This window comes from Prosopis cineraria, unplaced genomic scaffold (assembly GCF_029017545.1).
Source record: "Prosopis cineraria cultivar Desert tree isolate PC_DT_omini unplaced genomic scaffold, ASM2901754v1 PC13, whole genome shotgun sequence".
Classification (NCBI taxonomy): Eukaryota; Viridiplantae; Streptophyta; class Magnoliopsida; order Fabales; family Fabaceae; genus Prosopis; species Prosopis cineraria.
Window position 1 is genome coordinate 33,305,525 of NW_026555344.1, and position 72,089 is coordinate 33,377,613.

Consider the following 72,089-nt stretch of genomic DNA (forward strand, 5'->3'; position numbering starts at 1 on the left):
GTGACTGGACTCTGGCCAGGATAACACGTGGCAGATTTTGGGTGGCTAAAATGCTGCTGACTGGACACCTTAGGGGTGGCGTGGCAGATGACGTAGCTCAGGAGCCCACACAAATGATGTGACACGTGACAGCTTCTCATTGGCGATCAAAAAACCTCCGACTTTAGGTTCAGCCGTCATCAAAAAAAAAACCTACCTACACGCGCTGCCACGCGTTGGGGCTAAAGACGCACAAAGTCTTGAATGAAAAAAAAAAAAAAAAAGAAGGAAGTTAAACAAAGTTGATATAATTTTGACCAAATAAAAAACAAAGTTAATGTAACAAAGGGGAATTATGGGGAAAATGAATGCAACGCCTGGCAACTTAATTACTGAAAGGTCTTGTTCTCCGTCTCACTTAGGTTCGTTTGTTTTCTTTTTTTGAAAAAAAAAAATATTTTTAAATCCTTGCACTTTGTTTATATTTTGTTATAAATCTCTATATTTTTTTAATTCTAAATTTTATCCTTTTATTTTTGATGTTCTAGATTCTTTCAAGATCTTTATATTTTATTCATTTAGAAATTTAAAATATTAAAAAATAAAAGTGTAAGAATTTAAAATATTAAAAGAATTATATGGATCTATAATAAAATGTAAGCAAAGTGTAAAGATTTAAAGTTGTATATAGTTTTTTTTTTAAATAAAAGGCTAAGAAAACACTAGATGACATATTGTGTTAAATCAACAAACTGAACAAGGCAAACTCACTGAGGTTTGTTTGGTTCCAACTTCTTCTTCTGGCAAACTCAACAAGGCAAAACCAAAAACTGCTGTGGTTACCAACCATTTGTTATGCTGTGGTTACCAACCATTTGTTAAGAGTCCAAAATCGTAAATGGTAAAATTCATTTAAAAAAAAACCTTTAAAAGAGGAGAATTATTCCCAAAGTTTGAATTATTAAAAAGGGACTTATTATTTTATTTTAAGGGAGTTATTTTCACTATTTGCTTTAAAGAAATTTATATTTCCAAATAATTTCAACTATTTATTTTTAAAGTGATGTTTTAAAGAAAATTATTATGATTATAACTTCAATTGTTGGGTTAAAGGGCAAAAATACTTTGAAAATTTTTTCTAGGGGCGTTTGGCATTCTAATTTTTTTTTTTGGAGTATTTTTGTTTTGAAAGTTTCAAAAGCAGAGTATTTTCGCTCCACTATTAAAAATTCCTAACGTTAACTATTAAATTTAAGTTTGACTAAGGATATTTTGGTATTTTTTCCCTCCTTTCTTATGTGTTTAGTCTCCAATTTCATTTTCCAATGAATTCTTTAACTTTCCTTCTTTCAACTAATGAAAATGAAAATTGAAAAATGTAGAAATGAAGGAGGGTAAAATTATAAAATATTTTGACTAAACTTCAGTTAATGGTCAACGTTAAGGATTTCTAATGGCGGGGCAAAAATATTTCAAAAAAAGTTTAAAATGTCATGCACTCTCAGAAAAAAAGTTTCAAGATATTTTTGCCTTTTAACCTTTAATTTTTTAGTATGCTCATGAATTTAAAATTTTATTCATACTTTTATTTTTCTATTCATTTACTCTCTTTTTTTTTTGGGCTAGTGGGAGTCAGAATATCATAGATATTTCTAATTCATTATGGGCGGCACAAATCATGCTTTATGAGATTTTCTTACTTCATTGGCAGCTTAAAATATATATTAATTAACGAATAAATAAATTTTCTTAGCCCTTTTTTGGGTAATTTTTGATGTCTTTTTTTAGTGTTTTTTGGTCAACCAATAGTTAAATTTAACTCTTGCTAACAGCAAGGGTTAAATTATATTATTTTTAAAAGTTAAAAAAAAATATTGTATAAAAATAAATTTAAGATCCCAAATCCTTCTAGATTTATGGTTTAGGGTTAATTTCCTTATTTACTCTAAAAGAAACAAAACAATACTAGGTTTGATAGTTGCGAACTTAGGCAACTAAACAAAATTCTCTTTATTTTTTCTTACGTGTTATTAAAAAAAAAAACAAATAAGCAAAAACAACTAACTTTCAAAACATAATAAACTAATATTTGAATTCATGTTAACATATTTGCTTACATTTAATGTCTGATTATGTCTTGAACATAATTACTTTCAATAAAAGAGCGTGTACATATAAAAAAAATGACACCACTATTCTTTTGCCTTTAGGATTTTGATATGGAGATTAGTCTATGCTAGCAAGGAATGATAACTCGCTTTGCATTACAAAATAAATGACAGTATGACACTAACCATTCGACCAAGGATGCAAATTGGGAATTTTAGGATAAAATTTTTGTTATTATTACTCGTGCATATTAAAATTATATTAACATTAATATCATCAATATATCAATACAATACACACACACATATAATTTAAAATTTATAGTAAGCTATATTATTTCATGAACAATCTAACTTATTCCTTAGATTGTTTTTGAAACGCAATATATTATTAAGTTTTGAAAGACTCATTATAAAGTTTGAAGCTAATTATTCTTAAATCCCTTTGATAGCCATTTTTTAAATACCGGTAATTTTCCATTAAAAACATGGCACTGATTTTAATCCTTAAAAATGATTATAATTTATTTTAATATTCTTAACACAAATCTTGTCCGCGCCTACTTGAGGGACATTTTTATTTTCATACGGAAAGAATCATTTATAACAGAGAATTGAATAAAAATAATTTTCCAGAGGAAAATGTTTTTATAAATAAATAAAAATAGAATTACTATTAAATAGTAATAAAAACATAAAAAATAATATATATATATATATATCGATTATTGTCTCATGAATACTTTTTTTTTTGGATAAAAGGGTAGTTACATTGGCAAAAAAAAAAAATGTTGCACATCATTCATTGATTTAGACGATTTTTTATTATTAAGCCTTCGCCAAGTACAAAACAGAGCTAGTAATTCAAGTGGATTAGATTTATTTAGTTCAAAATTATTTCAAATTTTAAATTTAAATTATTGAGAAATATATATATATATATATTTAATGTGTCTCAGTTTAGAATTCCGACATATAAATTTTAGTTATTTTTAAAACAAAGATTATTTTCATTTTTATAAATATTTTATCATAAATATATAAAAAAATTTAATTTTTTTGATTTCAGGCATAATAAATATGCCTAAAATTAGAAACCTATGGCGACAGGCATGATAAATGCCTGTCGTCGTATGTCTGATTCAGGCATTAAATATGCCTCAATTCTGTAAAAAATAATAATTAATTAATAATTAAAAATTTTACATAAATTTTTTTAATTATTTAGATTTTTAATATGTCTGAATCTAGACATATTAGATGTGTCTGAATTCAGACATATTAAATTTAAACTATTAATAAAATTAAGATTATTTTGATTTTTATAAATATTTTATTCATTATATATATATATATATGTAAATTAAATATGCCTGATTTTAGGCATAATTAATATGCTTGAAATCAGAAACCTACGGCGATAGGCGTGATAAATGCCCGTCGTCGTATGTGTTTAATAAATTTCTCAACTCGTTTTTGCCACCCAACCCTCAGCTCATCATTTGTCCTGAGCTCCCTCACTCGCCCTCAACTCTCAAAACGTCCACCGCAGCTTCCATTCCCATAGCTCCCTCAGCTGCTACAGCTCCAGCCCCCATTCCCCTAGCTCCTTTGTTTGTCGCAGCTCCACCCCCTTTTTTCCTAGCTCCCTCATCCACTATCAGCTCGTCTGCCTATAGCTCAAGCTCCAGCTCGTCTTGGCGCCCATAGCTCTGCCACCGCCTGCTGTCTCCTCCACCTCCTTATTCCCCTAGCTCATTCGGCGCCAGCTAAAAGTTTTCCCCCCTTTTTTTGCAGTTCTTTATTTTTTTTGCAATTTATTATTTTTTTTGCAATTTATGTCATTTTTTAGGTTAATTTTCATCCTTTTTTCAATTTATTATTTTTTTTGTAATTTATGTCATTTTTAAGCTTAATTTTCATCCTTTTGCCTGGAATTTTTTATTTTTGATTTTGAAACTTAATTTTTATTTTTCTAATTATAATTATGCATATTTTTTAATTGTAATTTTGTTAAATTTAATTATAATCTATCATGCCTTGAGTTTAATTGGTTTAAATTTTGTTTTAAATCTTGGAGAATCTCTATTTATTGAGTTGTTGTGCAAGCAATTTTTTTTAAATTACAAAATGTAAATGATTTGGGTGATGCATTATTATTATTTTTTAATTGTGTGGTTAATTATACTTGATTAATAGATAATATCGTGCATTGCATTTAATTAGTTGAAATTGGTGATTTATTGAAAATTAATAAGCTTAATTGGAGGGTTTAGTGCCTTAATTTATAAGTCATTATGCTGCCAAATTTTTTAAAATTTCAAATCATAAATTATTTGTTGATATTTTAATTAGGTAATAATGAATTGTAGTTGGATAGATTCTTTGCGTATAAGTGATGAATATGAGAGAGGGGTATATCAATTTTTGGAATTTACAAAGAATAATGCTCCTAATGATAAAGGATTGTTCTATTGTCCTTGTGTTAAATGTTTAAATGTATTGCAATGAAATCTTGTTGAGATTAAAGATCACCTAATTTATTTTGGGTTCTATAAAGCAAACACATAGTGGGTGTTGCATGGTAAATTTAAAAAACGTAGTATGCCACAAGAGGTGGATGATGATATGGATTACTTTGGTGATCAAATAGAGAATATGTTATATGATATTGGCGTTGAAGCTGTTGAGAAGGTGCACAAATATGATAGCTAGTGCAATAAAGCATGTTCTATCTGTGAAGAGAATACATCCCATTAACAATTGAAACACGAGAAAAAGACAGTTTATTTTGGTCATCAAAAATTTTTGAGATGAGACCACCCTTATCGCAAGCAGAAAAAAAGATTCAATGGTTATCAAAAGTATGATGAAGCTCCAGAGCCATTAACTGCAAACTTGGCATATGAACGGGTGAGAAACATCAATGTGGTATTTGGTAAGAGTCAGAAAAAAAAAGCTTGAAAGAATCAGTGGAAGAAGAGGTCTATCTTTTTCAATCTCCCGTATTGGAGCACCCTTGAGGTGAGACATAATCTTGATGTGATGCATGTGAAAAAAAATGTGTGTGACAGTCTAATTAGAACACTGTTAGACATGGGCAAAGCTTTTTGGGAGAGATTAACTTGATGTTAGAGGAAGTAAGAAAGTTATAGAGCATCCAAGCTAAGGCTGCATGTGTAAAGAAGAAAATGAAGACATTTAAAGTAGCTTTGATTGTTTCTTGGTTGTTGTTTTTTGTTATTTTTTTTTATTTTGGGAAGAACTTGGCTCATCAAGGACAATTGCAACCTTTTAAACTACCCTATAAACCTCAAGGACTCATGTGGATGGGGGAGCTAAGCTGCACAACCTTGACTATTGTTGCTGAAAGGGAGAGGAGGATAGGGCAACTGAGGAGGAGGACGAGGAATTCTGAGATATAGGAATAGTTATACTTTTGTTATGTACTAGTTTGGATGCTATTTTTTTGGATATAGGAACTTTGGTTGTTATTTTGGATGCTAGAATTCTGATATATATGCCATTATTCAAATTTAAGACTAAATTTTGGTTATTTTGAACTACTGTATTTAAGGCTAAATATGTAATGCAACATGGATTTATGCAAGTATAAGACAATTTGTGCAAGTATGGCATTTAAGTCAAATTGTGCTTAATAAGGATAATTGGTTTATGTGCTTAATCTCTGACACTTTATTCCTTTTTGTCATCTTACCTAAAGCTTAAATTTGTTATTAGAATAAGTATTTGATTTATTTCAAATGCTTTCGTGACTCTATCTTAGGTTTTGAAAAAGTTTTAGCTTGAATCTAATTATGCTATTACCGTTTATATTTTGATTCAAGAGTTGTGGGGATATTTGGTTTTGACCTTTATTCAGTATTTTCTATATATCTCTTAATATAGAAATTCATTTGATGTGGAACTTCTTTTATTTGAACATAGACTTGTATATATTTCCAAAGAACTTAATTTCGTTCAAAATATATTTTATATGAAAGGGATATGATTTTTCAAAATTGGCTGTTGAAGGTTCTAGTTTGTCAGAAAAACGCTACTGACCTTTGCTCCCCATTTTGATCATTTCTCTTTATATACTTTGAATTTTCAAGTTGGTCTTATTTCTTTGGAAAATATACATACATAGCTTTCCAACCATAGGTCATTTTCCTGATTTTGAGTTCAAATGAAAGAGTTATGACCTTTAGAAATTGACACAAACTCTATTCCAAAATTGTGTGTCTATTATTCCGAAATAGCTCACTTATTCTAATATTAGCTCACTTATTCCATTATAAACTCACTTATACCAGTGTAAGCATCAATTTTTCATGCTCTGCTCATCATGGTTGATTTTATACTCTTTGAAACTCATTCACTATCAATTTCTTTCATTCCCTATGAGTTGTGTTAACCTTATAACCTTTCTAAAATCATTTTAAACACAACTTTGGCTAGGATGAACTCTTAATGCTTTTTTATCATCTCTTATTTCTAAATTGTCAAGAAACTAAAAAACTTAATTTATGTTTGATCTAATTGAGTTTCTTTTTTAAAGATTAAGCATTTGACTTGATCTTAATCTCTCAAGAATCATTTCTAATGTTTAAGAAGTATTTCAGCTACTCTCAAAATCAAACAATCCTTTGTCTGAAAGCTTCTGTGTATTTTTCATTCCACATCTTATATGAGTTGTGTTAACCTTATAACCTTTCTAAAATCATTTTAAACACATCTTTGGCTAGGATTGAACTTGTAATGCTTTTTTATCATCTCTTATTTCCAAATTGTCAAGAACTCAAAAGCTTAATCTATGTTTGATCTACTTGAATTTCTTTCTAAAAATTAAGCATTTGACTTGATCTTAATCTCTCAAGGACCATTTCTAATGTCCAAGAAGTATTTCAACTATTCTCAGAATCAAACAATCTTTAATCTGAAAGTTTCTGTGTGTTTTTCATTTCACATCTTATAAGTTTTGATTCTCTCTTATTACTAAATCTTTTCATAATCTAAGTGTTGTCTTAATGTTCTTACTATTTTAGAATTCTTTTTAACACAACTTTGGATTGGATTAAGTACTTATCAATTCTTACAAATTCTTTTTACCTGTATATTAACTTAACACTTCTTCACATATGAGTTATTGCTTATACCTTTACAAATAGCTTATATGAAGATTTATGCTTTGTTTTTTAATTTCTTTTTTTTTTTTTGCAAATTGAAACTCACTCATTTTTCATTTCTTTCATAATCTAAGTGATGGACTCTCATATTCATTTGCCTAGAAGCCTTCCAAACACATTCTCATGTCAAAATAAATTTTTGTTAAATCCTTGATTTTTCTTTATAACTAAATATTATGCAATCAACAAGATCGGGGGTTCAATAACTATATTATGCATTGCTATTAAATAATCACAATTTGTTACATAAGCTCCATCAACAAGAATGATTGTGCCATTGCCATGATCCTAGTCCTTCCTCGACATTACATCATCTTAATGACAATTAGAATTGTCCTCGATGAGCCAAGTTCTTCACAAAATCAAGAAAAAAATTGCAAAAAATAACAACCAAGACACAATTAGAGCTACTTTAAACATCTTCATCTTCTTCTTTGCACATGTAGCCTCAACTTGGATGCTCTATAACTTTCTTACTTCCTCTAACATCAAGTCAATCTCTCCCAACAAGCTTTGCCCACCATTTACTTGTCTTCTCAAGGCCACAATTTCATTAGTAAATTTATCTATATGTTCAATCAACTCATTTATGACATCCTTTGACCTTTGCTCAATTTTACTATTATGCCAGGTGAAATACCCACACCCTTCCTAGAACACAAAAAAGCTCAAAAATAATGATAGACTCATCGAAGAGGAGAAGAAAATTAGTCAAATCTTTACCAACTTGGTCATAATTTAGACACTTAGGGTTGTTTTGGCTCCATGAAGTCCATTGAGAAGCAAGAAGCGACAATGACAGTACCATACTAGAGCTTTGTATTGTGTTTCTCAACCTTACCTTAACACTAAAGCTCTCCTTCTAAAGCCCGCCATTGACACCATTGATGATTCTTCATTCCTCCTGGTACCATCGCTCCCTCCATTGTCATCAATTGACATCTTCCTCTCATCACTACCATTGATATGTTGTGTGTCTTGGTCTTATTTTCTAACATTTTAGGTTAAACAATTTAATGTTCCAAACCTCAGGTAAATGAAGAATTGAATGCCTTATGTAGACAATGACTTGGCAGCACACATGGATGAACACAGTCAAAATCTGAAGGATAATGGTCAAAGCAATCAACTATTTTTTTTATAAATTTATTATTAATCAAGTGCAACTAAAGTAATTATTTTTATAAGGAAATTGATTAATTATTTTTGAAAAAGAAGTAGTCATTTTCTAATTTGTTTATACGCAAAAAAAATTTGTTAAAAGGAAGTAGTTATTTTCTCTTCTGTTTTAGTCAGTAACTCAACCAAAGTAGTAATTAAATTTCCTATAATAGTCATTGAAAGCAAATATATTATTTCATCAAACTCAAAACGTCAAACAAGTTTCTAGGGATTAAATCATAAGTATCACATTTTGTGATACTTAATTGTTATTTGCATATTTTGGGAGTATTTTTTTTCATTCTCCCTTATAATTTTCAGGAGCTTAGCTGTTTTTAATATGTATGAAGTTGGTTGTATAAATATTGACCTTGAATAGGAAAAAAAAATAGAGAATCACATGTAATTGCCTCCCAAAGGAATTATTTAGTCAAATAAGGACTAATATGGAATTGTTTGTTGTTAAAATGATAATAGAAACTTGTTTTTTTCCTAAATAGTGACACTACTATAAAATATACATTTTACATCTCTCAATTTACACTACTTTTGTAAAAGTGATATAAAAAATATAGGCGATGGTAATTTTATAAATAAGTATTAAATATGTAAGACTTTTCACGTCTCTTTTTTTAAAAAAGCGACATGGTAAGTTATCACCTCACTTAAAAAAAAAAGGGATGTGGATTGTGGAAAATAAAATATTTTAAATTATTAATTTTTGAACATTTTTCACATCCTTTTTTTAAAAAAAGCAACATGAATTGAGAGAAATAAAATATTTTAAATTATTAATTTTTTTGACATTTTTATATCCCTTTTTTTTTAACAAAGCAATGTGGTAACTTACCATGTCTCTTTTTAAAAAAGGGATGTGGATTGTAAAAAATAAAATATTTTAAATTATTAATTTTTAAACATTTTTCACATCACTTTTTTTAAAAAAGGGATGTGGTAACTTACCACGTCTCTTTTTTAAAAAAAGGAATGTGGATTGTAAAAAATAGAATATTTTAAATTATTAATTTTTGAACATTTTTCACATCACTTTTTTTTAAAAAAGATATGTGATAACTTACTACATCCCTTTTTTAAAAAAAGGGATGTAGATTGTAGAAAATAAAATATTTTAAATTATTAATTTCTGAACATTTTTCACGTTCCTTTTTTTAGAAAAGCAAAGTGGATTTCAGTTAGCTTTTTTAAATAAGTTCAAGCTTCTTCCTCGCTCCATCATTTTATATTTTAAAACCTAACTCCTCTCCCTCTGTTCCTTCGATGACAACACGTCTCTCCTCTCCTCCCCATTGTAGATCTCTCCTCTCCTCCACACAACAACTCTCTCTTCTCCTTCGCACTGCATCAAGACCCACAATATAGAGATCTATGGTTGACAAATTGAACAGAGACCTAAGGCTAGCATTCAATGGTGAGTATTCGATAGACAACTTACTCTTCTCCTTGTCTCCTCTTTCCCCCATTCGACGAATAGCTTTGAGACCCACAGGACCCATGGTCGAGATCAACAGCTTATCCTCCTCTTTTCCTTGGGCGAGCAATATTTGGTTAGTGTTACTTTCACCCACACGCTCTTTTTCTTTGTAGATATTTTTGACCTCTACTTGAGCCCTTTTCCATTATCTTTGGTTACTTCATCAATTTTGATATTATTTTATTTTTAGGTCTATAAAATCTATAATTAGCTAGAATAATGAAATGGAAATGGCAGATATTTAAATTTAAATTATTTTAATATTTATTTCAGGAGAATCCACGTCTTTTTTTACAAAAAAGGGATGTGGATTCTAGAGACAAGAGGGACGTGGTTTCTCCAAAATCCACATCCCTCTTTTTACAAAGAGGGACTTGGTTGCTCCAGAATCCACGTCCCTCATAAAAGTGATGTGAATAAGTCAATTTTTTATGTCGCCTGGATCTATGTCCCCCATGAAACGAACGTGAAATGCTCTGAAAAAGAGACGTGAAAAGCTTTTTTTGTTGTAGTGTGACTTTATTAATTTTTAGCTTTGGTTCTCAAGCTGAGACTAAGAATACATGTAAGAAAATTGAATATATTAATGTATTGTGGGTCTCATAAGTCTGAAGATAAACAATGTTTAGTCAAAATTGATGGGAAGCTATTGGATAATCTATTTTTTTTATAGTAGAGACTACTCAGTGTTCCTCGAAAAATAGTTTATGATTAAATTTGCACCTTTGCATATGTTGACATGGAGTACCTGTGAAGCGCCGCGTGTAATTATGGCCCCCATATAACGTCTGTCAATTGAAGTTAATAGTGGGATATTGAATGCTCTGTTTTTTATAGTTGAGGATTTATTTTGTACTACCTGATAGTTTTGGCTACTAGATGGTCCTGGAAAAATAATAGGTGGCTAAATTTTCACATTTACTCATTTCAATTTGTATCTTAAAAATTAAGATTTTCAATTTTTATCTTATTTTAATTTAATTTTATTACTTACAAAAAACAATTTGAATATGCTGGTAAAACCTATTTGTTTCAGACTTATACGAGTGGCGCCCAAATAAGCCTAAAGTAAGAAATATATATATTACCGGGTCTAGCGCATAATAGCCTGGATTTTCAATGAATGCACTACCGCCACAAGCAAAGATCAGAAGAATGCTAAAGGTTGCCACTGGCGGGAATCAGAAATAATCTTCAAAGAAGCATCAGCATTCAGCAAGAAGAGAGGATAGCTTTTATTAATCATTGAAAGAGAAAAATGTAATAGCATCAGCAAAGATATTGCTTGTCCTTGATCCATCATCATCAGTTTGATGAGGTTTAATTTTCAGAACTTTAAAGGCAAAATTAAACCTCTCATACATTCATCATCTTCTAATTTGGAAGCTTTAATTTGCGTCACACATACTCTTCACAAGATCACAAACTCTGATAATTTCGGGCCACGTACATGTGGTTTTACAGACATTGCAGTTTGTTTCGTCCATCCAAAGCAAGAGCACGACTCTTCATTAATTGAAGGACGGAACAACAAATGGAGCTACGTGGCTTTCTACAACATGTGGTAAAGATGCTGCATCTCTCGATGCAAAGAGCGAGGTTTTCATCCCAATTCTTTCAAGACAGCATCCTCCTGAATGGTGTGTGGAAAAATGACGAGACATGTGGATTTTAGTCCTAATATGACATTTTGATTTTTGACAAAATGTTTGATTAGGTTATTATCTACAAGGGAATATAAAATAACTACTGATCAAATGTAACTAAAGTAGTCATTTTTATAAAGAAATTAAGTAGTCATTTTCAAGAAAGTAGTAGTCATTTTCTAATCAGTTTATAAATTGAAAAAAATTGTAGAAAGAAAGTAGTCATTTTTTATTTTGCTTTAGTCAACAATTCAACCAAAGTAGTAATTTCCTAAAACAATCATTGAAGGCAAATATGTCATTTTATCATACTCAAAATGTCAAACAAGTCCCAAGGGACTAAATAATAATTATGACATTTTGTAATACTTAATTGTTATTTACATATTTTGGGAGTATTTTTTTTTGGAAAAATTACATTTAGGTCCAACATAAAGAAAATTTATTATTAAGAGATCTCATAAAATTCACAAAATACTCTCAAGTTTCAAATCCTATATTGCATTTACAATTTGATTACGGGTATTGATATCTAAGCAACGGCTATTTACAAGTTGTAAAGGAAAATGATAACTTATAATAACAAGTTATAAATGACCATTGTCTAATTATTAATGCCTTTAGTCAAGTTGTAAATGCATAGGGCTTGGGACATGGGAGTATTTTGTAAATTTTATGAGGCCTTTTGATAATAAATTTTCTTTTGTGGGACCTAGATATAATTTTTCCTATTTTTTCTTTCACCCTTATAATTTTCTGGACCTTAGCTGGTTTTAATATGTATGAAGCTTGTTGTATAAATATTGACCATGAATAGGGGAAAAAATAGAGAATTACATCCAAGTCCAGAGAATTATTTACAGATAAGAATCAATATAAAATTGCTTGTTGTTAAAATGGTAATAGAAACTTATTTTTTCTGAAATGGTAACTTGTTAATATTTATCTGTGAATAATTCTCTTGAAAGATCCATAGATGTGATTCTCCTAGAAAAAATGAAAAGACTATTTTTATGGAATAAATTATATAAATGACATAACACCTGGATTAGGGAGTATCTAATATATTCTTTTGGGGGAATTATCTATGTTCTACAAATATGTATCTTACTTCATTTTCTCTTGGTCTCACACGTGGCATCGTTCTCGGGCACTTTAATTCTCTAAGAGACCCAAATTTTATCTGATTTGATGGCATAAATCATGCTTTATAAACGAGGTTATGTCAATCCTTGTTGGTAGCTTGATCCCTAATTAAATTAGTAAACATACATGCAGGTTGCCATTTGAGTTGGTGTGAATGAAGTTGATATTTTGGCTTCTCTATAAATTTTCTCCACATATTTTTCATATTAAACTAGAAACCTTTGTTTTATGCTTTTTTCTTTGGGTAGACCTTCATTATTTATGTTTATTCTAGCATGCATGAAAGATGAAACATGTGACATATGTATAAACGATCATCTATATTTTATATAATTAAATGTGTTTATGTTTTTCATAATTATACGAAGTTCATAAATTATTCAAATTAAAAAACTTGACATGTATCCTTTATTAATTACAAAATTAATCCAAGAACCCATTGATGAAAATGATTTAATGTTAATTAGAATAATTTATTTCAGTTTCTTAACCAGAGAACAATATGTTGATAATTGATCTGATTAAAGTGTTATTGATAATATATTAAAAAATCATATTAATATGCCTATGTAAAATTTTATTGTTGAATGCTACATGCACTCTTATTATATAACATAAGAATTATAAAAATAATGAGATTTATTTTTCTAATCTTGTCAATTGTCATCGTCAATATATAGAAATTACGAGTTACTTATCCTTTTATGTGCTTGAAAATAGGAAGATAATTTTGAAAAATTAAAGTGTAATGAATTTGCATCTGAATAAGAAAATGTCAAAATGTTTAATTTATAATTTTTTATAAAAAAACTAATTTTTTTATATTAATAATTATAAAATTATCCATATTTCAAAATTCCGTATCTATTAAAATAATAATTCATTATCGTCAAAGGTTGTTCTATCAATAAGAATTTTGCTCACAGCCGTTGTACAATCAAATCTCACAATGATGTGAGGACCTTAATGAGCTCCTATAGAAATAGTTGGCTATCTCTGTAAGAGCTTTTTAAGGTTAAAGGCATGCCTTGATCTTGATGAGTTTTGTTAGAATTTCACTCACTTAAATTTTCTTTTATAAAAAATCATAATTTATGAAAAATATAAAATAAAATTATACCAAATATGGATACGGCCGGTTTTGATTTGGACCGTCCATATTGATGCCGGAAACTGATCCCGCCAAGAGTCGAGCTTTAAAATATCTAATGCGTGATCTGTAGTTTATGTCATGAAATGTGGTAATTAGCATAGAAAAGGAGCTGTATACACGCAAGACAAAACAGAAACTCCAGATTTCAGTCTATGAAAAGTAAATGCGTACCTCTCAATAGCCAAAGCATCTTACACTTCAATATCGTCTTCTCTTTCTACTTCTTTACATAAAGCAAAAGCCCAAACCCTTCCCTTTCAAGCAACAATGGCAGCTACCCAATTCAAAGCAACAGACAAACCATCTGGTCTCACCGAATTTGTACTTTTTCTAGGCCATGGAGTGAAGGGACTGTCCAATATGGGACTCAAGACCCTCCCAGAACAGTACGTGCAGCCATTAGAAGAAAGACCAAGCAGCTTCAAGATCGTGCCCGATCATCAACAATCCATCCCCATAATCGAAGTTGCTACTTGGGAAGACCCAGAAGTTGCAGATTCGATCTGTGATGCTGCTGAGAAGTATGGTTTCTTCCAAGTTGAGAACCATGGCGTGCCTCTGCAAGTTCTGGAGAATGTTAAGGCTGCGACTTACAGGTTCTTTGAACTGCCTGCAAAAGAGAAGATGAAGTACTTGAAAGGGAAATCACCCTCTAATGATGTTAATGGTTCAAGCTATAGCCCTGAAGCCGACAAAGCTCTTGAGTGGAAAGATTATCTTAGCCTCTTCTTTGTTTCTGAGGGGGAAGCTGCATCAACTTGGCCTCCTGCATGCAGGTACATGTATAATATTTTTATACAAGTTAGTGATAGCATATATATCATTTTAACAAAACTTAATATCAACTTTATTGAAATTGTTTGACCATTCAAGTATAAGTGGACTTAAACCAGATAAAATTAAAAGTAATAACTAATATGCAATAAAGTGAAAGGTCCCATATATAAATTCAAGCCTTACGGGTCTTGAGCAATGGGAGAGCCACATTCATGTGATGGGGATGCATCCCCTCATATGGAGAAAACTGCATGTATAATATGTAAATTCTCCAACTTTGTATCGATATTTTCGGAATTTTGAGCTTATAGACTCAATAAAAATTATTTGGATTTGAATTTTTGTAGGCATATGATATTTAAAAAATAATTACTCATTTTTAGTCTTGGCTCCACTACTGGTTTTGAGTTAAGATACAATACTTTTTCACTGCTCTTCACTCATTTGTTCTTCTTTCTTTGTTTCTGTGCCATCACTTCCATTTTCATGGCAATAACTTTGTGAGGGAGTTGGCTGATAAGAGAATTAGGAGTGGTGGAGAAAATTTACCCCTTATGTTGGCTATATGGAGTGAAGTGAAAGAGCTTTTCAATTTTTGTCTTTATTCAAAACAAACATGTTTAAATTTAGAACCGAAATCCACAATTACAAATTAATTTTGTAAACTTATATATGACACGGATCTATATATATAAAATAGCGGGACATTGATGATTCAATTATTATACAATTATACTTTTTATTTTATTTTCTTTACAGGGATCTATGACCTTGGAATACATGAAAAAGACTGAGATAGTGATCAGAAGGTTCATGCAAGTGTTAATGAAGAGGCTAAACGTGAAACAAATTGATGAAACAAAGGAATCGTTCCTCATGGGTTCAAAGAGGACCAACCTCAACTACTATCCCATTTGTCCAAATCCACTTATGGCAGTAGCAATAGGTCGTCACTCTGATATCTCAACCCTAACTATACTGCTACAAGATGAAACCGGTGGCCTCTACAGCCGAGCCAATGACGGCGAGCAGTGGATTCGCGTGCCACCGGTGTCCAGCACCCTAGTGATCAACATTGGAGATGAGATGCAGATAATGAGCAATGGAAGGTACAAGCGTGTGGAGCATAGAGTGAATGCAAATGGAAGCAAGGTTAGGGTTTCAATGCCCCTTTTTGTGAACCCTAGACCCTCAGATGTGATAGGACCTTGGCCTGAAGTGGTGGCAAGTGGGGAGAAAGCGTTGTATAAGAATGTGTTGTATTCAGATCATGTGAATTTCTTCAGGAAAGCTCATGATGGGAAGCAGACTGTTAAATTTGCCAAGGTTAAATTTGATGGTTAATTTAATGACTGGGGCAAAAAGTTTGAGAGGTTCCACAAGATTTATGGTGATGAAATATAAGAGAATTAGTCAAGAAAATAGGCCTTGAGTTTGTATTTTGTAACAGAATTAAATAAATGAATGGATAAAAGTTTATTGCCTAAAAATATATTTGAATATATGTATATATATTCAATTATATATATATATATATATTTGAACATATATATATATATATAAGTTAGTATAAAAAAGGTAGAAGTTTTGGGGAATAATTAAGCATATGTAAGAGCCAATATTTATCATAAAAATTATATCCCGTTCTAATTTAAAAGGAACTTTTAGATAAAACGAAATATTAAAAAATTATCATTTGTAAAATGTTATTTTTGTCAAATTATGTTATATTTTGGGATGATGAATTTCTCCAAAAGTGCCTTGTAAATTGAAACACAGGGACCAGGGAGTAATTAGACTGAAGACTAATGACAACTAAGTGACTACTACTTACTGGCATGTCTTGAGAAAAAAACAATCTAAATGGAAATCATGCTCTCCCCCCCACCCCTTTCTTTTCCCAGTTTCTCAGTTTCTCACCCTTTCATGATATATTTTATCGTGCATTCTAAAATTCTTATCCACATCATTAGCAAGTCATTAATTAATTCCCCTAATTATGATTTGAGGCCTTAATCCATAGAGTATTTTGGACTTTTAATTAGGACAAAACAAGGGCAAATGAGAATTCTGGCAAAACCTCGTGAACAGCTCGTGTAGTCAGCACTTATAAAACAACGTTTCAATTTGAAAAAAATTATGACGCGGTAGTCCGAGGAGAGGTCTATTATATTTGCGATGGTCTTGGAAGCTTTGTAAAATAACATTTCGAGGAATTTGGATTATTTAGATTTGGGTTTGATCTAAATTTGAATTTATAATTCCTTTATAATTTTAAATTCCCTTCATATCCTGGTTATTTGAAATGCTAGACAATCTAACCCTTTTATTTACCTTTTATTTCAATTCACATCTCCTTTACTTTTTTTCATTATCTTTGAACTTAACAATTTTTATATTATCCAAACAAAAAATTTTAAATATATGAATTTTAAATGTAAAATTTTAAATTTTAAGATTTTAAAGTTAAAACTAAATCTAAATCTATCAATCCAAACATCACCTAAGTTATTCTTGAATTAATACTACCTCCGTCCTAAATTATAGGACACTTTTGAAGAAGTTTCTCTGTCCCAAAATATAAGACACTTTGAAGATTCAGGTTTTATTAAATGTATCAATTTCAATATTACCCTATTTCTCTCTATAATAAATTTATGTCCTTTCTCTTTTTTAATATATTAAATGATGGGTATTTTTAAAAGTTTATATTTTTGTTTTAGAAAGATAAGGTTGTTAAGTGTTTTTAATGAGGTTTATTGATATGTGAGATTTTATCTAAATGTGTCTTGTAATTTGAGACGGAGGGAGTATCAAATTACCATTTAATGTCAAGCAATTAACCAATTTCCTAAGATATTCTATTGACCACTAGATTCATTAGGAACTAACATACACTTGTTAAAGACCGAGAAGACACTTGAAAGTTAAAGCTCTTTAATTTTCATTGTAGCAAAGTAAATATACAATTCATCCCGATATAACTAAGATGTACCATGATTTAAAGCGAGGTTGGTGGTGGCCAGGAATGAAGAGAGATGTAACGGAATTTGTTTCTAGATGTTTGACGTGTCAAAAGATAAAGATAGAACATCAAAAGCCAGTTGGAACGCTACAACCGTTAGATATTCCAGAGTGAAAATGGGATGATATTTCTATAGATTTCATCACTGGACTGTCAAGAACACCCTCGGGTAAGGATGCTATTTGGGTAATCGTGGATCGACTTACCAAATCGGCTCACTTTTTGGTGATCAGGTTTACCTCTACATTAGAGAAATTTGCTGAGATATATATTAAGGAGATAGTTAGGCTTCATGGTATACCCTCTAGAATCGTGTCAGATCGTCACCTGAGGTTCACTTCAAACTTTTAGGGTGCGCTACAGAAAGCTATGGGTACCAGACTGAGTTTTAGCACTGCATATCACCCCTAGACAGATGGACAAACAGAGAGGACGATCCAGACTTTCGAGGACATGTTGAGAGCTTGTGTGATTGAACTACTAGGAAGTTGGGATAATCATCTACCATTAGCTAAATTTGCTTATAATAACAGCTATTATTCTAGCATTGGGATGGCGCCTTATGAGGCTTTGTGTGAAAGGAAGTGTAGATCACCTTTGTGTTGGACAGAATTAAGTGAGAGGAGTATCATTGGCCCAGAAATTGTAGAGCAGACCACTTAAAAAATTGCTATGATTAAGCAAAAATTGCTAACAGCTTAGAGCCGACAAAAGAGCTATACCGATAAGAGGAGACGGCTGTTAGAGTTTGAAGTAAGGGATCATGTATTTTTGAGGGTTTCTCCGGTGACAGGCATTGGTAGATCCATTAAGGCAAAGAAGTTGACGCCTAGATTTATGGACTCGTATGAGATCTTGGAGCGAATTGGACCTGCTGTATATAAAGCTGCATTGCCTCCATAGATTGCAGGTATCCATAATGTGTTCCACGTATCACAGTTGAAGAAGTACAACCCAGATCCCTTCCATGTTATTGAACTTAAAGAAGTGGAATTGGGGGAGAATTTGACCTTTAGATCTGAACCAGATCGAATTGAGGACTTTAAGGAAAAGCAACTGCGCAATAAGACCATCCGACTCGTGAAGGTGATTTGGAAGGGTGCAGCCTTAGGTGATGCCACTTGGGAGACTGAGGAGAATATGAGGCGAGATTATTCACAATTATTTGCTTAGGTATGTAGTTACTAAGCTTACCAGCCTTAAATTTTAAGGACAAAATTTTTAAAAGGAGGAAAGAGTTATAACATCCTGATTTTTAGATAATAAAGAAATTGTGGAATTAGGTTTTATTAAGGATAAAAAAATGATAATAATAAGAATTTATATTATTTGAGGTTATTTGGAAATAATATTATGGTTAGGCATTTAATTATGAATTAAAAAATTTAAATTTAAAACCACATAAGAAATATTTAGCTAAAATATAATTTTAAAATTTAGAATATATAAATAATTTTTTTATGTGTGTGTTATAGTTAAAAAAAAAAGAAGGTGAAAGGTTGTTTTCTAAGTCCCACATTCGTTAGATATGGGAAGAGAAGAGGTGTCTCCATGTATAAAAGGAGGGGGGTACGTGTCTTAGGAAACATGAAGGGCTAAGATGCAATTTGGAGGAAATTGTAAGTTATGGCCTAAGAGTTTGAATAATTAAATTCAAACCTATAGTTTTTTTAATATAATTGTGGGACCCACAATACCATTTTTATATTATTTTTTTCCATCTCTCCCTCCCTCTCACGTTGCTCTACCTTGCCAAGGGGTTTATTTTCTTTTGTCTTCAGGTATGCTCTAACTTTCCTGTTTAGATTAGCATTTAAAAAATTACTTAGTTACAAAATTAATTTTATTGTTATTTCCTAAATAATATTAGCTTTCTAATGATACGATTATTTTATAGAGTAGAGCAAATATTTTGATTAAGATTTTTCTATAAGATAGTTAATCTAATGATATGATGGATTAAAAATACAGGTTGAAGTTTAGGAATATAATAAATATTATAGAATATTTTCTTAAGGTTGAAACTCATGTAAAAAAATTTTTGAGTTAGACTCTAGATCTATACGGTTGAATTTATGTTGAATTTGAGATGTAGGGCTGGACCTTTGATTATTAAATATTTATTTAAGTATGAATATATATTTCTAAGGCTATAGAATGGTGATTTGAGGCTTCAGGGTAATTCTAAAATTTTTAATTTATTTTTGGACAAAATTTTTAGAATATAGAAGGATGAAATTGTAATATTAGAAGTGATTTGAGGCTTAAATATAGTTTATTAGGGTATGATCATTTTAGAAAAAAAATTTAGAAAGTTAAATGAGGCATACACCTTAAATTAGTGTTAATATGGATCTTAGGCCTAAGATTTTCTAACTCTTTAAATTAGAGTCATTTATTAATTTTAATGTAAAATTAATCTATAGTATTATGAAATAATTATGTAGATTGTATTGATAAAGAGAGTGGTGAAAGAAGAATTGTGAAGGGGAACTTATTGTTCAAGACACAAAGTAACCATTATTAATGTGTTGTGATGAGCATGTATGTGATTGGTTATGTGTTGTTTTGTTGTTTGAAAAAATTATGAATTATGAATATTGAAAATAAATACTGTTACATACTTGTTTCGAATTATTACCAAGTGGGTCAAAATTTGTTTTTGTTTATCATGATGAGATATTATTATTCGATTATATTCTTGTTTGGATATTTAAATGATGCATGACTTGTCAGGGTATTTTAATATATGATATTATTGGGAATTTCTGTTTGGTTAATTATTACTACGTGGTAAGCCCTCATTAGACCCAATGAGTGGCGTGTGGCTTGGTCTAACTCACCTTTGGTCGGGTGATTTGGCGTCCAGGCATGGCAAAAGGAGGATATAAGGTGTAGTCATGCAATTAAATACTTGTTTCATTTAATTGAAAATATTGTTTGATTAAATGTTTTTGTGTGCCCACTTAGCAATCGCATGATTAGTTACATTTATATGCATAATTACATATTAAATTTTTGGTTACTGGGACTTTTATGTCTCATTCTCCGTGGTTAATAATTTACAGGAGCGAGTTCGGTTGAGAAAGCACTAGAGGCGTAACTTTGGTGTATGAGACACCATCTTTTACGTTGCCTCTTATTTTGGATCATACAATATATCTAGTGCCAACTTAGGACATATTTTATTTTGTGGAGCATATAGAGTCTAATCCTTTTTATTAACTGCATTTATTATGATCAAGGGATCATGTCTGTCCCTCTTGATGAATTAATTTGAATATCATCTCATGAGGATCCTGTCTGTCCCCCATGGTTCTAATTTTTTTTTGTTCACATAACAATATAAAAAAAATTATATTTAGGAATTGTTTGGGATTCTGCCACCTTAAAATAGGCTTTTACACTAAATGCTGATTTAAAAATTATCATTTTCTTTGATATGAATTGTTTTTACATTGTTTTCCATTAGGTAAAATTTTATTATAAATGTATTTTCAATTATCATGGTAGAGCTTATTCATTATGTTAAATTCTTTCTACTATGATAGGCTATTTGTAAAATATTTTATTTACATGATAAAATCTTTTTTACCATAGTAGGGTTTTGAAAAGAAGTTTAGTTATTTATTATCATGGTATAAATTCTTCTACCATGATAAGGGTTCGATGATATAAAAAAAAATAATTTTATTGAACTAATAATTTGTGAAAAATCGGTTTGAAAATTTTAGAGTGTTACATATTGGTGGCAAAGGTAGCTCCCGAAACTTGAGTTATTGCAAACTTTGGAAGAAAAAAATCATGCACTTTATAATACAAATAACAAGTCAAAATTCAAAATATTTTCATTAGGTTGCTCAAATATATATATATATATATATATGCTAATTTATAATGTCACTCAATAATTATTGGTAAAGTGCCAAACCATGACATTAATTGTTATTAAATCATTGCAAAATACAACCGAATATTTTGCACTAAATTTGGATATATGAAAAGTTATTAAAATTGACCCAACCTGATATCCTAAACCTTTGTCAAAATCAAATTTTGGCTTCGTCAGTTATGAATTTTCTATTTTTCCCCGCTATTACCTAAATTTTTCAATACCATCGAAATTGAATTGATTCTAACGAATTTAATTAACAAGGTCAAAGCACTTGCTAAAATATATTCAAGAGGTTCAAAGTTACCGGTAGATTCCAAATTATTACTCATCAAATGTCAATATCAATTCATTACTTACACGGAATATTAGAAGGCACACTTAAAGATATTATCGTGGCACCTCTTCTAGTCCTTCAATTTATTCATCAACTAATCTTAGCTCTGATTATGCTTATTTATCGTCGATTTTTTAACTAAAATTGCTTTCATGTTAACATAATCAAATAGATTTTCTTTTTATTTTGTTTTCAAAAACCATTTTTAAAATTGGTTTATAAAATACTTTTTAAAAACAAAAAATCAGAACAAATCCAAACTAGCCATTAATTCCTTACATCTTGGGAGAGATATATACATTTACTTAAGTCATACTTTAATTAGAGTACTTAGTAAATACTAAAGCAAGGGCTGGGAAAAAATTTATTAATGCTTTCGGGAACTTGCAGTGGATCTTATAATAAGAAAAATGAAAATGAAAAATAGTCATATAATACATAATCTCTATGTTAAAAAATGTAAGAGATTTTTAACTAAATCTCACCCCTAATAAATTAATTATTTATCTTTAAATTTATACTATCTTTTCAATTTACCCTTATCTAATAGAGTATTTCACTTGAAAATAAATATATAATTATTTATTTATTAAAGGCACTTTTGAAAAAAATGCATTAATTATACCATAAAGTATTATAAATGTTTTACATTTTTGAACATCGAACCTATAAAAAATGCCTTTCATTTTTAAATGCAAAGAGTATTGGGGAGTATATAACATGTATCTACACTACTACAAAAAAAAAACTTTTTACAGTGGTTAAAAAAATACTTTACATTGTTTCACATAGCATTGTTGTTTCTGGGGATGTAGAAAATACGAGATTTTTTATGTCAGTTGTAGCCAGAACCACTGTAGAAAGTGAACTTTCTACATCAGTTCTATGTACAATCGCTGTAGATAGAAATATTATTTTGAAAAAAATAGGATTATTTTTCTGGATTGTAAACCCTACAATCTAGAAAAACACCTCTAAAATAAATAGAAATAAAATTCAATAATGATAAAATAAGAAAGAGTTATTTAATTTATTCAAATATATAACAATTTATATTCAACTTTTATTTATTTAAATCATAACAAAAGAATTGGAATTATAATAAACAATATAAATAGAATTTTTGTATGCTAAATTTAAAAAAAACCTAAAATTCCTTAGAAAATACAAGTGCACAAAACCAAGGGGAACAAGCTCTTGACAGCAACTCCTTCTTTGCCTATATGAGCAAGTTGAACACACATACACACACCAAGTGTTGATACTCTTCATTCCCAAAATCTGGTAAGGCCTTAGCTTTTTTGTCCTATAGATTTCATACCCTAGTAGAAGAAAATGAAACTACTATTAACTACTAAAAACATTATAGGTACATATACTACTACAATAAAAAATCATATTGTAGATTTTATTTTAGCTTACATTGGACAGTTATCTTATACTAGAAGGCCAAAGCATATATAAAAGGTGCTCAACACAACTAAAAAGACATTAAAAAGAAAAAAGTAGTTAACTATATATAGAAAATTTGAAGCAAACTACCAAGAACAGTCAAGAATAGCTATTACTTAAGCAATCTGAATATGTAAACATAAAAGCTTATATTTATAAGTATTGAATATTTGACTATTTCTAATATTCCAACCATACGATACCTTTCAGACAAGGCTAGACTAGCTCAAAAGTACTGAAGAATGCCTTGTTTTCTTGCATTTGCAACCACTTGAACATGAAGAAGAAGAAAAATAATTAATATTAATAAATAGATAGATAAATGAAAATGAACCAAGTAAGTAGCACTTTGTTGAAGTTAACTTAACATTTTATGAGATAGAAAAATATATGTAAAGCTAACTTAAGGTGCAGAACATGAATCCTTTTGCTCACCTCATTAAGACATGAAATCATTTAATTGAAAAAACAAGCAAAAGAAAATTTCTTAAACATGTAGTATTTATGCCATAAAACCAAAATAACATCATATATAAAAGGGGTATTAAACAACAACAATAGAAAGTATGAAAATCATTAATAAGAAAATCACCATAGAAGCCAAAAATATGGTTGTAGAAACAATACTATCACCATTTCCACCACAAGCAACCTAAAAACTGCACAAAATTAATATGCAAATCTATCATGACATATTGAATAACCAAAAAAAGGGTAAGGGAAAGAACTAAGACCTTAGCATTGTCTATATAGTTGTTTGATTATATTTTTATTCTCATTTTATTTTGCTAAGGCTACTGCAAACATATATAAAATATAAATGAAAATAATTTAGTCATGAACTTGGATGCATAAATCGAACAGGGTATTAACGTTTGCATATCCTTTAATTAGCAAATCAAACCAAAAACAAATAAGCAAATATCAAACAGGATCAAATTCATATTCAATGGTAACATATAAATAATTGAGAATGAGTAATATTCAAGGTAAGGGAACCCAACTTTGACAAGAATGACACCAATGAGATGTTACACAAGAGAGAGAAGGTGAGAGAAGGAGGAGAAGAATGGTGGAAGCACCCAAAATAGAGGTTGTAATGCGAACAAAATAAATCTCACATCTAGAAACTAATCCAACCATTGAAAATGACACATTAGATGTTCCAAACTATCTGACAAACTTTTAGCTTGATCCAACGGTTAACGAATTTTTAAGAGCAAATTTACTAAAACTGTCCTGTGAATATGCGAAAATAACTTTGGAGGAAGGAGGAGAAGGATTTGGAGAAAATGGATCTTGGGTTTTGGGTATCTTATTTAGGGAGAAGGGATGAGGAGGAAGAGGAGGACGGCAACACAATATGGAGGCAAGGAGAGTAGAAGACAAGGAGGAAGATGATGCAAACACATTTTGTGTGAGGAAGATGATGAGAACTAAAACTTTAAATGACTTTTTACATCGATTGCTAGGGTAACCAATGTAGATAATATTTTTTACATCAATTAACACTAAAATCGATGTAAAAAGTATTTATTTTTTTATATTTTTAAAAATTCAAAGTACTTTTTACATCGAGTGATAAAGTGCCCAATGTAAAAAGTCTACTTTTTACATCAGGTGTTTCCACCTGATGTAGAAAGTACTTTCTACATTAGGTAAAAAAGCACCTAATGTAAACTGTGTATTTTTTTAATTTTTTAAAAAATTAAAAGTACTTTTTACATCAGGTGCTTTATCACCCGATGTAGAAAGTATATTTTCTACATCAGGTGATAGAGCACCTGATGTGGAAAGTACTTTTTACATCGGTTGGAAAAGCACCTGATGTAAAAAGTCTAATAGTCATGGCTAATATTATAAAATTGCCACTGCCTGGATTGTTTATATCGTTTGCTTTCCAATCGATGTAAAAAGTTCTTTGTAAAAGCTAAATTTTGCACTAGTGCTACCAAAGTCATCTTCCATGATGTTGTTTATTAATGTATATTTAATAAAACATTTAACTTATGAAACCTACTCTCTCCATTTAAAAATGTAAGGCATTTTTAATTGAATCTCACCCCCAATAAAGTAGTTACCTAATTTCAAACTAATCCTATCTTTTCATATTTTCCCCTATTAAACAACTCAAAAGGCAAGACTTTTTAATATAAAGTCATTATCAATAGAGGCACTTTAAAAAAAAGCAAAGATTACACTTCGAAAGAATAAAAATGCCTTATATTTTTGAACATTCAACTTCTCAAAAAATGTCTTATATTTTTAAATGAAAGGAGTATTTTATTAATATGCATGTCCATTAAATCAATATTATTAAAAAGTCTTGCCTTTTGAGTTGTTTGGGTACGTATAGGAATTAAAGATGGTGTGATTCTATTATTTAGGTTTCTATAGGTAGGGTAGGTAGGGATGGAAAAATTTCTAATCTTGAAACATGAAATTTTGCCTTCATTTATTAATAATTTTATGATCTTAACAAAAGGCATTATATATCTAGACATATATAAGAAATGAAAAGTGATGTGCATTCTCAACATGTGACTTCATTTAATTTTATTGGAATTCACTACTATTGAAATAACTATTGGTGGCGTTTAAAATTTTAGTTTTGTGACATTTATAAAACACTATAAAATCTAATGCTATAATAGGTATTAGGTGACATTTCATTAATTATTAAAATTTCAGAAGACTTATGATAGAGCAAGGGTGTTTCCTTTTGCAAACGTCACCTTTTTTAGCTTACTTTTTAAAAAACCTCAAGAGAGGTGGCAGTTAATCTCTAGAATTTCATGTTATTTTATCATTTTTTTTAGATTCTAATCTATTTTGGCTCAATTGTATATGTTTTTATTGCCCAAATTAAAAAAAATGTGTATTTTCCTTTGGATTTGTATTTTTGGCTTTGATTTGATTTTTTTAGCCTAATTTTGTATTATTTTGGATGAAGACTTAATTAAAAGCATTTTTTGAGCTTTGTGGATGTTTTTGGAAGGATTTGAATGAAGAAATCAAGCATAGAGTGAATAATTTTTGTAAGTTGCAAAAATAATGTAAAACTACCAAAATCGTCCCAAAATCGTGACTTTCGTTCGCGACTTTCGCTGCTATCAGAAAACACTGGCGTTTTATTAAGTTTGAAATTGGTTGGATAGGACACATATATTTAAAGAGTTCGACCCAAAAATCATTCTTCAGACTTTGAGACAGATTTAGAGTTTGGGTGTGCTAGGGTTTGGGCATTAGAAGTGCTTGAAGCAAGGAAATGGATTTTTGAAACTATTTAGAGCTCCTTTTCTTTGGTTTTTCTATTCCTCTTCTCTTTCCTTCTTGTAATCTTATAATGGTTGTAAATATCTTGTGTATTTGTAACTTTTTGATGTTTATGAGGAGCAAAACTCTTTGCTTTAGGATTCTTTTGAACCTTTGTATGGATTAACATTAAGTTCCTCCTCTCTTTGTGATAAATGATATATATGTGTGTTTATTTTACTCTTTCCTTAATGTTTCTAAGTGGTTGGCCATATTTAGATATTGGGTTTACTTAATTGATGCTTAAGATGGCTAGGTTGAGTGTAGAACTTGGATAAAATTGTGCAAGAACTTGATATTTACATGTTAAATGGATAGTTTTACTAGTAAGATAGAGATATACTTGCTAGCCTTACATAACAACACTAAGGTTGGTGTTTAAAATTAAATTTTATTAATTATCACAAGAGATTGGACAATTAATTTAACTAAAAACTTGTTCATGACTTGAGAGAGCTTGTTCAAGTATTTTTAGAACCATAAATTAGCACTTATTTTCATTAGAAGCATTTATGAGAGGAGGTAATTTTGGTATTATGAAATACAAGAGAGATAAATAATCCTAGGTCCCAATTTATGTTTGAAGTGTGTGAATCAATTGCTTCTTTATTTTCTAGTATTAATTTAGTTTGCAAAATCAACTTTTTTCTAATTAAGTCTAGCTCAACTTAATTGAACTCACTTAGTTTTTTGTTTGATCATTATTTTTGAACAAATTATCGAGGGAACGATATTTTACTTTCATTATATTACTTATTATAACCTGTACACTTGTAGTGAATAATAGTGGCATTTATTATATATTGAAATGCCACCTATGTTCTTCACAGAGGTGGCGTTTTCAATAAGAACAAGCACCACCTCTATGAAAAAATTTTTAAAAAATTAAAAATCATATAGAGGTGGCATTTCTTTAGTTTGTAAATGTCACCTCTATCATTTCATAATTTTTTTTAAATTTAAATAACATAGATGGCATTTCTGAAACATAGAAACGCCACCTATGTTATTTCAGAGAGGTGGCATTTCTTCATGAAAGAAACACCACCTCTGTGGATTTCAAATAGGTGGCATTTCTTCCTCGAAGACACACTAGGAAGAAATGCCACTTAATGTGTTTTTTTAAAATAAATTTTCTTAAATATTATACACCAAAAATTTTTACTAGAACAATAGATCCAACAATGTACAACCAGTCTAGCAATTTGCAAACAATTCAGTTATATAATGAAAAATTACAAAACATATATTAACAAAGCTCTCTAACTAGCTAGCTAGGCCAAGACATATTCTAAAAGCCTCAAATTTTATAAAAGCATTCAACAAATATCAAAGTTCTAGTATCCTAAATTAAAAAAAAATGATGATCACTCCTCAATTAGATCATAAATTTGCTCATAACTATATTTCAAGCATTTTATATCCTCAAAGTACTATGAAATATATTAAAACAAGAAATCATATACATATATAATTAAAAATTGTTATGAGCTGAATAAAATTTAAAAAATTAGATAACTTTTTGTACCTCAAATGGGATAAAAGTTTGACTACGGGTGATCACATCCTTCATGTATTTCATAATGTAGTACCCACAATCATTATTATTTAGTTGGAAAGGGCACTAAAAAATAAAGTAATATAAATTTAAGAAGCAAATAAATTTATTTTTCATAATTCAATAAAATCTTTCATGTATAAATTAAATATACCATAACCTTTATCCGTTGATAACTCTTTGAGAAATATTTATTTCTAGAAAAGGGGAGCTCTTTGTGATCATGAAAGCTGTTTAAAGCCCTGCCAAAATAGAAAAAACTTAATCAATGATAATTGATGCAAATATATATGTGTGTGTGTGTGTGTGTGTGTGTGTGTGTGTGTGTGTGTGTGTGTGTGTGTGTGTGTGTGAATATGTAAAATAATTCTTATAAATATAAATGCTTACTTATTGAATAAACTCAATATATTAGGACGATCTGTCGGCACGCCTCCAAATAGAGAATTGAGATAATAAATTAAAGACAAAAGAATAGTGACAGGATTAAGGACAATCAAAATTCAATATTTCATAAAAAATTTAAACTTTGATTATGTCTTAATAAAATTGAGGCATACCTAAAACAACAATTAATTAAAAAAGTAATTAATAAAATACTTATCCCGTATTGTAAGGTATTAAGAATAACATATTTTTTCTAACTTCAGCCTTTTTGATGAATATTTCTTTTTAGAAGATCTACTTGTTCAGATGCACTCATCGATCCATGACTAATATCATGAGGACTAATAAATGAAAATCTATTATCTTTCTCCGTGTCTTCCAAAAAAGAAATGTACAAATACCTTGATAAATAACAAAAAGATATATTAAAATTAATTACAATAAGAAATAAAATAATCAATATGAAAAGATGTTATGAAAAAAGTACCTTATTCAAGTATTGATAGCAAAAGTACTTGCCCATTCTCGATCAAGTATCTCCAAAATAGTATTTCTATGATATTTCCAACTGTCTTTACAATAGATTTCTCTTTCAAAATTTATTTCAAGTGTTTGGCTATTAGCAATAACCTTTGGCAAAAGAGACCAAAGAACTTCATGACAATTATTAGCTCTTTGCATTTTTGAAGCTCCATGAGATACACTTTTTTGTTTATGCATGATATTAGATTCCTTAGAAATATTACCATGCGCTTCAATGATTTTTTTGTTTTTTGATTTTGACTGAGTCTGAAAAAATAAAAAACATTAAGTCATAATTACAATTGCATCTAGAATATTTTAAGGAAGTGTGAAATATAATTACCTTATCAAATGACTCAATGAGATATAAAAGCCATTCAACAAAAGTTCCCTCAGCATCTCTGACCAATACAATATCATCATTAAGAGGTATCGGTAACTTGGCATTATCCTTAGTGCAAATGTCCACAGAAACTCACAACGTACTAGGGTGTAACAGAATAGTATGTAAAGTACCATCAATAAAATTGTAAACTGTACCCACAACAACTGCATTTTTGAATGAAATTTCTATGTACAATTTTCATTTTGATTCCCCCTAGAAACAAATAAAATATTTAGCAATTTATATTGTAAAAATGATAATAACTTTAAAAGTTGTCTAGAAAAAGTATTACCAGAGGGAAAGTAGGATGGTTTGACACAGAAGTGCAGCTATCTCTCAAATTAAGGCTTTTAATTATTGGAACTCTCACAAAACCTTGCTAAACCATAGCATTCATTTGCTTAAATAATTTTTTATTTTGTTCTTGTAACTAATGATATTGTTCTTCATAATGTCGCTCGCGCATATTCTGTTCCAACAATTGTTATTGAAATACATTTATTTCCTTTATCAACTCAGCAATGACACTCTTGTTTGAGCATCTCTGACCACTAAAATAAGTGGTTTGGGTAACACCAAAACCAATCCCTTTAACACGACCAGGGACTTCTTGAACATTTAAAGCTTTGCTGAGGATATCCTCACAACTAAATTGTTGTGTTGCTTTTAACATTTCTTGTGACAAAGTTTGCTATCATATAAGGATCATAATATATTATATATAAAATGAAATCATATAAATAAAAATTTAAACATGAACTAAATACTAATATGTACATAAGTCTGCCAAATTTGCCTCACACCTTCATCTTCAATTTTACCTTTTGAATATAATCATCCTTCTCCCCACACTTCATGTCATGTAAGTTGTTCACAATTTAAATTGTCTTTTTTAATCTACATATTAAAACAATTAATTGAATTTATAAATCACTCAAACATATGTAATAATTATTGAATATAAGACATACTTTATCTTGTTTAATAAATGCCTATCCTTTTCTTCCCCTTCTGAAGTGATATTTTTGGCTTTCAACTAGTTGATTTTTTTTTCCAACCACTTGTTGCAACATTTTTTGCAAAAAGTTTGCCAAAATGATTATCAAGGTCTTTCACCTTTTGAAAAATATTCATGCCTGTCAATGACCTAGGCAGTTTTCCTTCTTCAGAGTCACCATTGAAAGCTTTTCTCCATTTCCTCCAGCAATGTGTTGAAGGTAAGAATCTATGGTCCCCTATATAAACATTTTTCTTACAATGATCTAACCATATTGAATGAGTTTCCTCTTCACATATAGGACATACACCATGTCCTTTGATGTTATATCCTGAGAAATTTTCATAAGCAGAAAAATCATTGATTGTGCCAAATAACAAAGCTTTTAAATTGAAAGTTTCTTCTCTATGCCCATCATAAACTTCCATGCCAGTGTCCCACATTAGCTTCAAATCCTCTATTAAAGGAGCTAAATATACATCTATATCATCTCCCAATTGTTTAGGCCCAAAGATTAACATAGACAACATTATAAACTTATATTTCATGTATAACCATGGATGTAGTTGTAAATTATTAATATTACTGGCCATGTGTTGTAGGTATTGCTTTGAACAGTGTGGATTGATTCCATCGGTTGACAATGCAAGCTGAAGATTCCTTTCTTCATCTTTAAAATCAGGTACTCAATCAATTTTTTTCCATTGAAGAGAATCTGTAGGGTGCCTAAGCTTTCTATCTATAATCCTTTCATTCTCATGCCATGTCAACAAGTTGGCAATTTTTGCATTTCCATACATACGCCTAAATCTCAGTATAATGAAAAAATACCATAGTGCCTTCACAAGTCTTGATTTCTTTTCATATCATGATGCTTCACATTTAGGTCACTTCTCTAACGAAGCATACTCATTACAAAACAAAATGCAATTGTTATGACATGCATGTATTTTCTTATAGCCTAAACCAATTGAGCAGAACATTTGCTTGGCCTCATATTCTTGGTGGGAAGTTCATTACTAACAAGAAACATATCTTTCAAAACATCAAGCAATAGAGTGAAACTCTTATCAGTCCATCCATAAGCATCTTTCAAATTGTACAATACTAGAACTGCTGATAACTTAGTATATTTAGTACAATCAGGATATAATGGTTTCTCTAAATCACCTACCAACCTTTCAAACATTTAAGGACAATCATGAAAATCATCCTCTATTGCATTTAGCATTTCATCACGACGATCAGTCTCACACCCATTACTGTCAATATCATCGTATGCATCTTTTCTCTCAGAAGACCTACTAATATACACCTTTTTACAGAATACATCATTTTTCTCCCCATGCCTTGTCCAATGTGTATAACTTTGATCAATTTCATGACATATTAAATGATCTAACAATTCAGTTTGAGTAATCCTCTTTTCATAGCATTAAGCTAAGTAAGGACACAAAATTTTATTTGAATCTTTCATATGCTAAACTGCAAATGTAATAAACTCTTCCAACCCATCCCTATATTCTTTTGGCAATGGATTAACAAATATCCACTTTCGGTCTATACCCTCTACTTATTGATATTCATTTATATCCATCAAGTCAAGTAATAGACAACTATCGATATTTAATGCACCTAATTAATTAAATTAGGATATGATCTAGCTAATTAAAAACATGACAACTTAAACTTAATCAAATGTGAACAAATTAATTTGAAATTTTCAAAAAAATTTGGCAACATGACAAACTAAAATGAAAAATTTTCAAGTATTAAATCATCTATTTAATAATTGTAATTTCATCAAGAATTAATTTAACATTTTTTTTACATGCAAAATAATTTTTTTAGGTAAATTCAAGTGCTAACAACCACACTAGTATTCAACAGTTGATAAACAAATAAATAAAATTAAATGATAATAAAAATCAAACTATTTTAGGTAATTAATAAATAATTATCTAGGTAAATTTAAGTCCCAACAACCACATTAATATTTAACAATTGATAAATAAATAAATCAAATTAAATGATAATATATTTAGAATTACAAAAATTCATAACAAAAAAAAGATACCATGAGGAGGGAACAAGATGAACCACAAGCTGCCAGAGTTAAGGAAACAAAGTTGGGACCACGAGCTGAAGATCAATATGAGCACGAGCAAAAATAAGGGACCACAAGATTAGAAAAATTAAAATAAATTTGTGGGGATCTTAGATCATATAAAGATAGAGATGAGAAAATAAATATGATGGAAAGAACTTACTTTACACTAATGAGCTGAGAGTAAAGCGAGGAAGAAGGGAGAAGCTATGGGCGAGTTAGAGGCGAGAGCTGTGGGGAATTGAGAGGGAGAGCTGGGGTGGGGGGAGGCATGGCGAGTTGAGAAGGAGACCTAGGGTAGGCGTGAAGTTGAGAGGGAGAGCCAGGTAGCTAAGAGGCGATAGTATGGGGAGTTGGGAGGGACAACTTAACTGAGAGCCATTGGGGGTAGGGCCGTGGGACCATGAGGTAAGGGAGAAGGATTGGAAGGGAGCCATTTGGGGGGATCACGATTGAAAAGCTGCAGGAGGAGGGGGAAGAGCCATGTGAAGTGTCAGATTTTGTAAGAAAAAAAGACAGAATGAGAGGTGGCGATTCCCAATATAGACAAAATTTAATACATTATATATATTTAATATATAAATATATGTAATAAATGTATATAATATATATTTAGTATTTAAAAATTATTAAATATATATAAATCTCAAACCTTTATTAAAATATAAAAATTAATTACATTATTATAAATTATTTATGTAATAAAAATAAAATACATTGTCAAATAAAATAAATAATAAATTTCTAAGAGAGATGGCATTTTCAATATAGACAAATTCCACCTCCCTGAACGTTTTAAAAAAGTTTATTAAAAAATATATAATAAATAACATAAATATATATTTATATTATATAAATTATATATGTTATATAAGTAAATAATTTATAAAATAAATAAATAATAAAAATATAAGAGAGGTGGCATTTCTAACTCTTGAGAATGTCACCTCTCTTCCATTATTTAATAAAAAATATTTCTAAGTAATTTCATCAAATAAAATATATAAATAATTATTTTATTATATTAAAAATATATTTATAATAAAAATATGAGAGAGGTGGTGTTTCTAACACCTAAAAATGCCACCTCTCTTCCATTATTTAATAAAAAATATATTTCTAACTTATTTCATCAAATAAAATATGTAAATAATTATTTTATTATTTTAAAAAATTATTTATTATAAAAATAATAAAAATATGAGAAAGGTGTCCTTTCTAAACCTGAACCTAAAAATACCACCTCTCTTTCGTTATTTGATAAAAAAATATATTCCTAAATAACTTTATGAAATAAAATATATAAATAATTATTTTATTATATTAAAAATATATTTATAACAAAAATAATAAAAATATGAGAGAGGTGGAGTTTCTGAGACCTAGAAACACCATGTCTCTTCAATTATTTAATATAAATATATCTCTAAATAATTTCATCAAATAAAATATATAAATAATTATTTTATTATATTAAAAATATATTTATAATAAAAATATGAGAGAAGTGGTGTTTCTTTTTCCTAAAAACGCCATCTATCTTCCACTATTTATAAAAAAATACATGACTAAATAATTTCATCAAATAAAATATATAAATAAATATTTATTATATTAAAACATTTATATAATAAAAATAAAAAAAATAAGATAGAGGTGGCTTTTCTAACACTTAGAAACGCCACCTCTATTCTAGTATTTATGAAAAAATATATTATTGAATAATTTCATCAAATTAAATATATAATAAATATTTATCATATTAAAACATTTTAATAATAAAAAATAAAAATATGAGAGAGGTGGCATTTCTAACACCTAAAAATGCCACCTCTCTTTCATTATTTAGTTAATAAAAATATATCTCTAAATAATTTCATCAAATAAAATATATAAGTAATTATTTTGTTATATTAAAAATATATTTATAGTAAAAATATGAGAGAGGTAGCATTTCTATCTGTTGGAAATGTCACCTCTCTTTCAATATTTATGAAAAAATAAATTATTAAATAATTTTATATTATCTATTAAATTCTTTTAATATGATTAAAAATTATTTATAAATATAAAGTTTTTAACAATAAGAAGAGAATTGGTATTTTTGGTGACTAGAAACACCACCTCTCTTTATTTATAAAATGAATATATTAAAAATAAGAAAGGTGGTATTTTCATGTTCTAGAAATGCCACCTCTTTGATCTTAATTAATTAATTATGAATATATTTTTTATTAATGAATTAAATAATTATATTTAAATTATTATATGATCTAATAAAACACTACAGGTAAATTAAAACGAAATAGAAAGGTGATGTTTTATTATTGAATTGTCACCAATAATATTACAAAACTCAATGTTGTGGCATTTTATTTAATAAATGCCACCTAATATTATTTATTTAAATTGAAAATAAAAAAATTTAAAGCAGTAGCATTTGAAAAAAGAAATGCCACTAAACATCTTTAGAGTTAATATCAGTGGTGTTTTTTTTTATTGCTACAAAATATATGCTATTAACTCTCATTTTTGTAGTAATGATTCATGAATTTATGCATTGATGGAATACCTCAAAGGTAACATGATTTTGGGAAATTACAAATAGATACCATATATCAAAAGAATGGAATGATAACATTTGGCTTCAAAGGTTCAACTTAATTACACTCAGTGGTGGAACCAGGCATTTAAGGGGAGCAATGCGATGTATTTTCTTAAAAGTTAAATGCTCAAAAAGGATAATTTAAAATTTTAATTACATATTTTATAATTATTCTCCACTTGATTTTTTGTTTTGTACGTAATATAAATATAATAATTTTATGGGTTAATAAACAATATACCTTCTAAATTATTATGTGAGTAATGTTTTGAACTTTAAACTTGTGAAATATGCAAAAAAATTTCTCAATTTTTAAATTTCTAGTATCTTAAACCCCATCATTAAATAATAAAAAATAACTGTTACTTTTTAGGTTGTGAAGCCTACTCACACATCAGTAATAGTGAGGAGGAATGAATCTATATCAACATGTGAGTAAGCCCCACAATTAAAAAATAAAAGGCCATTTTCTACTATTTAACTATGGGGTTTCAAGTGCTTAAAATTTAAAAGTTAAAAATAGCTTTGATACATTTCATGAGTTTATGGTTTGATATGCTATTCATTCAATAATTTAAGAGGTATATTGCTCATTAACCCTAATTTTATTGTTGATCTTATTAAAAGTATTTCCTTAAATATAAACCTACCAAACTATTATTTCAATAGTGCTGCCCATTTTTCATGATCTCTTGAACCAAAAATAAGTTTTTTTTTACTAATGTAATGGCAATATGTAAAATCATTGCTGATTTTAAAAGAAAGCTAATTGATAAATGTCTTTTAAATTAAATATTGTTATACATATCAATAATAAAAGTCTAAAATTGATTATCAAGTATTATTAAATTAATTAACATATATATGGAAAAAGATCTAGATTTATAGGGGGTGCAAAATCTTATGGCTATAGAGGGTACAAAGTATCAATATTTATACCACTTTCATTTAATTTCTCAAAGCATGCCCCCTTAACTATACATGACTTAATTTGCCACGGATTACAATTAGGTTATAATTTTTTTTTTTTGAAAGAGTTGTAAATATCAATTCATATAGACTTAAAACTTTGGAATTTTGAATTGCAAATAAAACATCAAATTTACAACTAAAATTACATATTCAAAGTTATTTAAATCAATATTTACAATCACTTAAAATTATTATTCACCATGTCAAACAAGCAATCAACAACAGAACGTTGATGCCATGTGAACATTTTTGTTAGTCAAATAAAATGATCAAATTAATAATAACTTTTTGAAATTATTAAAAATCAACTTTAGGATGCTAAGTATTCATTGACTAATATTTTAAAAATAAAAAGTGACCCATAACCCAATTATTTGTACCAACGTGGATGTCACTTGGAATACCACGTGGATATATATGATCAAGTAAAATGACTTAGCGGTCCAAGCAAATGGCATGGACAAAATTAGCCTATTTTTAAACATTTAGAGAAAAATTATCAAAAATTGAGTTCATAACACCAAGTATCTCTCTACTAATACCTCAAGGGTAAAAGTGACATTTAACCCTTAAATTTTGGAGTTCTAAATATCATTATCCTTCTTAACTGATTCAGACTTCTTTTATTGAATAAACTATAAATCACTCTTTACTCCTCAACGAGGGAGCACCTAATAACTTTGTTGGGAGTAGGGCACAACTAACTACCGTAACTAATCTTACAGGTGGCCAACAACGTGCCAAAATATAGGCTCAGCGTCTACATCGCATATAGAGAGAGACACACAACTCACACCCCACCCCCCTCTTGATTGTATCATTGTGATGCCGATTTGATGTGCACCACAAAAAATAAATTTGTTACAAAACAAAAAACATATAAACGTAGCCTCTTAAGAAAATAACAATCAAGGACCTTTACATAAAATTTATATCAATTAAAAATAAATTATTGTTAAAACTTGAATGAAAAAAGCCTGAATAGATTGTTATTAATTTAGAATTAATTATTGTCAAAATTTAAATAGATACTTATTGATAAAAAAATAACCCAAATTAACAAGTATATATTTAACTTTTGATAATAATTAATTTTTGACTGATATAAATTTCATACAGAAATTCTTAATTGCTACTTTTTCTAGTCCCTCTTTATTTCATGAAGATGTTAATTAACATATAGTATAAAATATTTTTTTAGTTTTTGGCAATTCAAAGAGGTCTTGTTGGACCAAATATATTCTAAAAAGAAAAAAGTCATTCACCTACTGTACTCATGAGTCATACTCGCCTCCCCAGCCCCAACAAACCCGCATTTTACTCTCTCAAATTGCCTATAACTCTTGGTTTTGATGGGAAAAAATGGGAGAGAAAACTAGGCTAAAACTCTTACCTTCTATTTGAATAGAAAGAAAAGTTGAGAAGAAAAAAAAATGAGAGGAAAGAAAATAAAGATAAGAAAAAATTAAAAAGAAAATATTATCACTCTTCCTGTTTGAATAGATAGGAGAAAATAAGAACGAAAGAAAATAAACAGATATCATAATAATTATAATGTTCTTATATCAAAATATATCATGTTTTATGTAATTATATTTGTGAAAATGAATTGAAAGCAAAAATTATATTAAAATTAACATGATCAAATTAATTGAATATCAAATTATTTGTTAAAAATATATTTTTATATTATATTTTAAAATTAAATTAATGTAATTCTAGATACTTGATCTAGCCAATGGCTAAATTATTTAATTAAATAGTTAAATTAATGTAATTTATAATCATAAAAGTTAAAAATTATAAGCCAAACTGTTTAATTAAAATTAAATTAATGTAATTAAGTAGTCTCTTGAGAGTTAGAGCGCAAAATAAATAAGAGAGAGGGTAGACGGTGAAAAAAAAATTTACTCCTAAAATCTCTCTACTTTTGAAGAGAAAAGAAGGAAGGAAAAAACAGTGAGTCCCACACCCTATTTTTCTTCAACTTTTTTTTTTACTCTCATTTTTTCTTCCCTATCCAAACAAGAAAAAATTTGTTTTCTCTCCATATTTTCTTTCCTCCCATATTTTCTTCCCAACCAAACAAAGCATTAAAAATAATGAAAATTTATTGTTATTTTGGAAATTTTTTTTATAGTTTTGTCTTTTCTCTATTTATTTCTCACTTTTCCATCCAAACAAGCTTAAGAATTTTTTGGAATTAGAAGAAAATATGGAGGATAAGATTCTATGAAAAATATTAGAGGAAACCAACATTTTTACTCTTATTTTCTCCTATTTTCTCTCAGAGAGGAGTAAAACTAAAGAAAAAACTTTTTGCCGGGAGGAGATTTTTTTTTTACTTTTCTCAATTAATTTTATTTTCTTCTTATATTTTCTTCCTATTTCAAACATAGAAGGCACAACTAACATTCTTTTTCTTAAAAATATTTATTTTGGTGTACCAAACATGCTATCTAGTTCATTACAAGGTTCTATAAAGATAAAATTATATATGTCTCAAGTTATTTACAAATAAAACTTATAAAATTTAGAAACGAATCACAACTAGATCCTTTGGGACCTACTCCCCTAAGTATACTTTAAAATTAGGGTATAAAGATAATAATACTCCTATTAAAAATATATTTTACATCAATTAAATAATTTACCATTACTTCATTTAAATAAAATGTCTAACATTCATGCAGGGGCTTAGTTGTCATTTAAGTAAAAGATGAAATAATTGACAGTTTGACTACTCTTCTTCCTCTGGGTATACGTACATTATGAAGATCTCTCTCTACAATTCCTCTGTACAAAACTACACTAAAATCCTCGCTATTAGATAGATTTGCAATGGAATCTACCCAATTCACAACAACAGGACCTTCTATTCTTACCGAATTTGTACTTTTCAAGGCCATGGGGTGAAGGGACTGTCCGATATGGGACTCAAGACCCTCCCAGAACAGGACGTGCAGCCATTAGAAGAAAGACCAAGCAGCTTCAAGATCGTGCCTGATCATCAACAATCCATCCCCATAATCGACATGGCCCATTTGGAAGACCCAGAAGTTGCAGATATGATCTGTGATGCTGCTGAGAAGCACGGTTTCTTTCAAGTTGTGAATCATGGCGTGCCTCTGCAAGTTCTGGAGAATGTTAAGGCTGCCATTTACAAGTTCTTTGAACTGCCAACCAAAGAGAAGATGAAGTACTCGAAAGGGAAATCACCTTCTCATAATGTTATGAATATTCTCTTTGTCTTTCTCTATTTTTTTTACAGGGTTCAAGACTATTTGATCTACTCTTTTTATTGGTGCCTCCCACATCTTTTTTTATACATGTCCAAACCATCATACCTACTTTCTCTTATATATACTCATTACAAATTTTATAATATTTTTGTGTATGCCGCCGATCTAAGTTGTACGGATATTGATGCGCGTACATATCCAATACGTCGATACTTTAATTTTTAAAAATATAAGATATGACATGTTTCCTATATGTGTATATATATTTATAAAAATATTAAAAATATACTTTTAATTTCAAAAATATTTAAATTAGCATACAAATGTAGTCCTTTATAATAATACCAAGTGAAAATATAATCATTAATTATAGTTTTATTTTATATATACCTAATTGCCTACCACCTAGTTCATATTAATAGGTATAGTATCAATATCTCCTCTTTCTCAACCATCGTAAGATTACATTTTCACATTTTTTATAATTAAAAAATATAATATTTATTCTTTTATTACATCCAAAATATATTTTTTAAGAAAAATCTAATCTTTGACTTTAAACGCAAATCAAAATATGATATTAGTAATAAAAAGTTTAATATTGCAAGTTTTAATAAATTTAATTTTTCTAAATTTTTGTTTTTCAAGAATTAATTAGCAATCTAGAAGTATCCGATACGAATCAAAAATTAAAATTTTTTAAAATTAAAAAAAATTATTTCAATACTTTATGGATATGTATCGAAGAAGTATCAGTATCAGATATGATTTCAGTATGAATACGTGAGGCAATTTGAAGTATCGATGCTTCATAGCCACCAATTCATCTCAACATTTTTATTTCTGCAACTCCAACGCAAATTTATGCACTTGTTATCTCTTTAAATCTTAACATTTACTACCACATAATATGACTAGTCTTGCAACAGTTTGATAAAACTTTCTTTTGAACTTATTAGGTATCTTTTAATCATAAATAACTCTTGTAACTTTTCTTCATCTAAACCACCTAACTTATATGTCTTATGCAATATCTCCATCAATTTTACCTTTATTTTGAATAATTGCTCTTAAATATTTAAATTTTTTTATTATTAACTGTTGAGTGCCTAACACTACCCTTCTTCTTTATTCAGGCTTGAGACTTGCTATAGATATAGGCAGAGTTGAATATATTAAAATACATATTCAATATAAATTTAATACCAATTGTAGTATTTATACTAACGTAATTCTACATTTAACTCAATGAATATGCTTCTTATTCTTATAGGGATGAAACCTTGGAATACATGAGAAAGACTTAAACACTGATCAAAAGGCTTGTGCAAGTGCTAATGAAGAGGCAAAATGTGAAAGAAATGGATGAAACAAAGGAATCACTCCTTATGGGGTCACAAAGGATCAACCTCAACTACTATCCCATTTGTCAAAATCCAGATCTGGTAGTAGCAATAGGTCATCACTTTGATGTCTCAACCCTGTCTGTCCTCTTCCAAGATGACTGACAGCCTCTACGTTCGAGCCAACAATAACAGTGAGCATTGGATTCAAATGTTGCCGATGCCCGGCTCCTTGGTGATCAACATTAGTGATGCCTTGCAGATAATGAGAAATGGATGGTATAGGAGTGCAAAGCATAGAGTGACAGCAAATGGAAGCAATGTTAAGGTTTCAGTGCCTATTTTTTTGCAAACCGTAAACCCTCAGATGTGATAAGACCTTTGCCTGAAGTGGTGGCAAGTGGGGAGAAGGCATTGTATAAGAATGTTTTATGTGTAGACTATGCGAAGCATTTCTTTATGAAAGCTCATGATGGGAAGTTGACTCTTGAATTTGCTAAGTTTTAGTGGTTTTAATCATTTTATGAGTAGATACTACTGTAGGACAGACTTTTAACAACGATTATTTTAGACTTTTAACATTGGTTATTGAGGGAAAGTGAAAAATTGGGAAGCAAAAAGTAAATATTTAACGTCAGTTATGTAACCGACATTAAAATACTTTCAATGTTGGTTACAATTATAACCCACATTGAAACTATGTTATAATTCAATTTTTTTTTCAAAATTGGACTTTTAACTACAGTTCTAGAAAAACTGTGGTTAAAAGTCTTTTTAACTACAGTTATCACATATAACCATGGTTAAAAGTCGTTTTTAACAACAGTTTTGTGAGATAATTGACATCAAAAAAACTATGTAAAAAAATTCAAATAATTCCTTTGACATCAGTTATTAAATAACCGACGTCAAATATCTCAACTTATTTATGCTTTTTCCACTGCTTTATTTCTAACCACAGTTTTTTTTTTAAACTGACATTAGAAGGCGACATTAAAGACATAATTTCTAGTAGTGGGAAAAGAAGGTTTGTGAGGTTCTATATATAAGATTTATGGTGTAAAAATATGAAATAAATAATTAGAGAGCCATTGTTAACTGTAAACTTAGTGTGTAATGCCAATGTGACATGTAATTAGTTTCCCTTGTATTTTTTTTTTTAAATTGTGTATATCATATGATCACCATACTCCCTCTGGTCCTATTTATAGGGTAGAGAGAAGAGAATATTTTTAGTCTTATTTATAAGTTACGTCATTAAATTTTCATCACAAATTTTCTCTTTCACCCTTCAATGAATGTTAGAGAGAGAAAATATGTTATTAAAGTATAGATATTTAATAAGGACAAAGTTGAGAACTTATTAAATTTTAAGACAGAGTTAATGAGTTTTAAATTTTTTCTTGATACTGATGAAACATGTTAAAAGTGACTTATAAATAGGATCAGAGAAGTATATCTCAATGAATATAAATATAAATTAAAAATATTGATATCTATTACTTTATATGATACTTTTTATTTGTTTACTATAAATATAAATTAATGTTCACTTTGAATCAATTATAGAAATAAAATATAAAAGTTATAAAAAGAACCTACTACTTGTTTAAATTTAAAAGATATGTGATTTTTAATGTCACGCCACAAAATGTAGGTGTGATCGACATGAGATATATGTACATACACACATCTCTAAAGTCTCAATTAAGGAAAATTTTGAATTAATACATCTAATACAATATCAATATGACTATATATATATATAGGGGTGGGTGTGTGTGTGTGTAATTTTACTTTTCACATTAATCCAAATATCAAACTTTTGATAGAAATTTTAGTAGTATCTCTCCTATAAATAGGACCTCTCAAAATCTCTACAACAAAAATTATATAATATATAACAAAGAGCATTAGGATCCTAACTATAATCAATGTGGAGCACCCTAAATTATGTTTCTAAAACATGATACATAGATTTTAGAATTTACATCAAAAGGAAGATATTCTCAAAACAATCTTCTAGTCAATTCAACAATGGTCCTTCAGAAGTCACCAGGGAGGTGCAACATTAGTTATACTATTTGAGACTAAATAAAATATTTTTCAATAAATAACATCCCAACATTTATAAAATTTAAAAGGATAAAATGAATAAATAACAATAATCATAAAAGTTTGAGAGAAAACAATTTCATATAAATGTTTCATAAACTTTGAAATTAAGAAATTATATATAGTATTAAATAAAATGTCAACCATTAAATTTATAATAACAAATATCCTTATCACTTGATCGCAAGAAGATAAATAAATAGAGTAAATAAATATAATAACAGTAGGTAATCACCAAATAATTTAAAAATTATGTTTCTAGAAATTTATCAGAATAATTAACAAACGTAGATATACAGTCCATGAGGGTGAATAATTGAATGCAACTTATGCCATGAAGATAAATGTGGACATACAATCTATAAGAATAACTAACCAAATATGATCGAAGCCATGAAACAGACATGGATACATAATCTATGAAGATAGCTAATCAAACATGATCGAAACCACAAAATAGTCACAAGTATGAGACCTATGAATAACAGACGTGAGAATAGAGCTCACGAAAATCAAACTATAACTAGTCATTAATTATGGTGTGCCAAGAGTTAACGGAACTGTCATTAACAACTAGCATTCTAAAATTAGTCCCTCAATAAAAACCAATCATACATGGGTCTAAAAATTAATATTAATAAATCATTTCTCAACTCATAAATCAAACATTATTGTTGATGTCAAATAATTAAAAATACCAAATCATAAAGTAGTTTTATCTTTCCCTTTCAAAGCTTAATAAAATGAAAGTAGTTCCTTAAAAAAATTAATAGCGAATAACAGAAATGAAGTTACATCAATATGCTTGTGAAAGTCTAACAATATTTGACAAGCTTATAAATCAATTACTCTCTTAATAAGGCTCAAGGTAAATTACCATTATGGCCACTTAATACTGAATAACAGAAATGAAGTTACATTAATATGCTTGTGAAAATCTAACAATATTTGATGAGCTTATAAATCAATTACTCTCTTAATGAGCTCAAGGTAAATTACCATTATGGCCACTTGATATCCATCATCTTGGTCCTTAATCAAATGCTCTCATAATGTTCCAAGCACATCGTCTCAACATAGATATGATGCACACAAGGACACAAACACACACATAAAAAACATATTTGCATATCCATATGTTCGTGAAAAACCAAGTGGCCTAAACATTAAAATTTAATTAAGATTAACTTGGTTAAGTTTAGGCACTCACTTAAATAAAATTTCTTCATTCAAACATTTTGTCAAACACTTTATGTGCAAAAGAGAAAAATCAATATAACAAACTTTTTAAATCCCAAACACTTGCCTAATAAATTTTCAAGAACTTTTGTTACGTGATTTTTTCAAATTGTCAGTCTAGCTATTATGTTTCTTGAAAAATACTCTTCCAAAGTCTCAAATGAAAAGGAAAAAAGAAATTTTGGAGCATGAGAAATGAGAAGGATTTTCCAATGAATGAAGTAGGGATATTCTAAATTTCAATAACATCTATTAAAATAATATTTATATTAATTCTACATATACTTTTTGGCTGCATGTACCTGTCATTAATCATCCATAGTTGTCATGTCTTTTGTCCTTAGGAAAATTACAAGGAGGTCCCACACATCAAACTTAAATACTCATAGGTCCCATAAATAAGCCAAACTACTATGAAGTTCCATGGTCCTTAGGGATAAATAATATTAAAACTAAAAAGACCCATTTACCCTTGGCTTATTAAAAGGAAAAAAAAAAGAAGGAAAGAGGAAAGAAAATTAGTTTTCACACGTGAAAGAGGCAACAGTAGCTGAGATGGATCTTGCAATCATCCTCGAAATGGCATATAAAAGGATTAACTTATAGCTAGAAGATAAACCCATTCTTGCAATCATCTTTAGTTTAAGGTATGCAGGAGTCTGTGAAGGAAGAGGGCCCACGTTCAAACATTCTTGCACCCAGGTTCGAGCTTCAAAGAATCTAATATTGTGACCTCATGGAAGTAAGTAAATGATGAGATTAGTTTGCATATACTCCCTGTTAATCATTTAATCTAGTATTTTATGGTTTGTTGGTAGAATAGGGTTTTCTCTTTCTCTCCTTATAGGTATATAAGTCATCGGTAGTCTCTCTCTCTCTCTCTCTCTTGGTCAATATATCTATCATGGGTGGTCACTGGGATTGCATTAGTAATAGTTTATTCCAGAATCTAGTGCTACCTGATTCAACTGATAAGTCTATCATGAGATAGTAAGATATGTTGTTAACAGCTGAAGCATAAGTTGTCAATATGCTATGGATAGTTGTCAATATGTTGTGTGACGTGTAGGTTGAGAATACCTTGTTTGTGTTGTTAATAGATGAAGCTTAAGTTGTTAATATGGCATGAGCAGTTGTTAATATGTTGTGTGCAGCATAGGTTGACAATATCTTGTGTGTATTGTTAATTGCTGAAGTTTAAGTTATTAAAATGCTGTGGGTAGTTGTCAATATATTATGTATGGTGCAGGTTGACATGAAAGATGGCTAGTACTTTTGGAAACATCTATTATGTTTTTTTATATAGGAGAAAAAATTGCATATAATGGCCAAGGTAGTATGCAATATGTGAGTGGAAGTGTAAGAACAAGAAATATAAAGGAAGGGACAAGTTATGAAGAATTGAGAAGAATGTTATCAGCAATTATGGGATGTGAAAACATTCAAAATGAGATAAAGTTCACACTTATCATTGACAGAAGCACACTTATAGATCTCATTGATGATAATGGAGTAGAACATTTAATTAAGTACAATGAAAAAAGTGGATGTGTATATATAATTGCAAATTAAAATGACACTACACAAGCATCAATGGATGAACCAATTGAGTCCCAACATGTGTAAGTTGTGTTAATTATTTTTGTTAACATATATAATATTAAAATGTAGTATTACTAATACGCTCGGATTGTAATTTTCTATAGGATTGATAATTTATTGGGAGGTTAAAAGGAAGGGTCTTTATCTCCACGTAGTTTGTATCCTGAGATTGAAGACTTGCTATTAGAATGTGCTGTATAAATAATGCTTACATTAATACCTAAAATGAATTCAAAGAAATGCAAGGACTTGTTTGTAGGTAAAGGCTAAATCTTTACTGATGCAATGGCCTTTAGAAAAAATTTGTATAAGTATAGTATTGGGCACAAGTTTTCATACCAGTTTAAGAAGAACAATTCAAAAAAGGTCATTGCTAAGTGCAAGGTTAAGGGATGTCCATGGAGTATTACAGCATATTCAATAGGAAAGCAAAGAGACTTTTTAAGGGTAACAAGATTCAATGGCAAGCACGTCCACAATGCACAGGACAAGCTTATTATTTCACATCAGGCAAGAGTAGATTTAACTTCACCGATCATTGTTAATGCTTTAAGGTCTATTATAGATAAGAGCATGAATGATATTAGAAGAGACTTATATAGAAAGTATGGTATGCGATTGACATACCGTCAAGCCTATAGGAGAAGAGGCATTGCATGATATACATGGTCTTTTACAAGATTCTTATACGATAATCCCTTAGATTTGTGATAGATTAAGGGAAACTGATCCAACGATAGTTGTGAAATAAGATGCCTCCAATAGCAATAGATTTGAGAGGTTATTCATTGCATATAGATGCTGTATTTTGGGTTTTCTAGAAGGTTGTCGACACATACTTTATATAGATGGATGCTTTTTAAGTGGTCCATATAAGGGAACATTGTTGGCAGCTTCTGCTTATGATATGGACAATGACCTATTTTCGCTAGCATATGCTATTGTGAGTAGGGAAACATTTGAAGATTGATCTTGGTTTCTCAAAAATGTCAAAGATATCACAAGATCAGTTGAGATAATATTAGTTTCTGATAGGCATAATGCCATTATTGGGGCTGTGCAAGCTATTTTTGTGGCTAGAGACATGTATATTGCTATCATCATGTGAAGGAAAATTTTAGTGTTGAATATGTAAAAATCAATAGAGGTTAGAGGAAGATGTTAGGGAATAGCAAGGAGGCTGCACTCAAATTGCTTGGTGCTGTTGCTTATACTAGGCATGAGGAAGAATTTAGTATTGCCACAGGGAACCTTAGATTGTTTAGTCCATAATTGGCATAATGGGTTGAAGCTTAAGGGGATGTAGATCAACGAGAATAATGTAAGTTTCCTTATAAACGATGGGATAATACTATAACAAATCTTGTTGAACCATTTAACGCTTGGATTATGAAGGAGCAAAAGCACAATATTGATGTTTTAATACATAAGCATAGGGAGAAATTGGCAAACAAGATGCTAGCATCTAAAATAGCTATGATTAATTAGAAAGATAGGGTAGGACCTAATATAAAGGCAAAACTAATGGAGCAAGTTGTAAGGGCTGAAAATTTGCATGCACAATTTTATGAAAAAAATTGAATCTCAATACAAACATTTTCTTCTAATGGAATAATTCATTTGACTGTAGATATTGCAAAACATGAGTGCACTTGTTTAGCATAACAAATGAGTGGAATACCTTGTGCACATGCATGTGCAGTAATAAAGCCAGTTCATGAAAATGTGTACACATTTATGGATGAATGCTATAAGTTGAATCACAGCAGAAAATTTATGCTTGCAGCATGAGGCCTGTGTCCACACATGATATTCCACAGCCAAGTGCACTGACGGTAATAAATATGCTAACCTAAACATTCTTGAAGCCATCAAAGACTAGAAGGCCTCTAGGAACACCTAAGATGAAAAGATGTGAATCTCAATTTTAAAAGAAAAAGCTTTATCATTGTGGAAGATGTCATGAGGCTAGTAGCTTTATCATTGTGGAAGATGTCATGAGGCTAGTCATACTTTCAGGACCTGCAAGAACCTTAATCCATGTTGATTAATGTTGGGAAGATACAATTTTTTTGATTATGCAGTTGATATTTTTTTGTAACTGCATATGGTATTTTTTTGTAAATGTATATAGTATTTTTTTTTTTATAAATGCATATGAGAGTGTAGTATATCCATGCAACCTATATAGTTATTTTTGAAATGGGTTGTCAATATTATGTAAATGCATGGATGATGATGCTTGTATACCTGCTCTATATGTTCAAGTTGTAAATATTGGTGTAAGCCCTGTTGACAGTGAATGAATAAGAAGTTGTCATTCTCCCCACATGACTTATGAATCCCCTTTCCTAGTTGTCATTCCCTATTGCCCAATTATTAATGATAATTGTGCATTTGCAAAGGTTCTTGTCACTTATGAAACAATGTAAGTTGTGAATGCCCCTTACTCAGTTGTCGTTCCCCCATCCAACTTATCATTCCCCCTTTCCTAATTGTCATTCCCCCTTGCCCAGTTGTTAACAATAATTGTTCAAATTAAAAAGGCCTTGTTATACCTGAAACATAGTAAGTTGTGAATGCACGTCACTCAGTTGTCATTCTCCCTACCCAACTTGTCATTCCCCCTTTCCCTATTGTCATTCCCCTTTTCATAGTTATTAATGATTATTGTCCCAATTAAAAATTTCAACCACTGAACACCATGACATAAGCATTAAAAATAGTAATCACCATTGAAATTAGCATTTACAAAATGCAATATGCAAAATTATAGCTTTTACAAAGGTGATGACACTGTATAATCAAGTAAGTACAGCCACGGTACATTTACAAAGTGTAATTTCATAGTTAGCTCTACCTTGATTTGATCCTAAATGATATACATAGCTTGAGTAGCCCTTCTATCTTCTCTTCTTGTCTTTGTGGAATCTTGATAACATAGACATCACAATGGGTTCCTTCTCATTGTTGCGATGATTGATAAGCTACCACAATAGTTTAACCTTCATATGTCAAAGGTTGTCCTACAGGAATAAAACAATCATATTAGAAATATCTTGGGTTTATAGTTCGCAAGTTTTAACTAAGTAGTTCACAAGACATTCGTACGTCTGAGTATTCTAGCATCACATAACTGTCCTCATCCAAGTAAGTGTTATCCCACGATTGTAACCATATAATGACGTGTATGCCACACGAATGACTACATTCAGTATTTATGACAAAGGTACTGAATTAGACAGCTCAATAACAACCACAGCAAATTCAAACATAAGCTAAATCCATCAACTAAATAACACTTATGTATTCTTCTACACTCAAACTTTAGGCAAAATTACATCTGGCTTCGTGTCATCGCTAAATAAATCTGGTTTAACAGCAAGAGCATTTAGTGAAAATAGTCCCTCTGCACAAAAGTTAACAATGTCTATTAACAACAATGCATAAGGAAATGACAAGTCAACATAAAGTGACTGACAAGTACAGACATGCACAAGCATGTGCTAGCTTTTCCTTCACATTTGCTTATCCTATTTTTTTCCTTTTCTTCCCAATAAGCTTCTTACCCTTTTTAATATTCTCATCCTCTTTCTTTCTTCGTTCATACTCAGAAATATTCACCAATGAATCTAAGACATAGAAGTTCTTTGTCTTAGTCTCAAAGACATAGCACTACCAATGGCCAACAAATAGGGTAGGACTAAAGATGAAGTCATAATTTCCAATATTATATCCCAGGTACTCAAGTAGTATCTCTCTATTGTTGTCAACAACAATCTAGGACCAAGGGTTGTTTACCATTTTTCCCCTAAACTCTAAACCAAGAATGTGCCTCCTAACTCTGCCTTCATTCTCTTTTTGATCTCCAACCAATATCCTGGCAACCATTGTCATAAACTAAAATTAGCAAAATAGAATCACAAGAGCAGTAAATTAATATTCATACAATGGCAAAATGATTTCATTGACTATAAATTTCATACCCTATCATTGATCCATCTGGTTCTATTAAGACATTGAAGCTTAGCACGAGTTAGGAAATATCCATACATCTACATAAAGGTCCTGTTGAAGAAAAGAAAAACCATTTGATTAACAATAAAGTTTAGATGGTGTGTTTTTTCATCAAGTTTAATGACTTACGTTCCTCCCTCATCTTCATCACACGATGTTGTGCACATTTGAAATAAATTCTCATTCTCAACTAGTTTCCTCCTCTGACTAGGTCTGACCTAAGGAGACTTCATGATAGGTCTTTTATACCTTTGTGATCTCCTAGATCCTCTTACTTCTACAATCTGCAACTCTCTAATCCTTTCTGCAGCTTCTTTTTCTTTTGCTTTATCTTCATGTGTACTTAACTCTCCCATTTCCCCCTTCACTTATTTCCCTCCTTCATCCATGCTCTCATGTACACAAGTTGTCTACTCTCTTTTTCTTTCTACTTTTTCCTCTTCTCCTTCATCCCCATCCCATTCAAATTCTTCCTCATCTTTCTCTTCGCCCAATTTAGCATTCTCCTCAACTCTTTACTCATCTCCTTCTTCACCTTCTTTAGAGCTTTTCTTATCAACCTCTTCATCCTTTCCTTCACCTTCTTCATCCTCATTAGCCTCTTCTGAATTATCCTCATCAACTTCCTCTTCCTCTTCTCCGTCCTCCTCTTTAAAATCCTTATATGCTTCTTCTTCTATTTTATCACCTCTCCTTCTATCTTCTTAACATTTTTTGAATCCCGTAAAAGCTTCATCTGTAGGTTCATCAGCTCCTCACCAAGTGTAGACACTACTCTTGCATATATCTTCCTTGTTTTCTATAAAATAAATTATGTGTCGGCATGGGAAAATTGTAAATGAATGTAAGATCACTTTTTATACATACCGGGTGACTAAAAGTACATGTTGGATAAAACTTAGTAGAAGAACTACTACCTGTACTCATATGATCATGCAATATTTCCCAGATGCTCTTCTTCTCTACCTTTACCCTTTCGACAACCTTCTCCTCATCCCAATATATGAGGCCATCATCAGGCTTAGGTGCTTCTTCTTACCCAAGAGGAAAATACTGGAAGCAATAAATCTACATAAACTTTGACATGTTACTTTGAAGATATAATGAGCTGTATTCTATCAAGTTATAAATTACAACCACACACTTACCATGAGGAAATAGATGCATCCTCCAACATTCTTCCTTCCAGTTGTCTTCCCTTTATTAAGTTATTGCTTCTACATGTCCACTTTATTGCATAGTTTAGTCAACACATACATTACCCAATCGTATTTACTAATTCCTTTACGTGTTTCATGTAACACTTATAATTGCTATTAAACACAGCAAAGTTCCCAAAGTATACATTAGAAGCAACAACTCAAACTGCGTATCCTCTTTTTTAGATGTTATCATTTTCAAAATATTCTTGTAGGGCATTTTGAAATAAGTTTCCTTCAATTCTTGAATGATTTGTCATTGATATCTACTTTTCCAGTTATCTCCTCGCCTTTACTCTTTATACCCAATAAATTTTGTACATCGTTTGCATTTATTTTTCTTACTTTCCCTCTAATGCATATTTCTTGGGTTGGAGGTTCAAGTGCCTACATCAACTCTTCACAGATATCTTAGTGTATTCTCTTACATCCTATGCTTAACAGTTTGTTAAAGCCAATCTTCTCACACCTTTTCCATAATTTATCCTTTCCCCTAACGTATTTTGCATCCTCTGAGAACTGATTGGGAGAGCAATGAGTGTGAAAGGGTACAGTATATTTTGCAGATGTCTCTTTTCTCTCTTCATTTACTTTCTTTGAGTATTCCTCCTTTTTTACTGGTGACAACTTGTCCCATGCTTTTGTTAAATCTCCATGTCCTTCACCAATTGATTTATACTTCCTTTTATTCTTGTTGTAGAATTCTTTTACAAACTTTGTATAACCAAAAATATTGGCCTTCTTTTCTCCCTTCATCTACAATCAATTAAAAAATTTACACAGTTTAGTATTAGTGAAAATCAAAATCACAACACATATGACACACATTAACTACCTACATGTACAACTATATATGCATGCTTGTCAATTTCCTAAGACAAGTTGTTAATGTCCTAACCTTACGTGTCATCAGCAAATAACCATTCAGTTGTCAATATCCTGTACACTACTTGTCAATTTCCTAAGTGAAGTTGCTATTGTCCTCGCCCTACTATAGACATGCATCAGGTAATAAGGATGAGTCTTTTCTAAATCTTACTTGTCAATTTCCTATATTTGTCTGTGTAAAAGTCATGTGTCATTTTGTATATAGGGTGAGTAAAAAATTTTTAAGGTTCAGTCACCATTTAACCTATGCTTTGTGCTTGTAAATAATGTAGGAATTGTAAGATAGAGTTTCCAAGGCTAAAGATTCTAATGAAGAATTGGTGACAGTAGGGAGGGAAATAGTAGATTTTCATGGAGAGATGGTTTTGCTAGAGAACTACAGTGCCCTTAATTACACAGGTAATTTTAAGGGGCTCTGCATTAGCTTTAAGATATGAATTCTTGTTTTGTTATCAAATGATGAAATCTTTTAATAATGTAAAATCATTTACAAAGATGCTAAGCATAAGTAAGATATGTAGCTACATGACTATTAAGGTAATGTGGATTATACTTTCAAATTTTCATTTCTTACAATATCCTATTGCCTCTTCTGCATAAAAAGATTTTGGAAGAGGATTGGAAGAAAATAACTGCTCTACAGCAAGAAGCCAAGTAAATTCATCAATATGCTTCTTTCTCCTTTTTAGTTTTTCTTAGCATTTCAAACTTGAACAAGGCTACTTGATGGAAAATGAACAATTTCATGATTCAGTTCTGTGACTATGGTTACAATGGTTCAACTGGTGTGTAATGTGTTTGTGTGATGTTTTATAAGCTTTGACATTTATCATGTTGCCATTCATGTGTCCAGACTAGTGTCCCTACTCCATGCTTCAATTCAGCATGCGTGAGTTGTCAATTTCCTAAGTAAACTTCTAAATGTCTTAACCCTACTTGTCATCAGCAAATAACCATACACTTGTTAATGCTCGGTACACTACTCATCAATTTCCTAACTGAACTTGTTAATATCCTAACCTTACTTGTCATCACCAAATAACCACTCGCTTATTAATGCCCTATACACTAGTTATCAATTTCTTAAGTAAACTTGTTTATGTCATAACCCTACTTGTTATAAGCAAATAATCAAAATATCAAACTTTCAACAAAATTAAGTGTTAGAAAGAATATCTCATAGAAGTCACTACAAGCCACAGCAAGAGAATCCTCATTGGGTATTTCAAATTGTTCAATAGCATTTACTTTAGATATTTCATCAAGTAGACTTCCAACAATTTTCACAAGTGCTGTCCTACTTTGAGAGTTTCAAGTTTATCTCTTTTAACCAAAGGTGTAGTTGGAAACAAAACTTGCAAGCATTCATACTTCAAGATTTTCAAAGCTTAAAATCCCAATCAAACAAGTACAGAAGCACAAGAGGTAAAAATTACAACATAGATAATTAAATCATACACCCATGCATACAAGATCAACAAGAAGAAAAGTTTAATGCTTATGCTTCTCACCTTAATCAGTATTTATAGACAAGGGAAGGAAAATAAAGAAGCCGATGAAACAGGGGAGAAGATAACTCGTGAATCAAACTTCCAGCAATGACGAACCACCCCCTACACTCTTCTATGACACACAAATCAAAAAGCGGTAAAGGAAAACCTGATGCATCCACACAATCAACACCAGCATTCACAATCGAAGAAGAAATAAGGACCTTGAATGGCAAAATTTGTACAAGAATAATGGCGAAAGGTTTTGATTTCAACCAAGGTATGAATGAAAGAAGAAAATGGAGAAGATAATGCTTTCTCATCAGAAGGACTTCGGTAACTAATTTTAGGTAAAGTGAAAAGTTTCAATTGTGCCTCAAAATTCAAAATAAGGGCTCCTTTGTTTTTCCCCTTTAAATTAGCCAAGGGCAATTTGGTCCTTTTACTTCTAAAATTAATCATCGCTAAGGACCATAGGACTTCATAGTAATTTGGCTTATTCATGGAACCTAGGTGTATTTACGTTTGATGTGTGGGTGATGCACACAATTATATTTTACCACAATTGTACGATTCGAAATTAGTAAGTGGCAAATCAATGTCTATTCCACAAGGAATAAAATTAATTGGTAATTAAGTAATAAAGTTTTTATTTTCATTTAAGTTGAGCAAAGCAAGATATGAATTTGAGTTTTGCAAAATAAGGATTGAAATTAAAAAAAATACATTAAAATTAAGATTCTAACAACCACAAACAATCAAGGCAACCTAAGGTGGCTAATCCCTTCTTCAATTCATAAAGCATGTAATTACCCAAATAAAGTCACTTAATATTAATATGTTAATCTACAGTATTAATAGAAATAATTATCTTTCGATTAATTATACCCCTCTCTTAAATTAATTTGCTATTTTTAACACAATTACCCAAAAGGTAAAATGGCACAAATTCACTCTAATGTGATTATATAGGTCCAATAGATATATTCCTATCCTATTAAAAAATTAGAATAAATTTTAATCCCACATTACTCAATCTAATGGTTAAATTCAAATTTTCCTCTTCCAAGGCAAAACCCAAACCCCTAAATTCACACTTAATGGTGTCCAAGCATTAAGTAGACAAATAAGTGATTAGGTAAACAAAACTAATATTAAACTCAAATAAATGGTTTAAACATGCTCTAATCCAAGAATCAGTTCATAGCTACCCTAGATTAAGAGAAAATATGCCATACACGGCTTCCATGACAGCAAAATCAACAATATATATATAGTAAAGAGAAGAAGGAGAAGAAAAGCTTAATTGGAGTAATCTTAAGTGAAACCCTTGATTTCCCACTAAACTCAAGCTTCTCTAACCCTTCTTTGGCTCTTTTCTCTCTTCCTGGATGTTCTGCAGCTGCTGGAGGTGAAGAATGGTCGAAAATGAGGTGCCCAAGCCTTAAAAATTCACTAAAAGTCAAAATTGTACATTTCACTAAAATCGTGCTTCGCTGCAGCAAAATGCGTTTTCACTGCAGTAAACATGAGCTGTTCAGATTTTCTTTTTAGATTTAATTCCTTCAACTTGAGCTCTGGAATTCTCTTCTTTGGGCCCTTAAATTCGGCCTCCCTACATTTATAAAATCCAGAATAAATGATAGAATTGGTCCATTAACTTCTAACATATTTTGAATCTCATTTTCAAACACATTCATCCACTTAATCATATTTTTGCTAACAAAATTCAAATAAATAACTTTCAATTACATTAAAAATACTAATAAATTTAATAAAATATTGAAAGTCATCAAACCCCCACATTTGAATGTTTGCTTGTCCTCAAGTAAAAGAAAATAACTATACAAAAATGGCAAAATAAAATGTGAATATTTTAAGGTCAAATACAATTCAAACTTCCAAAAACTCAATTTAATTACAAGTCTTTCCTCCCTTCCAAAAATAATAGTAGCAAGGCACTTAATTAAGCAAAGATAAATTTCAATAGATTATCTTTCACCAGTCAAGTGTTTACACTCTACGCTCAAGGCGTCTAAGGTTTGTGTTTCACTCAGTTTTACCTATTGTAACCCATCTACCATAAGCTTATTTCTCATCTTAATCTCCACTAAATTATGTCATTGCATACACAAATCAAAAGGACTTTTGAAAGGTTGTAATGTTCTAGGTAGGATAATGAAATGAAATTATTCAATGAGTTAAAATTACATACTCTAATTAGTGTTAAGCATATGAAATGAAGATTACAAAAATTGAAGGATAAACTACAACTATTTACAAGAGGTGTCAATGAAAATCAATATCTCCTTTTTTTTCACTTGATTTTTTTTATTTTTTATCATTTTTTAAACTTTCCATATTCTTTTTTCTTCTTTCTTCATCTTCTTTTCTTTTGTTTCCCCTTTTTTTTTCTTTTGAACCACTTATTAAACCCCAACTAAATTCCAAGTCCTTCATTTTCTTTCATGAATGTAACACTTAGCCCTAACTAAAATAGTAAATGGAAATAAAAATGGATGAAAAGTGGGTAAATCTTGTCAAAAGGACTTGTGATGCTTTTTTTTTTTTTAAATAAGGCCAAAGCTCAAATGGGTGAAACAAAGGATTTATGTAAAAAAGAAAAAAAAAAGGGATGGATATTTGGCCATACTAGCTAAAAGAAATGAATGCCTAAATCATTTTTGTGTATACAAATGGCACTTATAAGTTTCAACAAAAATTCAAAACAAGTTCTAAAGATGGAATCACAATAAATCTACTCTCTCTTAAAGGAAATGAACATTTAGGCTCAAAATTCTCACAAACTTTTTAGACAAACTATTGTCAAGTATCCAAACTTAATCCATTGCCTATTTACTAAAATTCTAGGAAGGTAGAACCAACTTTTAATTAAATTTAATTCTATCAAGTTCATACTAATCTAACCTTAGCCACATTCACCAAAAAAGACATCTAAACAACTTACTAAAAAAAAATGTTTATGAGATTTTCAAAATTTTCAAAATTTTTTTAAAACTATGTATAAATATATACAACCAATTTCTAAAGCTAAAAAGACTTAAGGACAAGTAAAATAACAAACATAAAAGCAAATATGCCCTTCCCCATACTGAAACTTATGGTGGCTTGTCTTGCGTTTATGTTTTGGCAATAGATCGCAAGAGTATAGCTAAATGCAAGACTGCTCCCTCTTCTTCTGCTCAAAAAGCTGCTAAGAAGTCAAAGCAACCATTCAACAATGAGAAATTCATGAATCACACATGCCAAGACAAATTTATCTCTCTTGTGGGATCTAAGAATTTTATTTCTGACTGCTATTATGCAATTTTATGCTCCAAAGCTACATTTCAAACAATGGTGCGAAGGGGATGGATGGTGTACTTGAAAAATGAAAAATTTCAATATTATATATCTGCTCTAGTTAGGAAATGTTATGCGAATGCTTTTTATTGTTGCAATGACACTTACTGGGTGCGCGACAAGGAAGTGGTAATTAATGGTGAGGTTATTTAGAATTATTATGGCTTCCCTTCCACTACCGACTGTCTTTATCGCCAATACATGATGAACACCTTCACACCTGATTGGGATGCAGTGGCCAAGCGTTTATGTTTTATATCTGCTAGTTTTTGTCAAAAAGGGCTATTGAGGGGTATACTTACAAGGCAAAGCACATTTTAGTTTCATTTTGTGACTCATAATGTCATGCCCACATCAAATGCATCAAAAATGAATAAGGATCATTCTTTTCTCATCTATTGCATTATGGAGAGAAAATTAGTTGATCTAGCTACTATTATTTATGACTCTATAAAACGGTGTATCAATGTCAAGACTAAGAGAGTACTTGCCTTCCCTCATTTAATTACTGAGTTGCTTCTGGCTACTAAGGTTCCCATTACTGATGATAAGGACCAATAACAACCCTGTTAGCCTATCAAGTACCATAAAATGCATGCCAAGTCATCTCAGGTAGAGGAGTCTTTAGTAGAACAAGGGGAAGAAGTCAATCAGTCCACCCATGTTCATTCTCCTTTTAATGTGTGGCTAAGCAATAATTGGAGTCATTAGCGGATGCCGTCAAGAGGTTGGAAGAGCATTTACGCCTCATCATGCAGCATTTACACATACCTAGTTATGATGTGTCTGGCTCATCTGTAGCACCTTCTCCTATTCCATCCATGGATCTCTCTCAAGCTGAACCCACCACGAAATTGAGCTTCCACTCTGCTTGATTTGTGTCGTTTTGATTAATATCTTTATTTCTTTTGCTTTTAGTTCTTTTTAGTTATTTTGCTATTTTTTTGTGACTACTTCATTTACTATTTTGGTTTGTAACTAATATTTGATATCACTTTACTCGATGGTCTGTAACTAACTTCTTTATTTTCAATTTATCCACTTGTCTATTTAATGTGATTAGCAGGTATCTATTCTCTTGAGGATATGTCACTCTCATCTCTCTGTCAAAGTCTTTCTGTCTGTCAACTCGCCATGTTTGTTGGTCAAGGAGTTTTAGTATCCTTCTTTCTCCCTGACCAACAAACATGACAAGTTGACAAACAGAAAGACTTTGATAGAGTAATGAAAGTGATATATCCTCAAGAGAATAATTACCTGCTAATCATATCAAATAGACAAGTAGATAAGTTGGAAATTACAGACCATCGAGTAAAGGGTTATCAAATATCGATTACAAACCAAAATAGTAAATGAAGCAGTCACAAAAAATAGCAAAATAACTAAAAAAACTAAAAGCAAAAGAAATAAAGATACTAATCAAAACGATACAAATCAAGCAAAGTGGAAGCTTAATTCTGTGGTGGGTTCAGCTTAAGAGAGATCCATGGATGGAATAGGAAAAGGTGCCACAAATGAGCCAGGCACGTCATGACTAGGTATGTGTAAATGCTGCATGATGAGGTGTAAATGCTCTTCCAACCTCTTAATGGCATACGCTAATGACTCCAATTATTGCTTAGCCCACACATTAAAAGGAGAACGAACAGGGGTGGGCTGATTGACTTCTTCCCCTTGTTCTATCGAAGACTCCTCTACCCGAGATGACTTGGCATGCATTTTGTGGTACTTAATAGGCTAACGGGGTTGCTATTGGTCCTCATCATCAGTAATGGGAACCTTAACGACCAGAAGCAACTCAGTAATCAAATGAGGGAAGGCAAGTGCTCTTTTAGTCTTGACATTGATACACCGCTTTATAGAGTCATAAATAATAGCAGCTAGATCAACTAATTTTCTCTCCAAGAATGATCCTTGTTCATTTCTGATGCATTTGATATGGGCATGACATTGTGAGTCACAAAATGAAACTAAAATGTGCTTTGCCTTATAAGTGTATCCCTTAATAGCCCTCTTTAACAAAAACCAGCAAAAACAAAACATAAACGCTTGGCCACTACATCCCAATTAGGCGTGAAAGTGTTCATCGTGTATTGGTGATAAAGACAGTCAATAGGGGAAGGGAAGCCATAATAATTCTAAATAACCTCAACATTAATTACCAATTTCTTGTCGCGCACCCAGTAAGTGTCATTGCAGCAATAAAAAACATTCGCATAAAATTCCCTAACTAGAGCAAGCATATAATATTAGAATTTTTCATTTGTCAAATACACCATCCATTCCCTTCACACATTGTTTGAAATGCAGCTTTGGAACATAAAATTGCACAATAGCAGTCAGAAATAAAATTCTTGAATCCTACAAGAAAGATAAATCAATCTTAGCATGTGTGATTCATGAATTTCTCATTGTTGAATGGTTGCTTTGACTTCTTAATAGCTTTCTGTGCAGAAGAAGAGGAAGCAATCTTGCATTTAGCTATACTCTTGCAACCCATTGCTGAAACATAAACACAAGACAAGCCACCATAAATCACAATAAACAAACTATCACAAAAGTAATCTCATGCCAAAAATTAAATAAAGACAACCAAATGAAAACAAGAGCCATGCCAACTTGCAAAAGTGAACAAGTTAAAATAAAGGCCTCACTCAAATCATGAGAACATGACATCCATCAATAGACAACAAAGTAAGAATAACTGACTTTCAATATAAGCAAACAAAAAAAAGCAAATTTTAAGATTCAGTGTCAAAAATTGGTAAAGTCAAAGAATTTTTAACTAAAACGTTGTACCCACAATAGTACAAACAAAGTGGTCCTCACTTTGAAATTTCAACTTGTCAATTAAGCTAAATAACCATCATCTAGAAAGCCAAAGAAATAAGTACAATATTCAAAGCACCTAAACATGAAAAACAAATAACACTACTCACAGCTAAATTTCACATTGAGATAAGAATGGGTCCATACAATGCACAATAAATATTCAATTTAAAGTTCAGAGCATAAATCCAACAGAACCAATTCCATCCACCAACACCCATTTTAACTCTCAAGGGCTATACGAAATATACACATCTCATATCAGACATAATGTGTGTGAGATTTATACCTGAAGCTTGACCGAAAATATACACACGTGTAAAATAAAGTGTTAAATGATTATGAGTGGCTGTGCGAGTGGGTTTCTGGAGTTGGAAAAGACAAAGCTCAGCGGAAGATTGAAGGCGAACCAAGGAGGGACAATGAACAATGAAAAGAAGGAAGACGATGAACAGGGGAAAGGAAGATCGCGGACTGAAGCATGATGAAAATGATAATTGAACACGGTGGAAAGTCTAAATTGAAGCACGACCAAATAAATGGAAGAAACAAAGCAATAACAAAGGTGGCAGTAAAGTGGCGTTATGAACAGGGTAATGAACAGCTGAGATGAGGGATGCGGAAAGCAGGGAGAAGATGATGAACAGGGTAATGAAGTTGGAAATGAGCCACTGCGAAAATGAAGAAGCTATGAGGTGAGGTTATGAACAGTGAAAATAAGCTTCTTACAGTGTGAAACAGATAGGGTGACGGAGGAAACTGGCTGAACACGGTGGAGAGAGACTAGACGATGAACAGTGTGCTATGAAATATGAAAGTGAGATTTAGGCAGTGCGAAACGGAACAAGGTGACGGTGAAAGAGAGCAGAGAAAGCTGCTATGAATGCTCGGTGGAGATGAAAGCTGGGCGATGAAGATGATAAAGGCATATACGATGAACACAGTGAAGTAAAGAAACGAGAAACTGTACAAGGCTAGAGACAATGAAGTACAGCTGGAAGTGGAGGACTTAGCTTCTGGCGCTGCTCACCGAGGGGCTGAACAGGATGATGTGCGATGGAGGTTGAGGACGACAGTGAAGAAGCTGCAAATGGAGATGAAAATAAGTAGATGCCGAGAATATAGGGAAGGAGAAAGCTCGAACAGGGAAGGAAATGACTGAGCACGATGGAAAGGCTGAAACTACAATAGTGGCAGGGGCTGCAGCTGAGTGAGAGAGATTGAACGGCGGCCAAAGGAAAGGGATGAAGGCAGGTAAAAGAGAAAAGACAGCTAGGGTAAAATGGCAGGGGGTAAAACTGTAAAAATAAAATAAAATATTTTTTTAATTTAACTTTATTTAAAAAACTTAAAAACGCACGGTGCCCCCGTTTGTTTTTTTGTTAAAGTAATATGCAAAAATTTTTTAATGCAATTAAAATAAAATAATCAGTAAAATATATACATATATATTTTTTTGAATTTTCTTAATAAAATAAAAATAATAAACTAAAAATAATATATTTATATATTTTTTATAAGAAAACTTTATTCAAAATAAAATACTTTATAGTAATTAAAATAAAATAATATTTTAATCAAAAAATGTATTTTTATTTTTTAAAAATTTTTTAAAAAAATATATACAAATTTATTCTTATTAAACTAAAAAGAAAATTAAGTTTTTTCTAACTCAACTAAAAATTTCGCTTCAGCAAAGCAAAGTTTCGCTCTAGCAAAGATACTCTTTGTAAGTTGATTAAGCATTTTACATAATAGTCTTTTGCTCCAGCAAAACAAAGTTTTGCTCCAGCAAAAGTGCTCTCTAGAATTTTTGATGAAAAGTCACAGAGACATCTATCGCTAGAGCAAAATGAGATTTTGCTGCAGTGAAAGTGCTCTTTGAAATTTTGACAAGAACACAGAGGTATGTATCGCTAGAGCGAAATGAGATTTTACTACAGCGAAGATGCTCTCTGAAATTTTTGACAAGAACACAAAGAGACCCTTTGTTGGGGCAAAATCCTCTTTCGCCGAGGCGAACAAAACAAAGAAAAAAAATACTCAAAATTTAAGAAAAATACATAAATGAAGTAAAAACTCATAAAGAAAATAGCCTAAACACCTCCCAATCAACACAATCATTATATCAAACTCGCTCCCATACCTTCTAACATTTAATTAACAACTTTCAATCTAAAATTTCATTAACACAAGATCTTAATCCCATATAATCACATATAAATATCATCAATTAAGCACAACGATAGAACACTCCCTTAAAATATTATTGCCTCATTCTTTGATTCCAAAACTTGGCTTTAAGCTTTCAAATTCTTCAAGAACTCTGCAATCCTACGAACACACTAAAATAAAAGTACAAACCAAGGATAAAGAAATAAACAAACCAAAAGCACCAGTAAAGAGAAAATAAACTTGGGTTGCCTCTCAAAAAGCGCTTGGTTTATAGTCTTCAACCAAACTCAGATCATCAAGGTAGATCAACTAAGTGGACAACAGACTTCAATCTCTCTATGTCACCTCCCTAATAATGCTTGAGTCTTTGTCCATTAACTTTAAAAGATCTGCCCATTCTTTCATCAAGAACCTCAATTGCTCCATGTGGTGCTATAGAAAGCACTTTAAAAAGGCCAGACCATCGAGATTTCATCTTTCTAAGAAACAGCCTTAATCTTGAGTTGAACAGTAATACTAGTTGTCCTAGCTTAAAGTCCGATATAAGATATATTGATCATGCCACCTCTTAGTTCTCTCCTTATAAAGTCTGGCACTTTCAAAAGCATGAAGTCTAAATTCTTCTAACTCATTCAATTGCATTATCCTTGATGCACTAGCTTGCTTAGGGTCCATATTCAATTGTTTAATTGCCCACTAAGATTTATGCTCCAATTCAATGAGTAAGTGACATGCCTTCCCAAAGACCAAATGGTATGAGGACATCCCAATTGGAGTTCGAAAGGCTGTGCGGTAAGCCAATAAAGCATCATCAAGCTTGTCTGACCAATCTTTTCTAGTAGGACCCACTGTCTTCTCAAGTATCCGCTTGATGTCTCTGTTAGTCAACTCACAGAGACCATTGGTTTGTGGGTGATAAGCAAGGGACATTCAATGATGGACTCCATACTTTGACAAGAGAGCCTTGAATTGCTTGTTATTGAAGTGCGTACCTTAATCAGTGATAATGGCTCGAGGAATACCAAATCTTGTAAAGATGTTCTTCTTTAGAAACCAGGTCACAGTATTACCATCATTTGTTTGACACGCTATAGCTTCTGCCCACTTGGTCACATACTTTACAGCAACAAGTATGTATTGATTTCCTTTAGAAGAAGGAAATGATCCCATAAAATCCATACCCCAAACATCAAACAATTCCCCTTTTAAAATCCCAAACTGAGGCATCTCATGTCTTTTAAAAATATTTCCTGTCCTTTAACATCTATCACACTTGGTAACAAATTGGTGAGCATCTTTAAACAAAGAAGGCCAATAAAAACCAGACTCAAGTACTTTAGAAATAGTTCTTTATCCCCTATAATGTCCCCCATATGCAAATGCATGACAGGCATATAAAATGGCTTCTTATTCTATTTCAGGAACACATTTTCTAACGATCAAATCAGCACATCTTTTAAACAAAAATTGTTCATCCTAAATATAAAAGTCAATATCATGCAAAAATTTCTTCTTTTGAAAAGGCTTCAAATCAAGAGGTAACACTCTACACACAAGATAATTCATAATATCCACATACCATGGTAAATCACAAGTACCAACAATAAATAATTGCTCATCAGGAAAATTTTCAATAATCAACAAGTCATCACCATAATCAGAAACATGAACAAGTTTAGATAAATGATCAGCAACCTAATTTTCAGTTCCTTTTCTATCAACAATCTTCACATCAAATTCTTGCAACAATAAAAACCCATCTAATGAGCTTAGGTTTAAATTCTTTCTTATTCAACAAATATCTAATAGCAGCATGATCAATATAAACTATAACCTTAGCACCCATCAGATAAACTCTAAACTTTTTAAAAGTGAAAACAATAGCAAGCATTTCTTTTTCAGTAGTTGAGTAATTTACCTGTGCGCCAGCTAAAGTCTTGCTTGTATAGTAGATAGGATGAAAAATCTTTTCACGCCTTTGTCCAAGCACCGCTCCAACAATAAATCACTTGCATCACATATGACCTCAAAAGGTAGTGTGAGCAATCAGGAGCAATAATGATAGGGGTAGATGTTAATCTACTCTTCAACTCTTCAAAAGCCTTTGTACACTCTTCATTGAAATTAAAAGGAGTGTCTATTTCAAGTAGTTAAGATAAAGGCTTTGAAATCTTGGAGAAGTCCTTGATGAATCGATGATAGAAGCCAGAATGCCCTAAGAAACTTCTCACAACTTTCATATTAGTGGGTGGTGGCACTCAATAATTGAAGTCTTAGCCCGATCAATTTTAAGACCCTTCTTAGAGACTTTGTGACCCAGAACTACCTTCAGTTACCATAAAATGGAATTTTTCCTAATTAAGCACAAGGCTAATCTCCTTACATCTTTTCAAGACTTTAGCCAAGTTGGATAAGCACTGTTCAAATGATTCTCCAAAAATAAAAAAAAATTCCATAAACACCTTCATAATCTCTTCAATCATATCAGAAAAGATGCTCATCATGCACCTTTAAAAAGTGGCAGGTGCATTGCAAAGACTAAATGGCATCCTTCTAAAGGCAAAAGTGCCATAAAGACAAGTAAAAGTTGTTTTCTCTTGGTCCTCAAGAGCTATAGCAATCTAATTTTAGCCTGAATAACCATCCAAGAAGCAAAAGAACTCCTTACCAGCTAATCTGTCTAACATTAAAACAATAAATAGAAGAGAAAAATGATCTTTCCTTGTGGCATCATTCAACTTCCTATAATCGATGCAAATACACCACCTAGTATCTGTTCGAGTTGGAATTGACTCATTTTGCTCATTAGTAATTACTTTCATTCCTCCTTTCTTGGGAACACATTACACCGGGCTAACCCATACACTATCAGAAATGGGATAGATTATCCTAGCATCTAACCACTTAATAATTTCTTTTTTTACCACTTCTTTCATCATAGGATTCAACCTTCTCTAATTTTTAACAGATTTCTTATGTTCATCTTCTAATAAAATTTTATGCATCATAATAGAAGGACTAATACCTTTAATGTCTGCAATTGTCCATCCCAAAGCTTGCTTGTGATCTCGAAGAACTTTAAGTAACCTCTTCTTTTGATCACCATACAAAGCAGAAGAAATGATAATAAGTAATGTCTCAAATTTACCTAAATAAGCATAAATAAAGTGTGGTGGTAAGGGTTTAAGCTCCACAATTGGTGCTTGTTCAATTGAAGGCTTTAAAGAAAGAGCTTGTCTAGATTCCAACTCTAGAGATTCGAATACTCTTCTTGAATTAAGAAATTAAGGAGTTGCTTTAAGTAATTTCTTGCATTCAATAATATCATCATTGTCAACCATATTATCTCCTAATAATACAACATGTAATGAGTCTTTCACAACAAAGGACTCTAGAGTCTCTTGAACTACTTCATCTAGAATCTCCACTTTAGAACAAATTTCAGATTCCCCAGGATACTTCGTTGCTTTATACATGCTAAAGCCTACTTCTTCATTATTTACTCTAAGCTTGATCTCTCCTCTCTCAACATTAATAAGAGCTCGTGTTGTAACTAAAAATGGTCTACCCACAATGAGTAAGAGATTTCTATCTTCATCATAATCTAAGACAATGAAATCAACAGGAAAAATAAATTTATAAACCTTGACTAATACATCCTCAATTTTACCTTTAGAAAATGCCAAACTTCTATAAGCTAATTGAAGAGTTACTGAAGTGGGACTAACTTCACCAAGTTGCAATTTTCCAAACACAGAAAGTGGCATCAAGTTGATACTTAAGCCTAAATCACATAATGCCCTACCTTGAAATTTATCTCCAATCACACAAGGAATTGAGAAACTACCTGGATCATGGCATTTTGGAGGTAATTTGTTCAAGAGAATAGCACTACACTCTTCAGTAAGTGCAACTGTTTCACATTCACTCAACCACCTCTTCTTACTCAACATTTCCTTCAAGAATTTAGCATATTGAGGCATTTGCTCCAAAGCTTCAATAAGAAGTATGTTGATATGCAATTGCATGAAGATTCCCAATTTTTTTGTATTGCTCCTCTAATGCCTTCTTTTGAAATCTTTAAGGGAATGGTAGTGGTGGTACCAAAGAAAAATGATCACTAGTCGGTCCCCTCTTCTTGGATGTTGTCACTGCGTCTTTTAGAGACTCCTTTTTAATATCATTTTCAACATTCACAACTTTAGCTTTAGTAGGTGTAGAAGATACCTCTTGCTCAGTTTAATCAATTTCTAGCTTAGGCATAGACTCAGAAGTAGGAGGGGAAATTTTTAGATAATTGCTTCCCACTCCTTAAGGCAATTTCTTTACGCTCCTCATTTCCTTCTTTACGAGGATTAGTCTCTGTATTGCTTGGCAATCCCCCTTTATGAAGTGCAGTCACTATAGTTGCAATTTGCCCTTGGATCTCAAGATTCTTTAAAGATGAATCAACTCTTGCATTAATGGTAGCTTGTTCTTGACTATTCTTAATTTGAGATTCTGCCAATTTTGCCATTATTTCTTCTAAGTTAACTCTTGACTCTTGAATAGGAATAGATCGCTTTTCAACTTGAGGAAAACCTAAGGGAACGATTGGCTTTGCATTAGAAGATGAAGCTTGATTGAGGGTTGCATTATTTCTCCAAGAAAAGTTAAGATTCTAACACCACCCAAGATTGTGTTTGAAAATGGGTTGACTTGATTATTACCACGATAATTCCCAGCATAATTTACCGTTTCAACTTGTTGAGAAAGATGGCAATGTTCAATAGCATGTACATCTCCACAATAATCACATTGAGCATATATGGCATGAGCTCCCATAGGCCCACCATTATTTCGATCAAGACGTGCTTCTAGACGGTCAAATCTCTTACTGAGAGTCTGAAGCAAACCTACCACTTAGGAAGATGAAGAGTCATTAGTAACTCTTTCTTGTGATCTCCCAGGTCTTCTCTCATTGTTGTTCTGGATGTAATTAGCAGTAAGATCATCTAAACAGTTCCAGACATAGTTCACCGATTGCTTTGTAATCCCACCATTAGTGATTGAATTCATTTCAGACTTAGATTCTGGTGTCAACCAGCTACTAAAAACTTGAATCAAAACCCATTTCTCTTGATTATGCCCGGGACTCTGCTTCACCAATTGCTTAAACCTTTCCCAAGCTTCATACAAATGTTCACCAAACTACTGATTAAAATTAAGAATGTTAGCTCTAGAATCGACCATCTTATTATATGGGAAAAATCTAGATCTAAACTTACTTTCCATTTCCTCCCATGATGAGACACTACCCTCATTTAAATTGTTGAGCCAATCCTTAGCTTTCTTTTGTAGAGAGTAAGGGCAGAGGTGAAGATGGATGACATCTTGAGGGACCCCATTTTGCTTGAATAAGTCACATATGTCAAGGAAGTTCACCAAAATGTCTATTAGGATCCTCATCTTGATTTCCTGCAAATTGCCCATTCATCTCAATCATCTTAAGCATGATTTGCTTAATCTCAAAGTTGTTCACTTGAAAGTCAGGAACTTTAATCTGAGATTGGTATCCTCTAGCTTGTCTACCTAAGAAATCAATAACACACAGCCTATCATTCTCATCCTCAGCCATCTCTTTGTTTGTAACTTTTTCACTGATCGGAGGTTGAGTTTGAGATGAAATAGCTTCCAAGATTTCTTTGAGACTCCTTGCTCTCATAGGTGTCTTTTTCAACTTAGCCTTATGTGGCATGCAAAATAATCTTGTAAAATTAAGACAAGATCAAGGATCTAACTGAACAAACAAAAAATGACAAGATAAATGCTCAAGCTAAAACTACTCAAGGTCCTTTATTTCTAATTACCAATTACCTAGATTCCTCGTCAATGGCGCCAAAAACTTAATGCACACAATTACGTTTTACTGCAAGTATACGGTTTATAATTAGTAAGTGGTAAAGCAAGGTCGATCCCACAAGGAATCAAATTAATTAGTAATTAAGCAATAAAGTTTCCATTTTCATTTAAGTTGAGCAAAGCAAGATATGAATTTGATTTTTGCAAAATAAGGATTAAAATTAGAAAAATACATTAAAATTAAGATTCCAACAACCACAAACAATCAAAGCAACCTAGGGTGGCTAATCCCTTCTTCAATTCATAGAGCATGTAATTACCCAAATAAATTCACTTAAATTAATATATTAATCTCAAGTATTAATAGGAATAATTATCTATCAATTAATTATACCCCTCTCTTGAATTAATTTCCTATTTCTAACACAATTACCTAAGAGGTAAAATGGCACAAATTTACTCTAATGTGATTATATGGGTTCAATAGGTATATTCCTATCCTATTAGAAAATTAGAATAAATTCTAATCCCATGTTACTTAATCTAATGGTCAAATTCAGATTTTCTTCTTTCAAGGCAAAACCCAAACCTCCAAATTCACACTCAATGGTGGCCAAACATTAAGTAGACAAATAAGCACAAAATTAAATAAACAAAACTAATATTAAGTTCAAATAAATGGTTCAAACATGTTTTAATCCAAGAATCAGTTCACATCTACCCTATATTAAGAGAAAATTAGCCACACATGGCTTCCATGACAGCAAAATCAGCAATATATACAGTAAAGTAAAGAGAAGATGGAGAAGAAAAGCTTAATCGAGGTAATCTTGAGTGAAACCTTTGATTTTCCATTAAACCCAAGTTTTCCCAACCCTTCTTTAGCTCTTTTCCCTCTTCTTGGACGTTCTGTAGCTGCTGGAGGTGAAGAATAGTCGAAAATGAGGTGCTCAGACCCTAAAAATTAGCTAAGAGCCAAAACTGTGCATTTCACTAAAATCGCACTTTGCTGCAGCAAAACGCGTTTTCGCTACAGCGAACATGTCTTGTTCAGATTTTTTTTTAGATTTAATTCCTCTAACTTGGGCTCCGAAATTCTCTTCTTTGTGCCCTTAAATTAGGCATCCCTATATGTATAAAATTTAAAATAAATGATAGAATTGATCCACTAACTTTTAACATATTTCTAAGCTCATTTTCATATACATTTATCCATTTAATTATATTTTTGCTAACAAAATTTAAATAAATAATTTTTAATTACATTAAAAATATTAATAGATTTAATAAAATATTGAAAGTCATTAGTGGAACCTCATTGTAATTTATAATATATATATATATATATATATAAAATCATATTCTTGTTTTTTTAAAAAAAATAAAACTTAAGCCTTCCATCAGCCAGCATGCGCTATATATATATATACACACACGACACAGTAGCATCTTTAAAATCCTCTCCTCTGCTGTAAAGAGTTATTTAACTTCCCTCCCGACTCAAACACACTTACGGCAGCAGAATAGAGAATAAGGGGAAAAATTTGACAATCTCATCCATTTAAACACACACAAATCCAATAATGAAGTGGAGAATTCAAAACTCCTCGCATTGAACCAATCACAACAGATTAAGGAGAAAATGAACCTGATGATGCAGAAAATGGAGGAGGGGAAAAAGGGCCGACATCATGAAGCACGGAAAAAATAGAAGGGTCTTAACATCCCTCAAACCAAATCAGCAATGACCATTCAAAGTGGAGAAGTGGCTCTGATGACCCAGAGCAGGACGAACAAGGATTCAAAGTGGAGAAGTGGCTCTGATGACGCAGAGCAGCATAAACAAGTCAACGGCAAGCAGTAAGAGAAGGAACTCACAACCCAGACATGTAGCAATGGAAGATCACGGCGGACGCAAGTACTAGTGCAGGCGAATAGGACAACAAAGGGAGGAGGATGACAGAAGATAAAGGGCTTCGAAGCTTCTGGATTCTCACGACCTCTCTTACTCTCTCTCTAGGAACCCCAAAAATGCAAATTCAATCGGGAGGGGGAAAAATATTCTGAATTTCTGATGGTGTTGGGGGTCAAAAAGTAATTTTGTAGAGGCTGGACCCAAAAATGAAAATAAAGATACCTTTCAAATGATTGGAACAATGGACATTAGGATACAAACTAACAGTAGTTACCAGTGAACTATCAATATATTTTATTAATCCATCCCAAAATCAAATTAAAAAAATATATTTAAAATATATAACTACAAATTTTAATTGACTCTCATTTCAGAGTCATTCAACCACTAGACGACTAATGTCTCTTGTTAAATTTGTTCAAAAATTTATAAAAATATCTTCAAAATTATTTTATATTTAGTTACTATTTCAAAAAGTGATTTATTATGAGGATAAAGGTGTAAATTTACCTTAAAACTTTGCCTCCAAAAGCACATGGTATCTTTAACTTTTTTAGGTGCAATGTTGCTTCAGAACTCTCCAAAACGTTGCAATGTTGCCTTGTCATTAGAGTTGGCTGTTTGTTGACTGTTTTATTTGATTGAACTTGCCATATGGCATTTTTTAAAAATTTAAAAAGTGGTAAAGGTGTAAATTTATCTTGAAACTTTTCCTTTAGAGGTAACTGGTATCTTTAACTTTTTTTGAAAGCAATGTTGCCTCGAAACTCTCCAAAACAATGCAATGTTACCCTACTGTCAGAGTTGATTATTTTGTTTGCCACATGGCATTTTTAAAAACTTAAGAAAAATGTAGATACAAGTGGCTTCCATCAAAGCATCCCTAGCTCTCTGACTTCTTTAATCATCCACATTGCTCATTGGTTCACCATCCCCCTCTCCTTGTGTCTCAATTACATATGGCTCTCCCTCCTTTAAAGTCGATCGTTCTTCTTGTCTTCATTCCTCCCTCCTCTATTGTTAACAGTTGCAAGACAAGAGCTAAGTGAGAAGCTCCATATCCGTTACCCATATAAGGAGCCATAGAAGTGAGTAGCTAATAATGCTCATGAGAAACCTAAGGCCAAGAGCCAGAGCTTCTTTTATGAGATTTCTAATGTTTTTGTTTCACAGGTTTGAAAATTGTTACTATTGGAATTGGAAGTTTTGAGTTTTTATTGAAAGTGCCTAATTTTGTAAAAATTCTTGTTACCAATTTGACCATGTTTACTTCTCCTTACTTGGCGTTGGTTAATCTAAGTTGTTAATTTTTTATTCTTGTTTTTCTAGATATTTTGTACTGTTCGAGAATTGTTGGGTTCTTTAGTTTTGTTCTTTATTTTCTTCCTCTCTGCCCTTTATTTTTTATTTTTTTATGTTGAAAATTTGAGTTTAATTTTTCACTTTTGTGTTCTGAGTTATTTTGCATTTTTAATGTTGTGGTTGAAGAAGAAGAAAAAGCTAATGAAAATGAAGCATAGCTCTCTTTTTTTCAAATTTTTTAAAAATGCCACATGAATATCATGTAACAAGTAAAGTCAAATAAAATAGTCAACTCTGATAGTAGGGCAATATTGCACCATCTTGGAGAGTTTCAAGATAACATTTGTTCCAAAACAAAAGTTAAAGATATCAGACACCCTTGGAGGAAAAAGTTTTAGGATAAATTTACACCTTTACTATTTTTAAAATTTTTAAAAAATGTCACATAACAAATCCAGTCAAACAAAATAATCAACTCTAATAGCAAGGCAACATTATTTTCAAAAAAAGTTAAGGATGCTAGGTTCTTTAAAGGAAAAGTTTCAGGATAAATTTGCACCTGTACACTTATTGTAAAAATTTTCAATATTAACCCTCATTCATAAATTTCAAATTTTATCATATCTCTGTATCACTATATGCTTTCTATATTTTTATAAATGTTTTTTCTTATGTTGTATCATATTATTTTCAAAAATTATTTAAAATAGTGTTTTAAAATATCAAAAATCTACTTTTTATTTTGATTATTTTTAAGAGTATAGACTATAGACAATGATCATAAGATTTTTAAAATAAAAAATTATTAAAAAAGATAAAGCGATTATATTAGAGCTCAATTTACCTATTGGAATAGGTTAACCTGAGCCGACCACGAACACAACACATGCATAACAAAGAAACAAACAACAAAAACACATACATCTGTCCAAATTTCACAATGTTGGTGTGTCCTTTACCACTTTGTGTCATTTACGTAAGGTCCACGTTTTTTTGTATATTAAGATAAAGGTTAAGTAAGAAACATAATGTACATGAAAAAGTCACTAAGCCAAAGCATAACAAAACAACTAAAGAGAGGAACTAAATACAGAGATTAAAAAAATAATCTCCTGAGCTTCTTGAAATTGATGGTGTTGAAACTGATGGAACAAATGATTAATGTTCAAGATAATATTGTTGAAATTGTGACTTGAGAATATGCTGTTGGGGAAAGTGTTTCTTATGAATACTACTATTAATTTGCGCAATAGGATTAAGAAAAGCATGATGAACACAAAAGGAATTAGTCTATCAAAAGAACTGCCCTTAAGCAGATGAAAAG

The 72,089-nt window shown here is 30.9% G+C and overlaps 2 protein-coding genes, 2 long non-coding RNA genes and 1 pseudogene across 4 annotated transcripts; 2 read left to right on the forward strand and 3 right to left on the reverse strand.

Annotated features, from left to right (window-relative positions):
- The first annotated feature begins 14,141 nt into the window (after positions 1-14,141).
- On the forward strand, positions 14,142-18,849 carry LOC129290037 (feruloyl CoA ortho-hydroxylase F6H1-3-like). The gene is made up of 4 exons (XM_054926754.1): positions 14,142-14,675; positions 15,411-15,977; positions 18,379-18,552; positions 18,616-18,849. The coding sequence occupies exons 1-4, from the start codon at positions 14,142-14,144 to the stop codon at positions 18,847-18,849; spliced, it is 1,509 nt and encodes a 502-aa protein (XP_054782729.1).
- Positions 18,850-23,040: 4,191 nt separating this feature from the next.
- LOC129290236 (uncharacterized) lies at positions 23,041-24,147 on the reverse strand. The gene is made up of 3 exons (XR_008588294.1): positions 23,950-24,147; positions 23,561-23,627; positions 23,041-23,227 (listed from the first exon to the last, which is right to left on the reverse strand). It is a non-coding gene; the product is annotated as an uncharacterized LOC129290236 (long non-coding RNA).
- A 4,244-nt stretch (positions 24,148-28,391) lies between these two features.
- On the reverse strand, positions 28,392-29,670 carry LOC129290237 (uncharacterized). The gene is made up of 3 exons (XR_008588295.1): positions 29,483-29,670; positions 29,105-29,406; positions 28,392-28,472 (listed from the first exon to the last, which is right to left on the reverse strand). It is a non-coding gene; the product is annotated as an uncharacterized LOC129290237 (long non-coding RNA).
- A 9,376-nt stretch (positions 29,671-39,046) lies between these two features.
- LOC129290038 (feruloyl CoA ortho-hydroxylase F6H1-3-like) lies at positions 39,047-41,297 on the forward strand (annotated as a pseudogene).
- Positions 41,298-64,991: 23,694 nt separating this feature from the next.
- Positions 64,992-65,735, reverse strand: LOC129290039 (uncharacterized). Its single transcript, XM_054926756.1, has one exon. It carries the CDS (start codon positions 65,733-65,735, stop codon positions 64,992-64,994), a length of 744 nt encoding a protein of 247 aa, XP_054782731.1.
- Between the last annotated feature and the right edge of the window lie 6,354 nt (positions 65,736-72,089).

What these genes read in the sequence shown, in the direction of transcription:
- LOC129290039 (XM_054926756.1), bottom strand. Translation starts at nt 65,735, where the DNA reads ATGCAATTGCATATCAACATACTTCTTATTGAAGCTTTGGAGCAAATG.
- LOC129290037 (XM_054926754.1), top strand. Translation starts at nt 14,142, where the DNA reads ATGGCAGCTACCCAATTCAAAGCAACAGACAAACCATCTGGTCTCACC. An exon ending in AGACTGTTAAATTTGCCAAG is followed by an intron (nt 15,978 to 18,378) that starts GTTAAATTTGAT and finishes CTAACAGCTTAG; the next exon opens with AGCCGACAAAAGAGCTATAC. An exon ending in TGGAGCGAATTGGACCTGCT is followed by an intron (nt 18,553 to 18,615) that starts GTATATAAAGCT and finishes CACGTATCACAG; the next exon opens with TTGAAGAAGTACAACCCAGA.